At 44.1% G+C, this 70,610-nt stretch overlaps 3 protein-coding genes across 7 annotated transcripts; 1 reads left to right on the top strand and 2 right to left on the bottom strand.

Moving 5' to 3' along the window:
- Positions 1-8,587: 8,587 nt before the first annotated feature.
- On the top strand, positions 8,588-36,194 carry LOC149273310 (low-density lipoprotein receptor-related protein 6-like). 5 transcript variants are annotated; one of them, XM_089506477.1, is made up of 23 exons: positions 8,588-8,642; positions 12,853-13,246; positions 17,689-17,886; positions 20,536-20,732; positions 21,136-21,267; positions 22,072-22,468; positions 22,987-23,158; positions 24,919-25,135; positions 25,277-25,566; positions 26,146-26,372; positions 28,033-28,217; positions 29,186-29,512; positions 29,656-29,855; positions 30,302-30,513; positions 30,607-30,797; positions 30,990-31,199; positions 31,345-31,470; positions 32,208-32,444; positions 32,681-32,791; positions 33,255-33,485; positions 34,143-34,279; positions 34,853-34,950; positions 35,903-36,194. In XM_089506477.1, the coding sequence occupies exons 1-23, from the start codon at positions 8,588-8,590 to the stop codon at positions 36,192-36,194; spliced, it is 4,836 nt and encodes a 1,611-aa protein (XP_089362603.1). The 5 variants fall into 5 exon arrangements, with proteins under 5 accessions (XP_089362603.1, XP_089362604.1, XP_089362605.1 ...); XM_089506478.1 differs by having other exon boundaries at positions 32,343-32,444; XM_089506479.1 differs by lacking the exon at positions 17,689-17,886.
- Positions 36,195-39,885: 3,691 nt separating this feature from the next.
- Positions 39,886-43,009, bottom strand: LOC149273311 (apoptosis facilitator Bcl-2-like protein 14). The gene is made up of 5 exons (XM_089506466.1): positions 42,691-43,009; positions 41,653-41,781; positions 40,868-40,935; positions 40,419-40,630; positions 39,886-40,093 (listed from the first exon to the last, which is right to left on the bottom strand). Exons 1-5 carry the CDS (start codon positions 43,007-43,009, stop codon positions 39,886-39,888), a joined length of 936 nt encoding a protein of 311 aa, XP_089362592.1.
- Positions 43,010-49,883: 6,874 nt separating this feature from the next.
- LOC149273312 (transcription factor ETV6-like) lies at positions 49,884-52,933 on the bottom strand. The gene is made up of 6 exons (XM_089506484.1): positions 52,855-52,933; positions 52,461-52,595; positions 51,822-52,364; positions 51,101-51,243; positions 50,478-50,578; positions 49,884-49,989 (listed from the first exon to the last, which is right to left on the bottom strand). Exons 1-6 carry the CDS (start codon positions 52,916-52,918, stop codon positions 49,884-49,886), a joined length of 1,092 nt encoding a protein of 363 aa, XP_089362610.1. The 5' UTR covers positions 52,919-52,933.
- Between the last annotated feature and the right edge of the window lie 17,677 nt (positions 52,934-70,610).

The following is a 70,610-nucleotide window of genomic DNA, read 5'->3' on the forward strand; positions in this document are numbered from 1 at the left end:
TAAATCACCCATTTTCGGGCTGCTGAAAGATTTGCAACAAAAAAATTTATCTTTAGAATAAAATTTTAAAAAAAAATGGATGTAGATTTAAATTAACTTATTTAAATTTGGAAAACAATTAGAAGAGGTGTTGAAAGCCCTCTGGGTTTCAGGATATCGGGCGTTGAGATCCTCGGCCGCGGCTGTCAGCCCCCGAAACTTCAGGAAATGCTTTAACATCCTGTGCCTTTCCCGTCTTCTCCAGATCCTGGATACTGGCGCCCCCCCCGAGCGATGTAATATTCGAACCGCGAGAACAGGAGCGCGATATCGGGTGATCTTCAGGATAACGTGAGTATCCACTCAGACCCCAATCCTCGGTGGTTTTACTGGGGGGGGGGGGGGTCAGGTTGATCTCTCTTCCTCTCTGTTGACCTTTTTTCTCCCACCCCCAATATGTACACATTATATAAGTGACTGTGGGTATCGGGCTGTGATGTCATAACCTGGGGGCAAGATCAGTACCTGAGGGGCAAAAATATTCCCCGAGGGTTTCAGGAGTCCTTTTTTTTTTTTTTTTTTTTTTTTTTTTTTTTTTTTTTACACGGTGTCTGATTTAATACATTTATATGATATATGCTATAATATAACAGGGCTGGGATTTTTCTACAAATCCACATATTGGGTTTTATTTTTGAAAAGAAATCCATAATTCCACGGAAACCCCCATTCTGTTTGGAATATTCCCGACTTTCGGGTGAGGCAGAAGTCTCGTTATTGACACGGAGGTTCTGAGATAATGTGACCTGCACCATCTGCTCGAACTTCAGGAAAGTTGCCTAACCTGTTTGTGAATAGCGATCGTTCCGTACTGACGTCGCCTTTCTTCTTTCGTTTCAGTCGCGCCGGCGGAACGCGTTGAATCGTCCTTCTTCTGCCATGGGATGCCAGTAGCGATAAAATTTCCGCCCCGGTCCGCTTACCATGGGGGTCTGCAGTGTATCGCCCCCGTGGGCTGTGCTTTTGTTTGCCCTGCTTTGGTGGGGCCCCGCTCCCTGTGCGGCACAGACCTGCGTCAGCCACCCCATGCCTAACATGGTGATAGACATCGAGCCCGCCGTGTCCCATGGCGTCCGCAGCGCCGATCCTTTACACACGTCCACCATGGAGGAATGTTCTGCTGCGTGTTGCAGCGAGCACTCTATAGCAGGTAATATATATGTGAATATATATAGTACGTGGTTTTTATTAATAGAACATATATGGAAAACTTGATATGTAGGCCCTAGAAGAGCGGAAGGAAAGGGAAAAGCATTAGTAGTAGATACCTGGCATAGACTTCCAGTGGAGGTAGTAAAGAAACTCAAGAAATGTTTGAGATGTAAAAATGTTTGGGCAGACTAGGTTTTAACCGACTTGTTGTCTTTGTGTCTGCGTCCAGGTAACAGAGACTGCAACCTCTATATATACGACACCCGCAAGATACGGGCTCATCCCAACTGTTATAAGTTCAACTGTCCCACCCCGGAGTCCTGCAAAATGACGCCGGCCGAGGGGGTTATGAGTTACAGCCTGTGGACGGGTGAGTGGGATATGAACTCGGTGCCGGGGGTATTTAAATGTCCACAAAAAGCTCGTAAGGGCCGGGCTCCCCAGATCTCCCGTGACCGTCCTGAGTAACATTGGAGGTCTGTGCTGTTTCAACATGGACCTCCTTTGAAGCTCCTCCATGGCCAGCTCGCGGCTGAGCTCTAAAAAGTGGCCCTTCATGTAAGGAGGCAGAATGGCCGTGTCTCTGCCCGCTTCCGGCAATGGCCCCTGGCCACCCCTGCCTCTTGCCACAATGATGGGGCAGTTGGCTGAACGACACAAAATATGGTTATCTGACCACCTTCATGGAACCGCAAATGGTGGAGCTTACGGCAAGTGGCTTTATTGCCTAGATTTAAGTGGGAGATCATTCTTGTGCTGCAAGAAGGGAGTTGGGATCTGATCTAATACCCGATTCCCCCTAAATGTATTTCTTTTTCTTTTGTAGAAAGTTCCGGCGATAAAGGTCCTTTGTATTCATCCGAAAAAAGGCAAAAGCAAGAACCCGTCTCCAGTAAGCGTGTTGAAAAAGTTGACACTGAAAGCCCAGCAGGCAAAGTGTCCGGGTCTGAGTTGCGTCCTCAGGTGAAGGGATCTGGTTCTGTGGTACATGCGCAAGGTTCTGTAGAACAGTCCCAAAGGGACGCAGCCAAGGAACCTGGTTCTACGCTACGCTCCCAATCCTCCGCAAGCAAAGAACCAGATTCTGTGGTAGACGTACAGGGCCCTGGAAGAAAGGGGTCCAGCTCCAAGGCAGAGTCTTCTAGAAAAGAGTCAAGTAAATCGCAAGGAGCTCTAGGACAAAGTTCAGGCTCTGGAAGCGTGGCAGAAAAGTCTCACAATCCAGGATCTCTAGACAACGACCCTGCCGGGGAGCAGAGCCGGATCACTGCTCAGATGCTCCGTCTGACCGAGAACATTGAGAAGCACCTGGATGAAATGATACAAGAACCAGTGCCCAATCCAGACGACTTCCTCCAGACTTCTTATCTCTCTCCAACCGAAGCTGAGCCTACAGTAGGGAACCCAGTGACGACCGTCCAGCACAGGGGGCTTCAACGGGGAGAAAAGGGACCGGAACTCAAACAAGCCAACGAGAGACGTCCCCCCGCAACATTCCGCACAATGCATACTACGCGAGCGCCGGGCACGTGGCTTGGCACAAATGTACAAAAACTTAAAGCCACCACAGCTGCCTTTCAACCTGTACCTGGTACGAAACGCAATACAATCCCTAACGGGCCAAGTTCTTTATCTAAAGGCTTAGAAAAAGCCATGGGTCATGCTGGCTCTGGATTTCGTCCGAGTCCTAATCCAAAAGATGCGCTTGTCCACCGCAAAACCAGCACAAGATTTCAAGGTCTTCAAAATGGACATCTAACTAGGGTACCCGTACCAGTCACACCCCGTAGCCCTTTAATCACTTCGATTGCCAAGACCACAAGGGCATCTATTGAATCCACAGTTGTGACTCCTAAAGCGCCCAGATCTACCATGTTGACACCGATGGAGGAAGTCAAAAGGCCCGTTGAGAGACCCATCGAACTGGACACCTCTGGGTCCAAACAGGACAACATCAACGGCCTGGTAGCTGCCCTGGTCTTCGGAGTGATATTTCTGATGGTTGTGATTGGCCTTATTGGCCGTAAGCTTTCCGAGGCTTACCGCAGACACCGGTACACCAAACTAGATTACCTCATCAACGGAATGTATGTGGACACCTAAAGAACGCATCGGCTTTTACAGGAGTTTACAGAAGAATGAAAAAAAGGACTTTACGTTCTGTTACCCCTCGCACATTTTACTTGCCCACCTATTTTTCTTTCGGCATAATCACCCAGTACTAAAGGGAAATGTAAAATGCGTTGTGATCCTGGATGCTATGGCAACCCTGATCAAAAATGGATGTTTTTTCCATTTATTCTGAGCCGACTCAAAAGTTTTTTTGAACCTGGAGATAAATAAAAGTTTGAAGTCGTGGAACCTCGTTCTGTTTGCTGTCCTATGTCTGACTGTCCGATCGGTCTGGTTTTCAAAAGGCAAACTGTTATTAAAACGTTGTACAAAGTTATTTAATAATTCTTACCGGGAACTTTTTGTGTTTATTATTATTTTTATATGTTGGAGGATGCAATTGATTTCTGACTTCACTGTTCTAATGATCATATCAATTTATTTTTTTGTCATTTGTTCTACCTTTTTATTAGGGTGGGGAATGCAAAGTTCTATAAGATTTGCAGACAGAAAGCAGGCTATGCAATTGTTTAAAGAAAAAAAATAAATTATTTTAAAAAATAATAATAAAAAAAATTATATATATAATTAAAAGCACCCCTATAATTACATGAAGATTTTTATTTTAATTTAAAGATAAATGTTTTTTTTTAACAATATAAGCCTATAGCCAGTAGCCAATATTTAATTGGTTAAGAGTCTCCAGAAAGAGGGTGGGAAAGAGGTGAATTAATTAAATTGCAGATAAGCTTGACTAATTATAAACGTGTGACTGCTTGCGGTATTTTTTAGCGTTTTATTGCCTCTTTAAAGCATATTTCAGCTGTGTTAGATATCTAAGATGAACGAACCAATCAGAGCGAAGGCAGTGAAGTTGGACCTTTGTGATAAGCCTGCCCAGTGTGAGTGGCAACTGCCAGCAGTGAAGTCAGAAGAAAAAAAAAAGAGGGAAAGACAGAAGAAAGAAGGGTAAATAGGGGAGAGATTAAAGGAGAATGGAAATAAAAAAGTGTTTTAAAAGAAAGAGAGAGTGACAAAAGAAAGAGGGACATAGATAATAGGGAAACAGGGAGAGAGAGAAGAAATGGATAGAAAGATGAGAGAGATGAAAGGGGGGAGAGAGAGAGAGAGCAAGAAATAAAGGGGCAGGAAGGAGGGGAGGGAGGAAAGGAAAGGATGGGGAGAGCGTCCAGGAAGCGGTAAATGTGGTGTTACAGCCAGAAAATACAAATCTGAATAAAATAAAAATTATAGTGAAAAACTACTAATAACATGAGTATTGATTTTGCCAAAAATGCCTCTAAGTGTGAGTTAAAAACCAACATATTGGTAGAATTTAGCGTATGTCACCACTAGGTGACTCTGTCCCCCCCCCCCTTCAAAACCCTGTTTGATTATATGAGGACTGTTCTACGTTTTAAAGGGAAACTTGCATTATTTTATTATTACTAGGATCAGAGCAAAAATAACTTTTTAAACAAAATGAAAACAAAATGTAAACTTATCTCCCCAATACACATTGTATAGCGCTGCAGGATATGATGGCGCTCTAATTCCTTGTGTAATACAGAAAATGAACAGTAGGGGGCAGGATAACATCGTCCAAGCAGCCAATTCACTTTCCAGGAAATCTGATGATGCATTTGTGGGGGAAACCACAGCGGGCCCCTGTGACACAAGCCAATGTGATTCGAATTATATTCATTTTATTTATTCTTTTTACCCCAGTTGTTTTTTTTCTTTAAATAAATCCTACGAGCTCGGAATGCACCAAAAAGCTTCAAACAATAAAAGACGGCTGCCTGTTTTTATATTGGAGAATCAATAAAATGTTTGTTAAGTTACCCAATTACATTGGAGATGGTAGAGAAAGTATATTAACTGTGACCAATAAGATGCAACGTCACTACCAAAACCCGCCTAAAACCACAGTCATTACACGTAATTCTGTACTACAATACTAAAACTCCAGCAGGTTCCATACCTCCAAAGTGTCCTGGTTTTCTCGGGACCGTCACAATTTTCAGGTACTGTCCCAGGTAGCTGCCCTTACTGTCCTGTCTTCGCAGGCAATGGGCATCATTGACCCGTTGGGGATATCCTCTGACCTATGATGACACCCCCCAACGAAAGTATTTATACCCGGAACTCTCCAGGTTTCTCCCGGAGACTCCAGGGGAAGCATTGCTTCTCTGAGTCAACACCCAAATCCTCCGGGTCGCGGGATCCTGACACACCCCACTGCCCTCCCATTTCCCGCGACGTCTGCGGGTACACCCACCAACTTCAGCAGGACCACCCACCAACCTCAGTGGCACTGCCCACTGACCTCAGCGGGACCGCCCACCGACCTTAGCAGGACCGCCCACTGACTTCAGTGGGATTGCCCACCGACCTTAGCGGGACCGCTGCGTTTTATATATTAACATACATTTATTTACATAATAGTATTAGTAATATTAGTAATAATTAGTAATATTATTAGTAGTGGTTTAGTGAAACCAATAAGGCACAGAAATAAAAGTGTAGATCATTATTTTCCTTAAAAAAGAAATACAGTGAAATAATGTTACTTAAAGCCGACCTTCTTATTGATCTTTGTGATTAAAATTGTAAAATGAATAATTCTACCCTAAAACACTACTTTTCCAAACCTATAAATGACTCGGAATTGTCGGAAGGGATAAAGAAATTTACTAACAAACATTATATGTATAGGCAAATTACAGTATACTGTAATATAGGGCTTTTTCTGTAAATAGCTGCCTATTAAATTTAAGTTATTATTGCATACATTTTAGAGTATCCCCCAACTATATACATCACATAAGAATAATGACGCAGTATTTTATTTAGCTGCTCAAATGTACATTTCATTAAGTAAAATGTCACATCTCCGCCCCTTATGGCTGCCAGAACCAATCATATGCTGCCAAAGGGTAGGGACATCTTGATAAGAGGCGTAACCATGTCGTTACTATGCAAGATGGCCGCTCACATTGGGCGTTAGGAAAAGTGAACCAAAAATACATATTTTACCAATTTTTATTGGGATACGTTGTTTTCAATTTATTATTAATATTTATTTATTTTTAATTAAATTACATAGTATAGATATTTATTCCATACAGTAAATTCTATATTTTAGGATTTGGGAAAGTGACCGATACTCATTAATAAATAAATAAATAAACACTAAATTAGCCCTCGAATGCCTCAAGTTGTTGGGCTGCTTGCCCTGAGTGCCTGCCATGAGCATTCATTCCTTTCTGGAGACACTGATGGTTGCAATTAAAGCTTGTTTAAGGCCTCATTTCATCTCACCTGACAGTTTTATTGCCCCGTCTCTCTAAAAAACTGCCCCTAATGAGACAATGTCCCATGGTGTCCAGCAGCAGGATTCCAATAGGCATTGAATCTCACGTTGTGCACCCACTTACGGCACTTTGCTTCCTCTTCACATATTTGTTAGGGACTGTACTTAATTATTAATAATTGATTTATAGAGCGCCATCATATTCTACAGCGCCGTACAAAGGAAGGCAAATATGAACTAAAAGGAACTTTTCTCTTATATGAATTAGAATTTTGTGACACTGGAATATATAGAAACATTTTCACACCTTCTAGCTGAAGGTTGCTTTTTAGTGGGGGAAACAGATTTTGGTTGCACACGGAACTTCCTGTTTTATGTTGCTCACTTAATGCTCAGGAGCATTCACATATTATAAAATATATATTATATATATATATATATATATATATAATAAAACTGTGTTGGTTTCTATTTAAATAAACATATTTGCTAAATATTTTAATAAAAGTATAGCCTCAATTGTTCTTTTTCATTTTTATGCGTACGTTTTTTTTCTCTCAACATCTTTTGGGTTCCTAGAGAGTGGACTTATGTGCAAGATGACCATATTATTATTAATTATTGTTTTATATAGCACCATCATATTCCGTAGCGTTTCGTTAAGCGGATCACTTTCTCGGGTGATCAAGCCCCCCAGCTGGTTACAAGGGATATCTTTGATCTCCTCGACTGGTCTAGTTACGCTACGAAGGCTGTGCCGACGTTATATCCCGACGGTCGGTTTCTTAGAGTGCAGCTCCTTTGGACGCTGACCACGTTGGGTGGCAGCTCGGGGCCACTGCCCTAGGTGGGGGTAAATACACCACCGCCTGTTTATATAATAAAGACGTTGTGTCAACATACCGTCATGACCTGTCTTGTATAACATCACACTATGGATTCTAATGCAGGGATACGGACGAGGATGACCACACAACCATATCCCTCATTTATTATAACCTGATTTACGTTAGATTGTAAGCTCTTTGGAGCAGGGCCCTCCTCTCGTAAATCCAAATTGTTATATAAGATGCTACTTCTTGTACGTCCTATTTACCAGTTGTGGAATATGACGCCGCTATATTAATCAATGAATACAAACATAGGAAGTTGTATAATGTATATATATATATATAAAAAGCAACACTGAGGTAAAAAAAGAGGAGCAATTAACAGGGACCTTCCATTGGTTACCATGGTGACTGCATCATTTTTACCACTTTGCACTATTTTTATATATAGACATTATATATATATAATGTATAATATTGTATATGTAAATATACACGGCTTTATATTACAGGGGTATTTACATAACTATTTATATTACTATTATAAATGTAATACTGATAGCAATATTAGTTTTTTCAGTTTTTATACAGTTTTTTAAAGAATTTTTCACACCATGTATTACTCCCCTCTACTCCATGCCACCACACTTCAGGGTTAACGCGGCCGGCTGCTTACCCTACTACAACCCGAGGATTCTTTGAACTCCCAGGAGAGAGCAGGCCCTGGAAAATACATAGTTCCGGCTGTGGCTTTTGCTGCTCCTAGAAGGGGGAAGGGTATGGAAGAAAAGTAATCCCTATGGAATTTTATTATATGTTATAGTTATATTCTTTACAGAAGCCACTAATTGTATAATTTCTAGTTATTGCTGTTTCTGAAAGTGGGTACTGGAGTGTTTTTCCCCTCAAAGTTTATGTTGTGTAAGCGTCTAGGCGGAGGGATACATAGAATGTCACGGCATCCCTCCGCCGGAGCAGCAGCAGCAGCTGGAGGAGGAGTGAAGCGACGGCGGGTTCACACGCAGCATGGAGGGATCGGAGCTGGATAGCCGGGGCCAGGATATTGGGGAACACTGAGGCCGCACTCCCTATCACTCTACACAGCGGAATGTCCGGGCCCCGCCGGTGACACGCAGACATGGGGGCCGTGCTGAGGAGCCTGCTGTGCTGCAGCCTATGCTGCCTACTGAGGGGTGAGAGGCTCCGGGGGCATCCCTGGATGGGGACATGGGGGCAACGACTCGGGGTCCGGTTGGGTAAGGCCTCAAGGCCACGGTAGTTTGGGGCTTATTGGCTTGGATATGATCAAGCCTGTGATTATTTATGCATAACGCGACCACGTAGACCACAGCGTGGTACAAAGAGAGCTGGGCTATGCTTCATTCCAGTTGTGTCTTGAGGGAAAACAATAGCGACACTAGATGAGATATTGGCCCAGGAGCTTGCAGTCTAGGGTAGGCTGGGAAATCAACTGGCTGTGGTGGCAACGGGGGTACCGACAAGGAGAAGGCAGCACCATGCAGGTGAGGGGAGGCAGCATTATAGGGGTGAGTAGAGGCCACTGAGGGGAGGCAGCACCACTGGGGTGAGTAGAGGCCACTGAGGGGAGGCAGCACCACTGGGGTGAGTAGAGGCACTATAGGGGTGAGGGGGGCTTATCAATTGAATATAAAATGTGAAGACGGGACACCTGGTTAAAGAAAACAAACAAAAAAAACAAAAACCCTGCAAACATGGTGGGGTAATTGTGATCTGACTTTTAGCTTATGGCTTATATATGTGTGTGTGTGTGTATATATACACACACATATATATATACACACACACACACGTGTATATATATGTGTGTGTGTGTATGTATATATGTGTATGTGTGTGTATATATATGTATATATATATATATGTGTGTGTGTGTATATATATCCCTATACCACTTTCACATTTGGTGTCTCAGTTCTGCGGCAATCAGAGGGTTAAGTGCTCTTACTGGTGAAGATATTCTGGAGTTTTGGTAAAAAGTCTACTTTCCTTTTTTCCCGAATCACAGTCCGCTTCACTAGCTGTGCCCTATACATGCCTTAAATTGGGACCATCAACAATAACATGCGTTGAGAATGTTATTTGTGTTAAAGAACATGCATTTTAAACCAAATTCTGCTATTTCTTTTCACGAGACTCCTTGTGATGGGTGTGTTATATGTATATACCGTATGTGTATATATATATATATATATATATATATGTATGTATATGTCAGGAGACAGCAAATATGCGCAATATTCCAAAAACTGCTGCAGGAATTAGTGGCGTATCCCTTGGGGTCTTTTGGCCAAGGCTATTTAGCTATGGTTTGAGACCCCCGGAAAGGCTTGCGTGCGAGGAAATGCGTTATTACTTTATTTTTGTACATTTGCTAAATGTTCGGCAGTGTTGAACGGGGCTTCGCTGCACGTTGCGCGCCTTGGTTTTGGTGCAAAAAGTTTCCTAATTGGTTAAGACATTTTTATAGGCTTGTGCTAACTGTTTAATAGTTGCCCTTTTGTGTGCGCTTGATTGTTTAGAACTCCCCCCTCCTCCACAGTCCATTCACATGCATATAGATTGCAAGTAAACACCGTTCAATTACTTTTGCCCCCTCCCCATCTTCCACTTACCCCAGTATGTGAGCTTTTCCTTTAACATATTCCTCCTGCTACTTTGTAAATATAACCCAGAATAAGCTGCGGCGTGTGGGGGGGGGTGGTGTAGACTTTAATTATTTCTATTCCTTTATTGTATATATAAAGTATTTTGTTTTGTAATATTGTAATTTTTTCTTTCCATGTTTTTTCTTTCTTCTTTGTATCGGTTTAAACCTTTTTAACATTCACTGGCAAACGTATACACCGCATACGTAATATAAACACGCATTTACATTCCATGTCCAACAGAGAACTTAGGAATTTATGGTATACAAATCCACCTTTTGTCCCGGAAACAGGGGCGATAGTTTTACTAAATGTTCTGTTAACAGCTAAAAAAAAAATATATAAAAAAATAAATAAATTAAAACAAATTAAAAAAAATATTTTTTCTTCTAATTTTCTTGTTTTTCTCCCTTTTCTCTTTGTAATGCAAAGTTCAGACAAAAGGATTTCTCAATGCTGAGAATGAAAACCCTTCTCAGATGTCTCCTTATTGTAAAAGCTTCTACCATACCCCCCCCCCCCCAACAAAGGTCGGGACGTTGGTGATTCTGATTAAATGTTCCAGAAAGGAAACTGTTTCTACTTTTGTAGAGTTGGATCTCATTCATTCGCTTCCTTTCTTCTTCCTTTTTTTTTTTTAAACTTTTTTTTTTAAACTTTTTTTTGCGTCGTTGTACAAAAGGGAAATTAAATCCCACTTTGATTAACACGCTTTGGCCAGCAATCAGTGAAACTTATTTATTTTGATGGGCACCGGGATTATGAAGTATTTCCGTAAAGCTGGTTGCTTTGGATAGCAAAGGAATGTTGACGATGTTTCATTTTTCTTTCCCTCCCTCTCAGCTGCCAGCCACATTGCATCCAGCTGAAATCAGTATTTCTGTTCCCCCCTCTAGGAGGAATCTGAATACAGTTACCAAAGGAGGAGAAATGTTAGTACAAGTGGTAATAATCTGAAACCAGAGGGTAAGAGGACTAGATGTAATGTAAGGACGCTTCTCTTTACTGAAAGGCTGGCAGATACATGGAACAGCCTCCCAGAAGAAGTGGTAGAGGCTAATAGATGCTCCCCGAATCTAAGACGACACCCTTTTGAAAAATAGGGTAGGATAAATACTATGTAGAATTTGAAAGGCAGACCGGAAGAAATACTCCATTAAATTGGTAGCAGAAGTGTAATATTTTAGGAGTCGTGGCTACCTGTCTCGAGGCGTTTGCCCGTCCCCCGATTTATTTAGAGAGGGCTAAAATATACTTAAAACTTCCACGGGCCGTGTTATGGACATCGTTTCATCAGGAGTCCGAGCGACCAAAATATCTGCAGCTTAAAGCTTTTATTGATGCCTTTATTATTTTTTTATATAGCACCAACAGTCTCTGCAGCGCTGCTTACAGTCCCTACATTCAAAGGGTCTGAAAAACCTGAACCGAGTGCTAAACAGGCTCCCGATCTTAGTTCTGGGCATTTAGTCTGGCTTTTATTTATTTATTTACATTTTATTTGAATGGATACAATTCCTGAATGCTCTTGATTCGGGTTGTGTTGGGGTCATTTTAGGACGTAGCAATTTGTACCAGTTTTTTTTTGGGGGGGGGGGGATTTCTATACATCTTTAAAGGGAATCTTCTGCTATGGGTTCCATATGGTCCCTGGCGGGTCCTGGTGCGCGATCCCTTTACACCTGGAAGCGTTTAATTCCCGTTTACAGCAGCAACGCAAATGTCTACCCCCCCCACACACACACAGCCTATGTGTTTTACATCCCAAAAAATGCGTAATGTGTATTTATAGTACTGGTGTCCTGCGCATGGTTAACCGACTCTCCGCCCCGGCTTCAAACCCCTTGCAGATGTTGTTATATAGAGACGTGTTTATGTTTTGGCCCTAGCACTTGTTCTATTAATTAATAACCCCCTTTCCCCGCAGCAACCCTTTCAAAGAGAAGTAAAAGAGGTTTGCTTGGGTTTGACCTATTAAACTCTATTTAACCCTTTCCAGATCTTCTCGCTCACCTGCAAGTATGGCACGTCGGCTAACTAATTCTATATGTAGATCGTAAGCTTTGATGGTTAATTTTTCTTTGGTTGATTGATAGGGTCTGGTTCTGGTTCTCACATGGGGCGCCACCACTCAGATCCATCACTCAGCCTTATCTCTTCCTCATTGTGCAGGCGCATGACGAGCCGCCTCTAACCCCCACTCAGCTCGCCTCTAACCCCCACTCGGCTCGAGACTTGTGTTTATTTTCACAAGTATAGTGTTACAGGATGTTCCTGTGGGGGAGGACGGTGTCTGCCATGAATAATTTGCAAAGGGGGACCGAAGTCTGCCCAGAACAACGAAATGACATTTTATGCCCCAAAAATATTTAGGCTACAGTTGCCTAAGTGGGGTGTCCCCGGCAGCTTCATGCATTTGAGTGTTTTTCTTGTGTAAACCCGCGCTACGTCCACGTTATGTTGATGGTATATTAGAAACTGACTTTTTTGTGACCTATGTCAATAAAAATAAATATGTAATAAGGTTGTGAATCTTTTGGGTCAGAAAAGAAAACAGTCCTTTTTATTTATTTTATTATGGGGGATGTTGCCTTAGAAAATTCTTCCCGTTAAATGAAATAAAATTGCAGTTGCCGTATCTCAACCCCCCCCCCCCCCCTATCGTACCGGCTGTTGCTCCTGAGACTGACTCGAACGTTTGTTTTTATGCCCTTAGCGTCTCCGTTGCTGCTTTACGCCAACCGCCGGGACCTGCGCTTAGTGGACGGCGCCGGGGTGAAGGGGAATTCCACGGTGGTGGTCAGCGGGCAGGAGGACGCGGCTGCCGTGGACTTCGTCTTTTCCCGAGGATTGATCTATTGGAGCGACGTGAGCGAAGAATCCATCAAGAGGATCTACTTTAACTCGAGCGGGAATGCGCAGGAAGTGGTGGTGGCGGGTTTGCTTTCGCCAGACGGACTGGCTTGTGATTGGCTGGGAGAGAAACTGTACTGGACAGACTCAGAAACCAATCGGATCGAGGTCTCCAACTTGGACGGCTCTTTACGGAAAGTGTTGTTTTGGCAGGAGCTGGACCAACCTCGAGCGATCGCCCTGGATCCCGCCAGAGGGTAAGTCGTTTGCAAATCTCGGTATATCACACAGGACGTATACTGGAAAATAGAATATATTCTGCCGGTTTGGTTAATGTAATAAACGTTCATTTTGTGCAAAGTGGAATTCCGGAGGAAGTAATAGGTCAAAAGGAGATAGTTTCTGTTGAAAGCAGCGAGTTATGTGTGATTGACGCTAAACGCTTTGCTGATGGGAGGTATAGATGTGTTGTTGAGGCTGCTCCTTGGGCTGTGTATTTGTGCGTTTCAGGTACCCGCCTGCTAGGAGTTTGCTTTTGTCTTGGAAGTGAGTTAAATGGACGAGTTCTTACGACGTGTGTTGTCACGTTTAGGCTCCTTTAGCCCATGTTGTTAGGAGCGTGTGATAAATGCCTTCCTTTTTAGATGAACCTTTTTGTTGCTTATATATTTACTTTAATAGTCTCCCAGCAGAGGTGGTAGAAGCTAATACAGCGAGGGTATTAAACATGCATGGGATCGGCATACGGCTCCTGAATCTAAGACGAGACCAACGACTGATTAAGGTTTGAGTCTTTACAGCAGGAGAAACGGGCAGACTAGATGGGGGCCAATCTGCCGGCAGATTCTATGTATGGAGACTCGTGCGGCGGGTCGGGTTCGGCTTGACGTGTCCCCACGGCCTTTGTCGGCTTTCCCCCCCCCCCATTAACCAAACTGTCAGACGGAGGAAGCCCCGTCCGTCCGGTCGGCCGCGATGCCGAAACATGAATTATTTTCACAAAGGCAGAGCTGTAATTGCCCGAGCGTTCAGCAGTCAGCTCGTCGCTTTATTGTGATTAATTGTTCTTTTGATGCTATTGTGCTAAAGCTCTAGAAAGCCTGCATGACTCTCTGTTTCATCTGGGAAGATAGATGGAGAATTATTCCGGGTTGTTTGTCTTCTCCACCCTTTCTACCTAAACGTCCGACACGAATATATCGGAGCTTAAGGAGATGCTGAACACAAACGGTGTCGTCTCTGATCGATTGTGTTAATTCGCAGCTGTCTGTCCCTGGAGTGTCATGGGAGCAGTCAACGTAACTTCCTGTTCACAGGATCCGAATGATTATTCCTCCCCATTAAGTTAGCTCTCTCTTTCCTATTAAATTGCTGGTTGTTTGGTTTAGGCAGCCTTTGTAAGGCTGAGGGAAGAAGGGTGAGAACGACGGGACTGGAAGCTGGTTCTGCCACAAGCTGCCACCGCTTCCGCGAGGAATACTTTTGTAAACGACCTTTATTCACAGAGCGAGCCGTAGGGAAGCACGCCTGACGGGGACGGTTCCCTGGTAAGAACATATCATTTAGTATATTAGGACTCGCTTCTGATGCTCCTTTAAAGGATCTTTAGTTTTTTTTATTGTGGCATATGAAGCACTTATTGCTTGGCAGCGGACGGAGCTCATCACAGCGCGATCTGCTTTCTATTTACGCGGCCCCCCCTCTAAATGTTTTCTTTGAAGCACGGCCATGCGCTCTCAGCGGCCGGCAATGAAGCGGTTAATGCTGCCAAACTCCATCAGATGCCGAGACGTTAATGAGGATTTCTTCGCACCGTGTTATGGTTCCTTTCTTCTTCCTTTTCTGTTGACTCCGAGCCGCCGGTCGTCTGGTTTCGTCGTTAAATGTGAAACGTTCGTCTTGCATCCAGAATTCGTGTCGGTGAACGTGGCCGTATATTCTCAGTAAAGTGCTTCCAGCCGAGTGCTTCCATACCGTCCGGCCGTCGCCAGGGTAACACGGGGAAGAATAAGGCGATGGCCGCTATGAGCTCCTAACCCCCCCCCCCCCCCACCTCGAGGCAGTCATGAAAGGCACAGGGCCCAAGCGTGGTCGGTGAGGCCCCCGGGTGCCACCGCCGGAGCCGTCCCCGACTGGAATGCTTTTAAACTCGAGTTGCGAAACACAATGTAGCAAATGTAGCGTGTGTGGAAGCCGAGCCGCCATTCACCCCGAGCTGGTGCTCTGCGCACCATTGTGAACGGGGTCCGTCCTTTCACGCTCCCGGCATGTCCATCACCCGGCCAATTTGTAGCACTTTGAGATTCGGGGGGGGGCGGGGTGCGCAAATGTTTCTGCCGCCAGGACTCCAGAACGCACGCTGTACCCGTTACCTGTGCTTCCGGTACACGATCCGCGCACCGCTCTCTGGTACTATGGGAAAACATGGTGTTTGTGTTAATTCTGGGGTGGGCAATTCATTAAACTCATATGAAACTGACTCTGATGCTGGCCACAAAGAACAATCCCAGATCCACCGGCGCCGACCCACACAGTGACTACTCTCAGCCCACATTCATACCGCAAACACTCTGCCACGTTGGTTTAAAAAGAAAAAAAACCCGCTGAGCTCCCTTACCCCCATACTGTACTCGCATCTCTCCGACGTACGCCACGCTCTGCCGAGTCCCCACATCACTCTCAGCCACCTACATACTTATATGCATACACACACTGCCACGTCGCCACTCTCAGCCAGTCACATAATCACACACACGCTGCTTTGTTCAACTTCCCTGCCGTTCAAAGGCAGCATCCGTGTGGAGGGACGTTATCCGCCGACCGCCAGGTCCCCCGGTACTCCTAGGCGGGAGACCCCGTACCGAGGATCGCAACTTCCAGACTCTCGCGATTACGACTCCAGGCCCTGGCGCGATACAGAGTTACCGTAAATGTGTGTTAGGGATGTTAAGTCGCGAAACTGGACCTTAACTGCCTTAAAATTCATTTCGAGCGAAAGATCATTTAGTCGTTAGAAGTTCTGTGTGCCGACGAGGAGCAGATGATTGATAGTTTGCCAGTAAATACTATTAAAACCATACAAACTACATGTTTTCGTTGACAAGCTCCGAAAACAACTGGATAAGGTTAAGTAATAGAAAACATGCAGCCCAGATGTTCGCGTTCTTTGCTGCTTTCATTTCACAAAACTCCGAATAAAAGCTTACCGTGCGATTCGTGAGAAACTTTCCTTACACAGCCGTCCCTGGAAATGCTCCTTTAAGGGTTAAATACAACTTTGTTCGATAAAACCCCTGTATCCCCAGACCTGGAGCTGCCGTTGTTGTCGGTCATGTGATGTTTTTGGTGACTTTACCGACTCGAACACCACACTCAGCTGATGCTTTATGGCAATGCTAATGAAGTCCGTACCTCCATAGACTTTCATTAGTCAGGGAGTCCGAGTGGGCAATCAAGACTGAGCCATTCTATTATTTCCCACAGGCAGTAAGGAGTCGGGATTTGTTTTGTAGTTTGGGCTCGAATAGCAAACGCGTACCAATTAACATACGCGGATGTCAAAACATAGAATTGCTTGTTTAAGGTGTATAAACCTTATCTTTGAAGGGTTTGCGGATTATCTTTTCTTGGGGATTCCCCGATAATTTGTTAAGATCGGCGGAGAATACAAGTTGAAACTGGGCCCCCGCTGTAGCTCCGCTCTTGGCCGACGGGTCGCGTACAAATCCTGAGGTCTACAATACATTCCTGATAATGATTTGCTAATTGGAGGCGGCAGGACTGTTCAGACTCGTCTCCCGAGGATTGAACGTTGCTTTTCTGTGCGCCCGCCGGCATAATGTTAACCTTTTTGTATCGCTCGCCACTACGGCACCCAAAGGGTTATCTCTGTTGATTTGTAATGGAAACCCCATGCTCTCTCACCGTTGTGTCGCATCGAGAGACGTCCCCACGCTCCTCTTCGGGTGCCACCGTCTCTTGCAAGCTGCCGCATGTTACCGCAGGCAAGGGCAGGGCAAATCCCAGAAGCCGGGTAAGCTCGGCTCCTAAACTTTTACTACCGGCATCTGACTTATTCGGCAGTTTATAATCTCTACGGGATGATCTTTGTGTTTTATTTCGGAGGTTTTATGTCTGGTGACTAAAATTCCCATCAATTTATGCAGCTGTACAGCCGTACGTGGGAAAAATATCTTTCTTAGACCAAAAACATAGCACTGTATACAGTAATAGCCCCCCCTGCACTGTATACAGTAATAGCCCCCACCACCCGGCGCGGTATACAGTAATATTTTGGGTGACTTTCCTGGCTCAAATACCACACTAAAATGATGCTTTATGGCAATGCTAATGAAGTCGGTTCCTCCGTAGACTCTTAGTCAGAGTCCAACTGGGTAATTGAGACGGAACCATTCTATTTGCCACAAGGCAGTATGACCAGGTCAAAACTAAAATTAAAAATGTTTCGTATTGTGAACATTCGATGGGAAAATGCCTTTGATTTGGCTCCTTGTGCTCTTGTTCCTCCGTGTTGACCTCTAAAGCAAATTGACTGTAAGTGATTTGCCCTAACAGATTGTAAACCTTTTCTGTCCACATTATCCCTCAAAGGGTGGTCTTCTTCCAAATATTCGCCTTTACCCCTGCTTAGAATGCTTGTGCTTTTTGGTAACCCGGCCTGTCTTGCCTATCCTTACAGGTACATGTACTGGACGGACTGGGGGGAGATGCCAAAGATTGAACGCGCCGGGATGGACGGGTCTCTTCGAAGCGTTATTATAGACACGGACATTTACTGGCCAAATGGGCTTACGTTGGATTACGAGGAGGAAAAACTCTACTGGGCGGATGCCAAACTCAGCTTCATTCACAAATGCAACCTGGATGGATCCAACAGGTGAGTGAAGATAACGTGTACTCATCTGTGCTCCTTCTTGATTGCCGAGGATAATGCTCGGCATCTTGAAACGTTTAAAAACGTATATATTTTTATGACTAGAACAGTGCGCCCGTGTGACAGCTGCACCGTATTAACATGTAGACGGTCATGCTTCCCACATCTGCTTTTTACAGTTGGCTATACTTAGTACACCTATATAATCAAAGCTACAGGTTAAAAATACCTGCGCGGTTTGTGGCCGGCGGCAGAGGCCGGGCTCCGGCTGTCCGGTATATTAAACCCGTCGGGATACTGCCGCAGACTTTTCCCCGTATTTAAATCTTATGATACATTTTACTTTAGCTTAAAAAGTTATGACATTGTTACAAAAAGATCCTTTCACGTGCTGATGGCCTCGTTCCAAGTGCCCGCTGTGTGGTTGTTGCTGTGCTGGGTGTCCCATTGACGTTGCTTTTGGTAGGTGGCCTAGGCAGCTGCTTAGTGGATCCGGCAGGTACCCGTAGGTACCCTACTGCGTTAACAAGCAAGCGTTCCCTGGACGGAGGTGCCGTCTTTGGGGATCGGACGCGGGAGGTCTAGCAATGGCTCCCATCGCTACATTAATTCCCTTTCAGACACTCCGACCTGGCTTGGTTCCCTGTACCAGCCGCACCATTACCCCCCTGTTTCTCGTTTCTGGGGGGGGGGGCAGATTCTTCAAACGTGAAGCCCTGCCGGCTTTCTCCAAGTTTATTTCTTACTTGGGGGGGCTTGTTTGCCCATTTTTTCTCAATGGGCAAACAAGCCCCCCCAAGTAAGAAATAAACTCAGAGAGTCGCATTCCGGGAGATAACCGGATCCGAATGTCTGCCGCCTCGTCGTTACTCGTGTTTGGGGAGTAAGAACGGCCATGTTACAGTTTAACGCCAACGTCTACGCCTTATCCTTAAAGTATTAATGTAAAACGTCTCCTTTTCTGTTGTTCTGAGGGCTGCCATTCAATTATTATTAAATGAGCGCCTCGTCGTTTGTGAAAGTGGTCTCTCCAACCAATAAAACCCCCCACAAGATATCAAGACAGAGGAGTTATTAGTCCCCCGTGTGACTGCTCTACATCGTTTCTCGCTTTCCATATAATAACCGAAACAAACCCTATACGGGCGAAACGCGTCGGGTGTGCGGTTCACCGTTATTGCTGTAATTGAGGCATTTCGTCCACCTTGACATCGTGCCATAATTTTACTGATGTGTTACCAAAAAAGACTAATTTTTCCTGACCGCCCGGAATTTGTCTTTTGTTTTAAACCACAAACCCTGCCTAAAAATAAAGTGTCCCCTTAGCTCAGGGTCTTGGTATAATCCCTTAGCTAATGAATTGTACGATAAATGCTTTGTTGTGGCTCTGGTGCATTTAAATTTAGTAAAATACCCAAATATTTATTTATTTTAATTTTTTTGTCCAAAAGGGTCTAAGACGATACGAAACGATAAGCAGAGGAGGCCCTGCTTACAATCTATATTAACGATAATCGTACAAGCGATAGGAAGCCCCCTTTTGTGTCTGCGCGTTAGAACCTGTCCTTATTAGTAGCTGTCGTTAACCCCCCCCCCCCGTAACTAAGAGGTTAAATAGTTTGTGTAGTAATTATGCTTTTGTTTTTACTGCATCGTGTAAACTCTTGCTCCCGGACCCTCGGTTGCTTAGTCTGTCGCTTCTAGTTTAGCTCGACCCCTTCAATGTACGTTTTGGAGCTATATAAATAAAATCGAAATGTGTTTTGCACGGGGGGCCAGCAAATTAATTAATTTAAATAAAATGTGGAAGTCCAAGAGCCCTTAACTTGTTAACCTCTCCTAACCCCATGAGCTGTAAGGCAAATAAGGGGTTACGGTGGATTCCTCCAGCGCCCCCCCCCCCCTTTTTTTTTTCTCGCTAGATTTAATTCTCTCAGGGGTTGCTGAACCCAAATTTGTCTTAATTGCCAGCTCCAAACGGTTCCAGCTGCTCCGGCGCTTTCTCCCGACGGGATCGCCGCGGCGGCCGGCCCTGTTTACATTAGCTCTCCGGGTCTGCTTCTCATTGCTCGCCGCGTCTGATCTCACTCGCGATAATCTCGCCAGCTCCGGGCAGGAAACGCTAATGGACAGCAGGAGCGCTTTTCACGATTCCGCCATAAAGTCCCCTTTGTTTTCTGCTTTTACAGGCTGATTACATAAAGACGTCCTTGTGACTCCATCAAATAGGACGGCTATATATATATATATATATATTTATTTATTTTTCTTCGGAGTAGACTGTTCCCTCCGCTTTTGGGTCCCGTGTCATCCCACGAGTGCCGTTCGGTGACCCTCAGGGGTCTTTCAAAAACCCCTTATGGGGGGTTGTAGCTCTTTAGCTTAAACATCTTTAGGGAAATCCTGTAAATGTTTTCACTCCACCAAAATATTTCATGCCCTGTCTTCTGGTGAGAGAGTAACATCGGGGTAATTCAGGTGAGGTTACTGGGGGGTCTTCTCCAGGATACCCCGTTCACCTGCGATGTCCATCAACCTCGCCGTATCGGTTTATTTACACGAATAAGCCGGGGACGGCGTCTAAAACACACGTTATTTTGAGCGAGACCCCAGTGATTGTTTACGTTGGTCTTGCCCCCCCCCCCCCCTCAGGAAAACTGTTGTAAAGGGTTCCCTTCCGCACCCGTTTGCGTTGACGCTGTTCGGAGACACCATCTATTGGACAGACTGGACGAAGCATTCTATCTTGGCCTGCAACAAATACACAGGAGAGGATCGGCGAGAGGTGGACACCAACATCTTTTCACCTATGGACATACACGTCTTCAGCCAGCAAAGACAACAGAATGGTCAGTATAGCCTAAATATCTATATCGATGGGATAGAGATAGGGATAGGGATATATATATAGATAGATATATATTCTCTATATACACATAAATATATAATTACACATTTAAGCAGACTAGCCACGTGATGCTGCTTAGCGCATAGAAAGAAAACCAGTTCTGTATAAATAAAGCTCCGTACAGAACCGGTTAGCTGCCAGAAACCAATTCTTAGTCTACATGGAGCCCTGACCGGTATCGCTGCACATTTTCATTTTCTTTCCTTATCGCAAGTCCCCCCCCTTTTATTTTTATTTTATTTTTTATACTGTTAAGTTTGTTTCAACTTCACACTCTTTTGCTTGTTAACGTTAACTTGTAAAGCCCCAAACTGACCAAAAAACCTTTTTTTTTTGTCTTATAGCCACCAATCCGTGTGCCGCCCATAACAGTGGCTGTTCCCACCTGTGTTTGATGTCCCCCGTGGAACCCTTTTATCAATGTGCGTGTCCCACCGGGGTGCGGCTCCTGGAGGACGGGAAGACCTGCATGCAAAGTAAGTAGCCTCAATTCATTCGATATATCTACTGTGGCTTATTTCAGACACAAGGCAAACTCTAAAGTGTTGCATACCTCCCAAGTGTCCCAAATTGGCTTTGTGAGTCCCCCTCTTTCCCCCCCCTCTGTAAAGCCCTGTCCCCAAGTGATGCCACATGGTTTGCTCTTTGAAATGTTTCGGTTAAAGGACCAGGACCCTCTGTAATTAGAGGGTTTGGGGCCTGGATCCGTCTCCAGCTCGGCAGATAACCATCGCCGTACAGGTGTGCGTGACTGACGGCTGTCTGGGTTGTCTCACGCAACTGCGGATGCCTCAGCGCTTAGTCAGCGAGGCATAAACACAGCTCGATTCCTGGAGAAACCTATCCTGTTACGCTGCAGCTTCTTTAACTCTTGGATTACGGAGGCCACGCTTCCCCATCCGATCTCAGCCCTTTGTCTGCCGCTGGAATGTAGGGCCTTCCTTTAAATCAACATCAGGGAATCCAGCTGACCGGCCCCTGTGTTTATGCAAGGGATGGGGGTTGGTGTTAATGGTGCATATAGACTGCTATGGAATAGAAACGCACTTTATTAGTGTGTTTCACAGAACAGATTCTTGGAGTGCCCCTGGGAAGATTTAAATAACTCGGCTATTGGGAGCGATATGAAAAAGTACCGCAGCGACAAAAACTGTTCATGCTCAAGCTATAAATATATATATATATATATATATATATATATATATATGTCTGCAGAAATATATAATTTTAATAAATATTTTACACCATGGCTTCTCTAATTCCTTGCTGTTTTCTTTAAGGTGCCACAGAGTTGCTGCTACTCGCTCGCCGGACGGACCTCAGGCGAATATCGCTGGACACGCCAGATTTCACGGATATTGTTTTACCTCTGGAGGATATCCGCCATGCTATCGCCATAGACTACGACCCAGTCGACGGCTATGTTTACTGGACGGACGATGAAGTCCGAGCCATACGCCGCACTCTGATCGATGGCTCTTCCAGTCAGTTTATAGTTGCGTCTCAAGTTGCCCATCCGGATGGCATCGCTGTGGATTGGGTGGCCCGTAACTTGTACTGGACAGACACCGGAACTGACCGGATCGAAGTTACGAGGTTAAACGGGACCATGCGCAAGATTCTTATATCTGAAGACCTCGATGAGCCGAGAGCCATTGTGCTGGACCCTATGAACGGGTGGGTATTTATATATTGTCCCAGAGCAGCAGTAGATACCACATTGGTCTCAGATGCTTGGTGGGGTCTTCTATGGCTTTTAGTCATAATTCAGCAGAGGGTCAGAAGATTCCCCTTGGCTCCCCTCTTAATAAAAGCTAGGATTTTAGGATACTATAGGTCTCATCGGTGAAGATAAATTCAACCATTTCTTGCTGTCCTGTGCTTGCCCGTTGTTGCGCAAGCTTACATTCCAATGGGGTTCTAATCTCGTCTTCTGGGTCTGATGTTACTGATCGCCCTGGTCAGTATGGTGGCCAACGAGTCACATAAGACCCCATCTTTTGTTCCAATGGAGATCTCGGTAAGCTAGATCAGTAAGTAATTCTATATTAGAGGTGCATGCGGTACGTAACGTGGGAGTTAAGACCCAGTTTGACAGATGGTACAAGATATCCTGGTTCAGGAATCACCAGTTCGATAAACCGTGTCTTTCACATGGCTTTTAAATGGGCTCTAACCTGTTTCTGCTTCGACAGCTTAATGTACTGGACTGACTGGGGGGAGATCCCTAAAATCGAACGGGCAGCGATGGACGGTACGGACCGGGTGGTTCTGGTTAACACCTCGCTGGGTTGGCCCAACGGCTTGGCCCTGGATTACGCAGAAGGGAAGATCTACTGGGGTGATGCCAAAACAGACAAGATAGAGGTGAGTGATGGGTTATCCACACGCGTGTTTTTAGCGGTTTTAAACTGACCCCCAGCTCTCCATCTGTTTCAAAGCTTGAAGCAGAAAGAAGCCTGTTTTGAGGCTACAGCTTCATCAGATGGTGTATATTACCTCTGGCCACTTGCCCCTCACATCCTTTCCGCATGTTTTGTGTATTTACGTCTGCAATGATCTTTTATTGGATCTGTACCACATGCGCCATTCCTTATGTTACGTATCTTAAAGTTTTATCCGTTTTTCAGGCGCTTGCTGTGTGCGGCCAAGGAGAGGATTTGCATCCGGCTGCCACACGCGAGCACGTATCTATTTTTCCTTCTAAGCATATACCGCTTTGCTTTGTGGGTTCGCCGGCAGCTCCCCAGACGCCGATAAGCTGACAGTTTTGGTTAATGGAGCCCGGCGGGGGGTTTCAGAAGGACTCTTTTTGTTCCCCGTTTTATCTGGCAGCCTGCAGCAGGCAAAAGCAGACTGTCTCTACAGAGGTGACATTAATCTCTCTGCAGTTTTTAAATGGCTGCCTCTCATCGTGTCGAGGTGTTTTCTATCTTTACTGTTTGCCTTAGTCCTTTCGGGGAGAATCCAGACTCGAGGGGATATACAGATTTAATATAAATAACACGCAGAATGACACTCCTGGGTTTTGCCCCAAAGATCCAGGCATTAATGTATCCGTACGATCGTACATTTTCTAGAGGATTTAATTTACCCCCTTCTCTGCACTTGTGACGGGGATTTCAGGTTTGTTGAACGTTGAATATTGTATTTGCTCTTGTAATTAATTGCGTCTGTAATGTATTAAAGAGATGCCTCCGCCATCATATACAACTTAATGCGTATGAGAGCTGCGTGGCCTCTTCAGAGAATTCGTGGCAACAGCCACCAGACCACAGAGGTGGAAAGTATGATCCAAGACTCTTTAAAACCCTTCCGTGTGCCCCAAAACGCCAGCTGCTTCTTTGATGGGGGGGCCTTTTAATTCTGCTCTACCCATCGGGAGCCCTGCGGTGCGGCTCTGCGTGGTTTCGCTCTTCCTCTTCCAGCTCGCCGACTGGCAGCCTCGGTGGATGTGGTTTGAGCCGCACGTGTTTTTTTTTCTTGTAGGTTTTATCCCTCTCTGTGGTTTCCCAGTGTTTAGATTTGACCCAGAATGTGAAACTCCACACCATGAAGCGGTTTCAAGAGTGCAAACCACAAGAGGTTTCTTACATCAGTCCCGAGATCTGCTTTCAGGCAGACACGGGGGCGAAGAATGGGGTCTCTAGATACTCTAGTATCGTTGCCGTGTTCTTTATCATATATTGTTTGGCTCTAATCTTTTTGTGCCCTACTTCTTTTTTTCTACATAGCCGCTGGTAGATAAAATAGATATTCCTCAGTCAGTGGCTAGTGCAAATGGTTTTAAAGAAGGAAAATTGGTTGAAGGCTTCTCCCTGGCAAAGCAAGACTTGTTCTTTGTTTCTGGAGCAATTCAGCCTCTTAAAGTTTCCTTTGAGCTCCCCCGAGGATCGCACGGACCCTGCGTGGCACGCCGCCTGGGTTTTAGCGGCCTGCGGAGGGGGTAACGGAGAGAACTACTGATCTAGCGTATGCATAAGTAGAGGAGAGAAGATTGGATTCCCAATTGGGGAAAACATTGGTCTGTGTTTGTGCGTCCCTTTAAACTCGACATTCAAAGCTGTAACACAGCTACTGTTGGCGAGTTAAAAAGCTAAAACCCAACCATTTTATTTTATTTCTAGGTGATGTCAACTGATGGCAAGAACCGACGGGTTCTGGTTGAGGACAAGCTGCCCCATATCTTTGGTTTCACTCTGCTCGGGGACTACGTTTACTGGACCGATTGGCAGAGGCGCAGCATTGAGAGAGTCCATAAGCGCACCGGGGAACGGGAGGTCATTATAGATCAGCTTCCCGACCTAATGGGACTTAAAGCCACCAACATACATAAGATACCAGGTGAGCGCGTTTTACGGGCCCCCGTGCTTCCATGGGGGAAAGCACTTTGTAGTCTTATCTTTAGCTTTTTAGTGAAATCGTTATTACTAGTTTTTGGTTTGACGTCTAGCTTTGTGTCCTCCTGCATTTTTGTTCTTCTAGGAACCAACGCATGCGCGGACAACAATGGCGGCTGCAGCCACCTGTGTCTGTATCGGCCTCAAGGACCTCGCTGCGCTTGCCCGATTGGACTGGAGCTGATTAACGACATGAAAACCTGCATTGTCCCCGAGGCCTTCCTTCTGTTTTCACGCCGGGCGGATATCCGTCGCATCTCTCTGGAGACCAACAATAACAACGTAGCCATCCCTCTGACCGGGGTGAAGGAAGCGTCCGCCCTGGACTTTGATGTGACGGATAACCGGATCTACTGGACAGACATCAGCCTGAAGGTGAGTGACTTCTAAGGGTAGCCTGTACGAGCCAAGCACATGTATGTTACATGGCACATGTATGTTACATGGCACGTTACAATAAAACACCCTTGACTATAATTTTGCTTAGAATGACTGCAGATTATTTTGATGTAGCGCCAACGATTTCCGCAGCGCTTCCTACAGCCCATACGTTAAAAAGGTCTGACGTAACTAGAACCGGCAGACAGACGACCCAACCCGGGTGCTTTTCACTTCCAATATAATTTATACGAAATAGAACCGATTATGAGCTTTGATCTCCTCTATCCTTGTGAATTGATGGTCGACCTCTGTGGTCGGTTACAATGTAACTGGACTGATATTTTGATACCGCTATGGTGTGCATCAAACAGCCGGTCCAAGCCGGGGAAGTCTGTTTCTCGCTTGCATTCTGCTTGGGTGCAGGTGTTGAGCTTTAGAGGTGATGTAATATTTACATGCCAGCTCTCACATCCATAGGAATTTGTCGCCCCAGGCAGCGATCTATCTTTTTCTTCCCCACCCCCCACTCTCCACTCCTATTGCTAATACGATTTTTATTTCTTTAATACGCAGACAATCAGTCGGGCGTTCATGAACGGCAGCTCCCTGGAACACGTGGTCCAGTTTGGCTTGGACTACCCCGAGGGCATGGCGGTGGACTGGCTCGGGAAAAACCTCTACTGGGCAGATACGGGAACCAACCGCATCGAGGTGTCAAAGCTCGACGGGCAGCATCGGCAAATCCTCGTGTGGAAAGATCTAGACAGCCCTCGGGCGCTTGCGTTAGACCCAGCGGAGGGGTGAGTCAGTAAAACATGACATGATATCTGTCAAGCCATCAAGACGTGGATATTTATTTCTTCCAAAAATATTGCTTGTTTAGTTGCACCGTGATTAAACGAACCAATCCGGCAGAAAATTATTCCGATAAATTTACGAGAATGTAAATATTTGTTAAAATTTCCCATTACGCTGAGTTAAAGGACGGGGGTCTTTGCAACCTTTGGCTGATGAGCTGACATCTCGTTAAGATGATCGCAGATCTCGGGAATTTTAATCCCACATCTGGACGGCTGCAGGTATCCGCACGTAACTCTTCAACGGCTGTCAGATCCATAGAGCTGCGCGCAAAGTCTGACCGGCTTCGGTTTATCTGCGGCCGGCGCTGCCGTGCCAAAGAGCCTCTTGGCTCTGTCGGGAGGTAATCCTCTTTGGTTCTGCATGAGAGATTTGCCGATCCCTGCGGGCAGGCTTGGTTTATTTACATTCATGTGGACGACGCGTTATCCGTCAGTACGGGCATCGCACGAGCCAGACATAAAATCCCAGACTCTGCGGTGGATGATAGAGGTTCCTTCCGTCCATTGCTATACCATAAGACTGGGTTGAGCATCCACCGATGTGTGATAGAAACAGTTAAGGGTCATCTGAGCCCCCGAGTCACTCCTTGGACCCCCCCAAGCTAACTTGGTACCTGGCCTTGTCTTACGTTCGCGGTTCCTTGACATATTAAACCCTTACCGCTTCTGCTGAAAGGCTATTTCAAGCTTCCCCTATCCTCCCAATATCTTCCTTTTAATATCTTTAGTTCTGTGTCCAGCGTTTTAAAATAATCCGGCAATCTGTCGATCTTTTTCGGTCGTGGGGAAGGAGGGTTAAAACGAGCCGCTGTTTTCTGCACTGAGAGAAAAGCGGAAAATTCCATAAAAATGACAATTTTCTCCTGCTCTGATCTCCTGTATTTCGTGCCAGGGCTCGGAAGACCTTTTGTATGCCGTTTCTGTTCATCATAACAAAGGCACATTATCCGCTCAGCCTTCTGGTCTGATATCAATAATTATATCCAGCGGGAACGCCAATGTGAAATATTATCTGGTAATTTAGGCAGACAGACCTGGATCAGTCTGCTTCCATTCCTTTCGCTCATCGCTGTTATTGTTAAACTAGGCCAGGTCACGGCTGCAAATGGGGAGGAAAAGAAGAAAACAGTAACTTCTCATGCCCAGCAAATTATGTACTTTATACATAAAAAAAAAACAACCTAGTTTTTCATTAGCTTGAGATGGCTAAGATTGCAGGAGGTCTTTCTATCCTCTTCTCTTTTCTCTCCTCTTCTCTTTTCTCTCTCTCTCTCTCTCTCTCTCTCTTCTCTTTTCTCTCTGCCTCGCCTCTTCTCTTTTCTCTCCTCTTCTCTTTTCTCTCCTCTTCTCTTTTCTCTCTGCCTCTCCTCTTCTCTTTTCTCGCTGCCTCTCCTCTTCTCTTTTCTCGCTGCCTCTCCTCTTCTCTTTCCTCTCTGCCTCTCCTCTTCTCTTTCCTCTCCTTCCTCAGGGACGGATTGATGGATGTCCATGTGAAATATTGCAAAATGAAAATGGAGATTTTTTTTGTGTGTTTTTACAGAGCTCTGTCGTGTGATAATTCTGTCCACTTGATAATTGTATGTGTGTATTTCCCGTGAAGGTTTATGTACTGGACTGAATGGGGTGGGAAGCCCAAGATTGAAAGAGCAGCTATGGATGGAAGCGAGCGGCTCACCCTCGTGCCCAACGTAGGACGCGCCAATGGGCTGACTATAGATTACGCGGAGCGGCGTCTGTATTGGACAGACCTTGACACCAACCTCATAGAATCATCTAATATGCTGGGTGAGTGCCGGCTGCCATGCTGTTTCTATGTTCTCTGTCCGGTTATCCTGTTCTACTTCTCCGGGCCTCTGTCGTTGTGTTTGTAGCGAAGGGGGAGGGGGGATATTGAATCGGTGCTAACCTGGTTGGGCCCTGGTACAAATCCTAGCATTTTAACCCCTTCATGAAAAATTGTCTTTAATGCACACTGACAGCCAACATCGTGGGCAGAAGGATACAGCAAACCCACAGGCACCAAGGGGTTAAATGGATCTTTCGCGACGTGTTGTGATCCTACTCTCAAAAAATTCACTGTGACTTGTATGTACTTTTTGAGCACTCGATAGTAGCGAGGCCTGTGCTACGTTACAATGGCTTTTAAATTGAGAAAGTTAAAAACCGCTCTCTGGGGAGGGCAAGAATCGAGCGCAGTCGCTGCAGGTAAAGTGATTCGCCTCCCAGCTGTGCTGGTCTTTATGCAGCCTGCTCCCCAGGCCCTGGAACGCTTGCACTGTACTCAGCCTGCGCATGGACAGGTGCCAAACTCCGCTTGCTGCAGCCAGTCAATTTGCATTAAAAAGGATTTATCTGCAGGGGGAAATGTTTAACATCATGTTTTAAGTAACTGATCCGCTTTGTTCAAAAGCGTCCCCGTCTATCAGTCTCTTCCTGAACCTGTCTAATTCCCCTCTGCCTTGTGGTTTTGCACGTTTTGTTATTTAAAGGAACGGCGCACCCCTAACCCCCCTTTATGAATTCGAATGCAGAAATATGTTACAAAGTATGTACATTCCAGTATATTAGGAAATGATATAAATTATCGAATTAATAGGATAAATTAATAGGATAAAAGTGCTACCTTCCCTTTAAGGGAATTTAGTTATTAAAAGGGACACAAACCCCTAAAATATTGTGACTTGTCAGTTTTAATTTTTTTTTTAGAAGGAATGCTGAAAGATTAAAGCCGGTTATTTCTGTATTTTTTCCAGGGCAGGAACGTGATGTCATAGCCGACGATCTCCCCCACCCTTTTGGTTTAACCCAGTACCAGGATTACATATACTGGACGGACTGGAGTCGTCGGAGCATCGAGCGCGCCAACAAAACCAGCGGCCAGAACCGCACCATCATCCAGGGTCACCTCGATTACGTCATGGACATCCTTGTCTTCCACTCATCCCGCCAGGCTGGGTGGAACGAGTGTGCCACCAGCAACGGGCAGTGTTCTCACCTCTGCCTGGCAACACCCATCGGCAGCTATACCTGCGCATGTCCCGTCCATTACTCGTTGAACACAGACAACAAGACTTGCAGCGGTAAGCACGCTATATCAAGGAAATTACGAATCGTATAGGAACAATGCCCAGCTAACGTTTCTAGCCGCTCCGGCCACGGTGTAAATTAGATCAGGGATCGCGCTCTGTATTAATTTATTTGTTACCCCCATATGTCGTTTCAGCTCCTAGTGCCTTCCTGCTCTTCAGCCAGAAAAATGCCATAAACCGCATGGTGATCGACGAGCAGCAGAGCCCAGACATCATCCTGCCCATTCACAACTTGCGCAGCGTCCGTGCGATCGACTACGACCCTTTAGAGAAGCACCTGTATTGGATAGACTCCCGGCAGAACATACGACGGGCCATGGAGGACGGCAGCCAGGTGAGCGTGGAGATTAGTGCGCCGCGGATGGGATAGACTGGTCTCCCATATCGTACGAGTGCATAGAAATCCAGTGTCTGAATGACGCCGGATATACACCTTAAGTTCCCGTTCTCAGGAGGTGCATGATTGTTCCTCCCCAGTTATATCAGCCTTATTAAGTTGGTGATTGCTTATTAACAGCAACCACAGAGCTTTAAACCATTTGAGGTTTTTTTATGAAATACTTGTATACTTTCTTATTAATGACACGGTCTGTAATGGGATTTTCAGTTGGTGTTAGAGGTGCACAAAAAGCGGAGGCCTCTGCACGGCCCAGGAGCCATCAGTCACGGCTGACTTGGGTCCTGGCTGTGTGTTTTAAACCTAATCTCTTTCGATAATCCAATAGTAATGTGGCTCCTATATTAGCATAACGCTCAAAAGGCACCCAAATTTCTTTCCAGAGCATGACCGTAGTCGCCAGCACGATACCAAATCAGAACATGGACATGCAGCCGTACGACATGAGCATCGACGTCTACAGCCGTCTCATCTACTGGACCTGCGAAGCCACCAATGTCATCAATGTGACGCGCATGGATGGAAGGGCTGTTGGCGTGGTCCTGAAAGGCGAGCAAGATCGCCCGAGAGCGATTGTTGTGAACCCTGAAAGAGGGTATGTTGGGATGTCTGCGCATGTTGCCAAATCCAACAAAGCTTTATGGGGAAAGATATAAAGTCCTCACATCCACAACTTTTCTGTCCCCAGGTACATGTACTTTACTAACGTGCAGGAGCGCTCGGCTAAAATAGAGAGGGCTGCCCTCGACGGCACAGAACGCGAGGTGCTGTTTTACTCTGGGTTGAGCAAGCCGGTGGCCCTGGCTCTGGATAACAAGTTGGGAAAGCTTTTTTGGGCTGATTCTGACCTGCGCAGGATTGAGAGCAGCGACCTGTCTGGTAAGGAGCTTTAAGCAGCAGTGATGGTGTGCCATAGACATTTAGCCAGACATGGCTAATGACCATCATCCAGTGAGCCGCCTGCGTCACTAGCTTCCAGTAGTCTCCAAAAATTAATAGGATCTCCTGTAAAATTTGTTTTGACGGCCTGTTGTATTATTACATTGCCATATAATTGCCCCCCCTCCTCAGGTGCCAACCGAATTGTCTTGGAGGATTCAAATGTGCTTCAGCCCGTCGGGCTCACCGTCTTCGGCAATCACCTGTATTGGATCGATAGACAGCAGCAGATGATCGAGCGCGTCGATAAGACCGGACAGGACGGACGGACGAAGATCCAAGCCCGTATCCCGCTCCTGACGGATATCCACGCCGTGACCGAGCTGAGCATGGAGGAGTACCGTGAGTGAACAACCAAAATTAGAATGTTTGTGGTGGGGGGGATTTTTGTGGCCAATGTCCCTGAGGACGAGTGCTGATTTTTACAGTTTCTTCAGGCCGGCGACGCAGTTATTCGCTTACTGATTTACCGATCCTTCCTTTTCAGAGGAACACCCGTGCTCTCAAGATAACGGCGGCTGCTCCCACATCTGTATCGTGAAAGGCGACGGTACAACTCGCTGTTCCTGTCCCGTACATTTGGTGCTTCTCCAAGACGAGCTGGCCTGCGGCGGTAGGTAGCTTGCCTTATACACGGGGTTAATATTACCCACGTTTGACTAAAGCCCACGCCAGATTAGTAGGTACTTTGAGGATTGTCACGGTGAAGCTTCCGCTGGAAATGTGTATATCTCTTTATCCATAAACCCCGCTGCCAATTATCCCATACCCCCATGCCCTTGCTTTGTATATGGTAACTCGTATATAAATATTTATGTATGTATATATATATATATATATATATATATATATATATATTATATATATATAATTTTATAATATAATATGAATCTGGATGATAGGCAATATTGACCTGGGTGGCTTCTCGATGTATAATGCAGTCTTGTAGATTTTCCACCAACCCCACCACCGCTCCTCTGTGGCCCGAACAGGTGATCGTCCCAGAATGTTTAACTTCACTATAACAATGCTGCACTCTTAACATGCGCATCTCTCCTCTGCTTCTCCCCCGCCCTCGATCTGCCTCTGGGCATGTCTTCTAATTGCCCGGCTGTTTGCCCTGCCGCTCCTCCTCTCCTTGTAGGTTACTAGAGGTCAGGACTCAAATTAAAAGCAGCATGTCCCGTGCGGCAGGGTATTTCAGACTTCACAATGTGGATCTCTGTTACTGCGCTGCATCGCCGCGCTTCTGTTCATCTAAAACATAAACCGGACCTTTTTACGGTACCGCATTCCTCTCTGTTCTTCCAGACTGTGATTTATTTAACCCATGCCGTTCTTCTTGCGTAGAGCCTCCGACCTGCTCCCCGCAGCAGTTCACCTGTTTCACCGGCGAGGTAGACTGCATACCGGCCGTGTGGCGCTGCGACGGCTTCAACGAGTGCGTGGACCACAGCGATGAACAGAATTGCCCCGTGTGCTCAGATAGCCAATACCAGTGTGCCAGCGGCCAGTGCATTGACTTATCCCTGCGATGTAATGGCGACGACAACTGCCAAGACAAATCAGACGAGAAGGACTGTAACGGTATGAGTCCAAACCGGCATGGAGGTGCAGGGTGTTAAAGGGACCCCCCACGTGATTGGTGTCTTTTTTTTTTTTTTTTTTTTTTTTTAATGTTATAAATAAAAATAAACTATTTTTGAGCCTAGAGTTGAACACAATTGATCTAATTAATGTAAGGTGACATAAAATCTTCCGTCCGGTGTGAGAGACGGCTCTGATACTTACGTTATTTCCCCCCCCCCCCCCCCATACTGCAGATATCTGCCCCCTGGACCATTTCCACTGCAGCAGCGGCCAGTGCGTCATGAAGCATCAGCGCTGCGATCACATCCGGGACTGCAGCGACGGCTCAGATGAGCTGCATTGCCGTAAGTGTGGCTGACATGATGTTTGATCGGATATTTCCTCGTATTGGCAATCAATGCAGTAAAAAGTTTTAAGAAGGTTTGGGGGGAAATAAGTTGTTTTGTACGTACAAAATAGTAAAAGTAAAAGAATGCAAATGCCTATAAAATGTATCAATGGCAAAAACCTTAATTTTTACGGTAAGAATATGAGAACGCGTCAGTTTTTTTTTTTAAACCAAGCGTTTCCGTTGTGTCTCCCATCTGTCGCGTAACAAGTGGGAGGCTTCGGCTGTTGAATGATGGCTTTAAATATTCGCCCTTCCCTGCTTCTTGTACCGACTCCAACCGCCGTTTTATTAGGGCAGGTATTTTATAGCGCAGGGCCTCGTTAACAATCCTTTTAAGCGTCGACGTTGTTTTAAGACTGACCTGTTTTTGCTTTTGTATGTAATAACTTTTATATCATTTTATTTTTCTCCTGTAGACCCCACAGAGGAACCGCCCCCACCTGCAACCAACACAATAGGGTCCATCATTGGCGTCGTCCTCACCGTCTTCGTGGTCGGAGGGGTGTACTTCATGTGTCAGCGTGTGTTGTGCCCTCGTATGAAGGGTGATGGGGAGGCTATCGGCAATGACTACGTGGTCCACGGACCAGCCTCGGTTCAGCTTGCGTGTGTCCCCCATCCTGGCTCTCTCACAGGGTCTTTGCCAGGTGAGTATTTCAAAAGAGCTCTGCTTTTAACTTTAGCCCATAAAATCAGTCCGGAAAATGCTTCCCAGAGCGCTGACTGTAATTAATCTGATCCACTCGTAAAACCAGGGCCTGTGCTTCCCGACGACTCCCCGATTAGAAGCGAAGAAACTCCTGGCTGATCCCTTCCTCGCGTTTGTTAAATACTGGGTCGCCACCAAAATTTAGGCTGAATGCTCGTTCATTCCTGTTTCTACTTGTCCCGGCTCTGGGGTTTTTTTTCCACCAAAAAAGCTTTGTTTTGAGTCTGTAACGAGAATCCGTTCCCTCATTTCAATATCAATGTCTTCTCTGTTCATTGTGTTGGACCCAGTGTTGGGTTACACGGTGGAGCGCAGGACATTGAGGTAAAGAACACAAGAGAAGCCCTGGGATATCATTAGTGAGAATCTGTCATCAGGACCCGTTTTGCAAACGGAATATTTAAAATCTGTTTAAGCTTGCGGAGTGTCGGGTTCATAAATGCATAGTTCAGGGCGCGGAAACATATATTTATTGCACTTCTATCTGCGTAATGGGCTTAAAGTGTCTCTAGTATTGGATAGATTGAAGCGACCGCTTTCAGCACTTGTTTTGAGTGACTTTTTTGATACATGAATCGTTCTGCGCTCTCCTTAGGAATGTCGCGTGGAAAATCCGTCATCAGTTCGCTTAGTATTATGGGTGGAAGCAGCGGCCCTCCGTATGATCGGGCGCATGTCACCGGAGCTTCGTCCAGCAGCTCGTCCAGCACGAAAGGAACCTACTTCCCCCCAGTAAGTACGCCTCAAAGGGGCAGCCTTCTATCTATATGGTCGGCTTTAAATCTTCATCTGGAGGCCACCATTTGTCAGTCATGTGATATTTTGGGTGACTTTCCCGGCTCAAACACCACACTGAGCTGATGCTTTATGGCAATGCTAATGAAGTCCGTTCTTCTGTAGACTTTGTGTCTGGCTGGGTGATTAAGACCGAGCCATTCTATCGATTTCCCACAGGCAGTAAAGGAGTCGGGGTGTCTGTAGTAGATTGGGGCTCGGATAACAGCGAGAACTAATATGGCTGATATGCAGTTGCCTGAAAACATTATATTAGGGGGCAAAAACTAGAACTATTTTAAGAATCTGATACTATTAAAAAAAATAAAAAAAATAGTAGTTCTCCTTAAAGTGAGTATAGATAGAAGTATCTTTGCGAGTGCTAGGCTTAGGGAGATCAGACTTTTGTGGATTTATGGTGACTCCATCGTACTGCTTGATCTCGGGTAAGTGTTTTACAATAAATTTCCTGATACTGCCCTAAATCTACCTGTTTTTAGTGCTATTAAAGTCATATTTTTTCTGTTTCAGATTTTAAATCCGCCTCCTTCTCCCGCGACGGTGCGCTCACATTACACAATGGAGTTTGGCTACTCCTCGAATAGTCCATCCACTCACCGCTCTTACAGGTACCACCAAATATCGCTGCTTTATTTTCATTTGCGTTGAGCCTCTCTGCGTTTTCGGTTTGTGTTTTAAACCGAACGCCTGTTTCGTGGTCCAGCTGTGGGAGGTTTGGCAGGAGCTCTGCCTTCTGACTGCCAGACCTCCCAGTAGCTTTATCTGTGTGATTGAACACATTTGGCCGGTCTTATCTCCCTCTGCTGGGCTGCCGATCCAGCTGTGCTGCCGTTCCGAGTCGCCTGCGCTGACGTTCGCCTCCAGCCTCTTCACTCGCAACGATGCGGAAACACTCAGCTGCGCAGGGTCACGACTCCGGCATTCAAAATGTTTTAATGCAGTTATTTTTTTACAAAAACTTTTTACAAAAAGTTTTCCTGTGTTTTCTGATAAAACCCAAATAAATTTAACCCTTAGCTTTCCTGGATTCAGTAGCCGGTTTCTCGAGATGCTGCGGAGTTCAGTTTCTGGATCTCTGTGGAGTGTATAGGAGTGTGTATATAATATAGTGCTCAGGGCACCTGGAAGCCCTCAGGGCATTGATTTTAACTCATGGGGCAACTCGGTTCTTTGGGCCTTTTGTAGCAAGTTAGTACACATGTTCTCGCTGATCAGGCCCATTTGGCCATCTATTATTATTATTATCTTTATTCATATAGCACCAGCAGTTTACGCAGCGCTTAAAGCCCTTCTAGTCTGCCCCTTTTTCCTCCGTCTTAGATTTAGGATCCAAATGCATGCTTAAATTCCCTCCCTTTTACCACTTCTCCTGGAAGGCAGTTCCACTTATCTGTCTCCGACCCCTCTATTTTTATATTATGATTCTCTTCCCTCCTGTGCTTTGATAAATCCCATTAAGTATTTAAATGTGTCTAGCCCGTCTCCCCTCTCTCGCCAACATAAGTTTTATTCTTTTATGCTAACAAACAGTGCTAAATACGTGTTTTCTGCCCCCCACAGCTACAGACCGTACAGTTACAGACATTTTGCGCCGCCGACCACGCCGTGCAGCACTGACGTGTGCGACAGCGATTACACTCCCAGCCACCGGCTCACCTCGCCGACCGCCAAAGGCTACACCAGCGATCTCAATTACGACTCTGAGCCTGTGCCCCCCCCTCCGACGCCGCGCAGCCAGTATTTATCCGCCGAGGAGAACTACGAGAGCTGCCCACCTTCTCCTTACACAGAACGCAGCTATTCGCACCATCTATACCCGCCGCCTCCGTCCCCCTGCACAGACTCTTCCTGAGACCCCCTCTGTAAATAGAAAGCTGCTCACCGCACGGAGGGGAAGAGACCGCCCCGGAGACCACCTTTCTTTCCACTTTATAAAATTTGTGTACAGAATAAACTGCCACGGCCTTTATGGGAAGCGTCGGGTGGCTTCGGACCATAAACCTATTTGTACAGAGACTACAAAAAGATATTTATATATTTTTCTTAACCTTTGCTTTCTCATCACTTGTTTTTTAATACTCGTGCCATAAAAAGACAAAAACCCCCACCTCTTTATACTTCACATCTCAGCCAAGCATTTGTATAAAAGGATTTCTGGAACAATGGAAAGGAAAATTGTACAAATATATATATATATATATATATATATATATATATATATATATATATATATATATATATAATCTATATAAATATCTATTTTTGCAATCAAAACACAAAATGCCTTAAACTGAGGAAGTGAGTTTTTTTACTATACCAAAAAAATCGTCTGAGAAAGGAAAATATGACTCTAAAAGATAGTTTTTATATTTGATTAATAGGAGAGGGCAATAAGAAGCATTCAGAGAGCAGGGCCCCGCAGATTAAACGGTTAAATGTGACCCTAATGTATTAGGGGCAAAATGTCAGTGAATGGACCCTCGTTCCCTGAATATATAATTACGCAAAAAAACAACGAATACTCGAATCGTTACCCCCCTCGCTCCGACTTCCCAAAAATGAAAAAAAAATCCGATTTTTAGATCCCATGGAACACGGACACGGCTCTCTGCGTGTTACCGGCTGCAGTTGGTGTTCTAGCTCCAACTGTCTTAGGCCGACGGTTATCTGGCGATCTCTAAGCCGCATTGACATAAGCCATCGTCCATTTTTTTTTATTTTTTTTTTTACATCTTTTTTCGGTGTCCTTTGTGCAATTTTTTTTGCAGGGCAGGTTAAGCGATTGTGGGGTTTTTTTTTTTATTCAAGATCGGCAATTTGAAGGCCGGAAAAGGGTAAATCCGGATGAGCTTTTAATTTTTAACAATGGTTTTAAATGTATTTTAATTCTGTTTTTCCCCTAAAGTTTTTCTCCAAAATGATAGAAAACCTTTATCAAACCCCTCATGTTTTTTTTTTTTTTGTTTTTTTTTTTTTTTACAACAAATGCTAAATAACCACTGATATCGTAATCTGATATAAAAATGTATAATAGAATAAAACCACTAAGTGTGTCTTAGATGGGAAGACCGTACGAGGCTGTGATAACAGATGTCCTCTTGTCCTCATTTATTCCTTAAACCCTTTTTGTGCCCGATGCCCTCCTGGAACGAAGAGTTACCCCCTCTGGCACTGAAAGGGTTTCTGATCCTGCCCCAGTGTGTGAGGTCATGACGTCCCCTGACCTTTTTTTTATTTTATTGTTTTAAGGTGATGCAAATGTAATTTTTTTTTTTATGCGTATGATGTAGATACTGTTTCTTTTTTGTATTTATAAACCCTTATTGTACGATCTTTTGTTATGAACCGTATATCCTTGCAGCTATGTTTTTTTGCTTTCTGCCATCATTACAGTACCTGTTAAAAGCTTTTTTTTTTTTTTCCTCCGCAGTGGCCTTTTAAACCCCCCCTGTTAAATGTCCCTTGGATCCCCTAAAACCCGAATTTCTTAGAGCATTTTCCTTTCTCTTTAATATATCTATTTTGGCGCATTTCAAAATGACAGCCCCCTCAAAAAAAAATCCCTCGACAGCAATAAATGTCGGGTTTCGGTACTAACACAATTGTCATTCTTTAAAGGGAAAGCTCATTACCAGATGCTGAAGTGCCCCCTTTACAGACCGTTGGGACCGAATAGGCTGCTCATTGAAATTTAACTGTTTAGCTGCCCTGGAGTACAGATCAGGGATATAATTCTACCCGTACGAGCCCAAAAAAGGCCACTTTCCCTATACAAGGTGCTGTACGACTTACAATATAATTCAGTTCTGTGCTGGGCTGGGGGGGCAGCACTGGATTAATTGAATTTTTGGGTTGGTTTGCCGCGTCGCAGACCCGGGATTCGGTCCGGTAGTATAGGGGTGCCCTGTAAATGAGCGAGTAAAGTGTTCCCCATTGATGGTGATCCTGAACATTATTAGTCTTATGTGAGCACTCATGTAAAAGAGCATGGCCCGCAAGGGTCAGGTGACCCCCCCCCCCCCCGTTACGTCTAGTATCACAATGTGTGTAGTGTTAATGTAAGCATTACCGTCACATTTTGTGTATTTAGATGGTGTTTGGACCCAGCGCTGAAGCCGGTACCTGTTGGAAAGTTGACCAAACGGTGAATTCTGTCTTAAAAGGTGAAGCCGTCAGAAGGAACATTCCATTTTTTTTTTTTTTGTGCTTTTGCCCTTCTGTGCCGAGCTTCCCGCTCCTCCAGGTACCCGGCTCATTTTTGGGTAGAATACTAGGCCGCTTGCATTGCTTTTAACCCTTTCTGTTTCCCACCCGCCTGCTGCTGGTACGACAGATCTGCACAAGGATGTATATTAAATGGTAACGACCAACATTTGGTCAGCTCGGAGCCACTCGTTACGGTTTTTCCTTGTAATATAAGTCATTTTGCTTTGTAAGCTGTGTACAATAAAAAAAAATCAAATGACCTTGTATAAAAAGCTTCATTATTACCATAAGCTGAGTTGTAACAAAGAAAATTGATTTTTATAATAAAACAAAACAGCAAAACTATCACTGTTGCAAATTATTTTTTATTTTTTTTACTTAAATATTTTGCTTTCTTTTCAGATGGAAATCGTAACCTTAACTTATATTCAAACCTTCCACGCTATTTAGAATCTGCTTGTGTGTGTGTCAAATCAAATGCATATACATAACTCCCAAGTGTCCCTGCTTAGGTAACCCAGTCCCTTTGGGCACCAAATCCCTGTGCTCCCCTTTCCTCCCGCGATGCCCTTATGGGTGATCGTCCCGCTTCTCAATGGGTCGGGAGAGATCTTTGACACTCCGTGTCTTAAGGGCGCTCAGGTCTAGGGTAGCGTGGAAGGTAAATACATATGTAATGTACATACATTTTATGTAGGGTACATAAGTTTTTTCAGAGCAATTACCCCTCATCTAATATTAAAGGTCAAATAGAGGTCTGGCTATAAGACTAAGAGACAGAGCCCCCGCAGCGCTGCAGGGGACCCTGATCCTCCTCTCTGGCAGCCAGTGGGCGGTTGCACGATACAGGCCGACAACCTTCTCCGCTGCCGGGGCTTCTATGATAGAACGCCGGCATGACTTGACCTTCTACTGCTCCATCGCAGAAGTGCCAGGCAGCAGCAGAGGTTGTCTATGCGCAGACATCCAACGGGTGCCTCCACTGGGAAATAAAGGGAAAAAATGCATTTTTCTCAGTTTTTATTAAATTTGAAAGTTATATTAATCACTTTTCCTGTATCAAGATGAACCTTTGGCAGTGGCGCGTGGTTAGCTCGGGGGCCTAGACCCAAACACAGCCGGGCGGCTCAATCTCAGCTCTGCTATTTAAAACCTCTGGGCCGTCTTATTGTAACACTTGGGACGGGTGACCCCCCCCCTTATCTAAGAGGGGGTTCTATAATCTCTAGCTATAGTCCGGTACCTGCCGGGTTTCACTGGCCTCTGCGTACCCCGGGTAGAACCTTCCCAAACATTTTTGTATAGAATGCAATGAAATGATTACTCTGCATCGGTCGTTAATCAAAGTTATCGGAATAGCCGCGATGACGCGTCTCCGGATGATTCGTAACCTTGTGGCTTTGATCTAAGATGCCCGAGTCTGGGCTATCCAGAGGTCGGTGATCACGGACCATCGAGAGGGGCTTCACTCGATAAAAATCCGGAGTTTTACGGCAGCGTTTACTCGACCTCCTCATCCGGCTGAATTTCCTTAGCAAACTCTTCCTGGAAAAAATAAACCAAAAAATTGCTTTATGGCACAATCTCTTCTGCAAGAGCGCCAAGCATTACTTGGTTAAAGAGCTTGCAATTTACAACAATGGATGCCGTAACTCTGTTATACTCTCGGATACTTTAATGACTTCCATACCAATGATCCTGATGTAAAATAGAGTTAATCTATTCTAATTGATGAACAGAAAGGGGGTGACAGCTGGGGGGTCCCATCCAAGCCCCCCGTTAAGTGCCGTATTTCTCATTACGTGGATTTTAGAACCTTACCCATCCTCCTTGGCTCTGGATAAACGTGGCGTAATGGCTCTGCATGTACCGCGCTCCGAATCCGAGCACTTTGTTCATCGGCTGCACCTCCAAAGCCGTTAGTTTGGCGACGAGGTCACAGCACATGGCCACTTTCTTCACCTGCGGCTCCGGCTCGGAATCCGGGACGGTTTCTGTAACGTAGACGTTCGCCAGCCCTTCTAAGAACACGTACGAAAACGCCTGGCGGAATTGCTGGAGGAGGGTTTTGTTTTCTCGTATCTGGAAAAGTATACAAGTAAATAAACAAACAATATATAACATGTCTCAGATCAAAAAAACCCCAAAAAACTATATTGCACATAGTTCTGCAAAGAGGGTGGTAGATAAGTGGAACAGCCTCCCAGCAGAAGTGGTAGAGGGTAATACAGCGAGGGTATTAAACATGCATGGGATAGACATACGGCTCCTGAATCTAAGACGAGACCAACGACTGATTAAGGTTAAAGCAGACTAGACCTTCTCATCCAGTTTGTCCCCCTCGTCTCTCAGAAGCGTCACAAGTTGTTTAATTAACGCATCGTCATCTGAAAGAGAAAACAGTGAGACGGCGCGTGATTTAACAGCTTCCTTAATGTGTGCCCCCACAAAAAAAAAAAAAAAAATAAGATTTTAATCTTATCGCCATAGCAACCCGCAGCATGACCATTATTATTATTATTATCATCATTTATTTATATAGCGCCGACAGTTTATGCAGCGCTTACTACAATAAATATATTTAAGGGGTATGACGATGAGAATTGACAGACAGACAAACCGATACATTAGGTGGAGAGACTCGGCTCGCAAGCTTACAATCTAGAGGGAACTAATAAGAAAGAACTTTTTACTGATTGCTATAACATCTTTTTAAGAGTTTGCACCTGCAACAACCCTTCATAAATTACACAGATTATGAAGAATTATTTCACCTCGTCTGGTATTATACGGAACAAATGATTCTATAACAAACAACAACTATATAATATTAACAAATACAATTTAATAATATACTTCTTATAATAAACAACTATATATTAATAAATACATTGTAAATAATAATATTACTCCTTATAACAAATATATAATATTAATAAATACATCTTACTTTAAATAAATATTACTACTCCTTATAATAAACAATTCGAATATATAATTGTTTATTTAAATTTAGTAACTACATAATTATTATTATTATTAATATTTATAGCCCCATATATTCCAAAAGCATCTTGTAATAGCGCGCGGGGGGGTCTCCTTACCATCGCCATCTTCCTCCACACTCAAAGTCCTGAAGACGACCTTCTCGCTCTTCGTCTTCCTCAGCTGTGACGTAACGATCCTCCGCAGTTTTCCGGCGACGACGTTCTCAAAGTGTGTATCCTCCTCTCCTGTAACCGAAATGGAAGAGAACATAAAGGTCACATGATCTCCACAACCAAATAAGCTGAAAATTCCACAATGCACTAAAAAAAAAAAAAAAAAAAAAAAAATTACATACATGATATATGTATATATATTTATTAATTATAAATTATAATATATTAAGAATTTAAACAATTTTAATTAAACAAAATAACTACAAATAATTGTACTAATTTTTTTTTTATTTTTTTTTTAAATGATTTGCCATAATATAAGAAGTAAATATAGTAATAAGTACCTTAAGTCAGCGTAATTTATTCTGAATTTTTACCTATGTGACAAAATATTCAAATATTCAAACGTGCTACAAAATTTTTCGGAGACCTGTTTAAAATTGATGATTTTCAGTTGTGCAGCAACAAGGCCACCTAGTGGTAACCGACATAAAAACATAGAATCAGCCGGCAGATCGGCCCCATTCGGCCCCCGTCTAGTCGGCCGTTTCTCCTGCTATAAAGACTCAAACCTTAATCAGTCGTTGGTCTCGTCTTAGATTCAGGAGCCGTATGCCGATCCCATGAGTGTTTAATACCCTCACTGTATTACCCTCTACCAGCTATACTGGGAGGCTGTTCCACTTATCTACCAACCTCTCAGTAAACTAAAACTTCCTTATGCTACATCTACGCCGCCGACCCCCTAGTTTTAGTGTCTATGTAAGGCCATGAGATATATAGATAGATAGGAGGTATACATATTATACAAGTATAGATTTGGGGTCACTCTGGCCTCTCCCCATTTGGAATGGTTGATGACTATTAGAGGAAATTATAATTTTATACATTTATAATTAAGAAAAACCATTTTTGGGGGTCTGTAAAGCAGGGATTGATAATGACTTGGGCAGGACCGTCACATTTTATGCCACCGCTCACCTGCACCTCCTTGTGCCCTCATTTCTCCTGCCTTCAGACACTTTGGGGTCATTCGACGTAGCCACTTTTTCTTCTTCTTTGAGACCTTTGAGGTTTCGTGGCCCTTGGGGTCCTCCTCGTTTCTGGCCACCATGTCCTCGGTACCTGGGATCCGTTTGATGTCCGAATCTTCCTCTGACCCGACCGGCCGGCTCTGCAGACGCTGTAATTTGCTGGCGGGCAGGGAACGGCTGGCGTAAGCCATGAGGATCCTGAACTCGGGACTGTCTTCACCCTCAAGAGGTATCTCGTCCAAAGCGCCGTCACTTATCACAGCCATATTTATACCGTCTACAGGGGCCTGAACACAAAAATAAATGATATATATTTTTATATAAAAAATATAATTTATAATATATAAAAAATTTAAAAATATAATTTATAATATATAAAAAATTAAAAAATTTATAATATATAAAAAATTATTAAAATATATAATCTATAATATATATAAACATATAATTGATTATTATTTTTTTAAATGTAATTTAATTTTTGTAAACAGCATTCCTCTAATGACTTGACGCCCCCCCCCCCCACGCTTTCCTTCTGATATCTTATCACTAAAAGGTTTGGGAAAGGACAAGCAGGTTTTCTGATGTGACCGCTGCTTAACGCCACAAACGCCGTGGACTACAACTCCTGCCAATCTCATCCAGCACGCGCGGTCAGTCCTGGGAACGCGTATCGTTATTTCTGGTTTGATACTTTGGGGTGAATTACTAATCCCCCTCCTCTTTGGAATTTACTAATCTGCTTAATAGAAAGTAACCAAAAAAAGCAGCTATTTATATAAAAAGTATTGCCCCCAGCTGACGTCAGGGCATTCCCCCCCCACACTTCATTTTGTTTTAACCCTTTCTAACCCAAGCCTGTTGGCCTCCCTGGGCATTATATGTTTAACACCATATTTTTATTATTTTTCCTCCCCAGTAAAGGCATCTCCTTCGTGGAAACTCTTACTGGATAAAGAAACAAAGCAAAGGCTAAAACAGCGTCACTGGTAAGGCTTTCGTTGTCCAACAGTGACTCGGTTTGTCACGTGATTTACAGGTAGTGAAACTTCACTTACGGGAAGGAACTAAAATCAAAGAAATAACCTTTTCTGCACAAAGATAAGTGAGGCCGCAACTTTTTAGTATCATCTTTTATTTGTGGGGCCAAGATGGCACATGCAGACTGTTTGGGGGCAAAAATGGCACTCACAAGCTGTTTGGGGGCAAAGCTGGCACTGTGGTACATGTTGCTTGGTGAAGTCAGGGAGCCCCAGGGCAGCTTTTGTCTGTGGCAAATAGCTCATCTAGGCCATTTTTGTCCCAAAACTCTGGGCAGTGCCCCAAACACATTGTAGGTGCCATCTTTGCCACCAAACAGCCACCCCCCAAACATGATGCAATCACTGTAGCTACCAATGAGGGTTTTTTTGTTACTTTTTGTAAAAGTCGCAGCTGCCCCCAACAGAAGCCCCCCCCCCAATCCGATTGGCAGGACTCTCAGCACCCAGCAGGCATATCCACCTTTCCAGTGACAATTAATAAAATGGATCTTAAGGGTTAAAAATCAGCCCCGGCACTTTAAGGACAGCGGATGAAAAATGGTCACACAGTCCGCTCTGGGAAACGCCCTACGGGCCGATGGCCACACAATCACCTCATCGGCCCTTACCCCCTCACAGCGTGGGGCTGCTAGTGACACCATCTGGCACCGGCCTACCGGTCATTTCTCCTGTTTGCCAATTCCCCAGGCCTATGGCCCTACTTAAAATTCCCTATCAATGAGCTACCATTGAGAATTTACAAACGTTAACCCTTTAGTTGCCCATCCATTGTAGCGACTTGCCAATGGTGGCAACCAAATAACTGTCCTTATGTTTGAAAACCTTCAAGACTACCTGCATTCAAGCAGGGGCCGCATCTATTAAGAAAACCCTGAGAATAATATATTAATATTACTCCATAACATCACTTCTTTATAATAAAAAAAGAACCTACCCACCTCTCCCGGAAACGACGCCCTGTACGGACTCCTGGCTTATTTTATTGCTAACCAGATTTCAAGGGGTTAATACAGACATTGCCTAGAGATCCAGCATTGGCTCATCACACAGCTCCGAATGATATGTCCACGCTAGATTGTAAGCGCTTTTGAGCAGAGCCCTCACCTGTTGTTTCTGCATGACATCTTGTTATATAATACTTGTTAAGCCCTGTCTACCCTTTGTACAGCGCTACGGCATATGATGGCGCGATATAAAGCAATAAATAATAATAATAAGTATATCGTCCCGAGTCATTACCTGCGTGAGTTCCTGATAGGGATTGAAGACTTCGATAAACCAGTTCGAGGAGGAAAAACGAAATACCGAAAGTCACCAGAGTTTAAGTATTTGCCAAAAAAGCCACGAACCTCGGCCCCTGGATGAATGAGACGTCCGGGGCGGCCGCTCGAGTGTCTCTCACACATGAGTGCAGCCTGAGTGCTTTATACTCAGTTCCTGCTTCCCAGTTACACTGTAACCCAGTGCCACTCCCCAGTATAGGAAGGTAATAGGCTGCCGTAACCCATAGGCTGCCAGAATAGGAGTGTAACAGGCTACCTATGGGTTACGGCAACCAGGAGGGGGACTCCCTGACCGCTGCCTCTCCTCCCTCTTCTCTTGGTGATCCTCAAGACCCACTCCACCATCTACAGTCCTCAGGAGGAGGACTAACTCCCAGCCCTGACTCACCTGCTTCCCCCATCAGCCCTCGTTCCTGTCACACCCAATGAGAGACTGCAGAGGCCTCTGGGAAAGGCTGGGTTACAAAGCCATGTTGTTTGAGAGACTCCATCTTGTCCGTTACCTTCTGCTAACTTTCTGCTATTGCAATAAATTCCGAATAAACTCTTTTTCACCAGAAAACAGGTGTTTCTTATCATTTTTGTCATCTTGTCAGCTATTGGTTAGAACGTGGAATTTATGTAAATCATAAGAAAATCGCCCCAAAGATCCGTGCTGGACTTCTCCTCGGGGGCACCGGTAATAAATCTCTCGGCACTACCAGTTTTTCCGTACCCCGAGCCCCCCCTTTATGGGATTTGGGTAAGGGGGTCCCGCTGATGTCAGTGGGCGGTCCCACACACTACAGGAAAACTGGAGGCGGTCCGAGGGGAAGTGGGGGGGGATTGGGGTGTGTCTTGTTGCCGCCCACCGCGACACAGAGTTTCTCGGTGATGACCCGAAGACCTGGAGAAGAGGAGCTTCACCTGGAGCCTCCGGGCAAACCTCAGAGAGTTGGCAGGTATGAGCATATCACTGAATTCCGGGGGCCTCAATTCTTGAAGATTTAACACATCTTTAATCTCTTACACATTAAATTATACATTACACAGGGCCCTTTCATAATAAACAGGGAATTTAAATAGTTAAAAATCACAACGCCCCTGCAAACTCTCCATTTTGTAAATAAACCCCCCAAAACCTCGTTGACCTTCTTATCTTCGCTTTTCACACTGGAAGGATAGGACAGCGGAGTATTGGGGGGCCTGCAGTGCTTTGTTCGGTAACTACAACTCCCACCATCCTCAGCCGGATGGGGGAGGGTAGTAATTCATGTACAGCCGTGACTGGTTTTTCAGAGCCGTAGCGTGATAACGTGAGTGATAAATATATCGCATTTCCGGCCTCACATCACATGACAACGTCCTAAAAAGAGAGTGAAGAGTGAAACCTCGCACCTTCTCTCCAAGGCTGCATCGAGAGTGTCTGGAGCCTCTCTGTTGGCCCAAACCGCTCTGTAACGAGCCCGCACGGCCCTGGAGGTGCCGGAACCTGCTGTCCGTCAGGGAGCGATGAGAATAAACACAAGGTAACAGATCGTCACGTTTCTGAGACAATGGTAGATAAGTGGAACAGCCTCCCAGCAGAAGTGGTAGTTGCTTATACAGTAAGGGAATTGAAACAGCAGGAAAAAACGGGCAGACTAGATGGGAGCGAATGGGTTCGTCCTGCTGGCAGATTCTATATTACTGTATACAGTAATATAACCCCCAGCGCTGTATACAGTAATAACCCCCAGTGCTGTATACAGTAATATAACCCCCAGCGCTGTATAAAGTAATATAACCCCCAGCGCTGTATACAGTAATATAACCCCCAGCGCTGTATACAGTAATATAACCCCCAGCGCTGTATACAGTAATATAACCCCCCAGCGCTATATACAGTAAAATAACCCCCCAGCGCTGTATACAGTAATATAACCCCCCAGCGCTATATACAGTAAAATAACCCCCCAGCGCTGTATACAGAAATAACCCCCAGCGCTGTATACAGTAATATACCCCTGGCGCTGTATACAGTAATATAACCCTCCAGTGCTGTACACAGTAATAACCCCCCAGTGCTGTATACAGTATTAATAACCCCCAGCGCTGTATACAGTAATAATAACCCCCAGCGCTGTATACAGTAATATACCCCTGGCGCTGTATACAGTAATATAACCCCCAGTACTGTATACAGTAATATAACCCCCCAGCGCTGTATACAGTAATAACTCCCCCAGTGCTGTATACAGTAATAACCCCCAGCGCTGTATACAATAATATAACCACCAGCGCTATATACAGTAATATAACCCCCCAGCGCTGTATACAGTAATATAATCCCCCAGCGCTGTATACAGTAATATAACCACCAGCGCTGTATACAGTAATATACCCCTGGCGCTGTATACAGTAATATAACCCCCAGCGCTGTATACAGTAATATAATCCCCCAGCGCTGTATACAGTAATATAACCCCCAGCACTGTATACAGTAATATAACCACCAGCGCTGTATACAGTAATATAACCCCCAGCGCTGTATACAGTAATATATATAGTAATTTTGTTGTAATCCTGGGAGTAATGGGAGTGTACCGTCCTGCCTATACGTTAAACCTTACATAATTAAAGTAGTAACCAATGACATTCATTTACCAAAAAGAATGAATATAATCTTTAAAATTAAGGAAAAAAAAAAAAAAAGGATAGTTGCTTGAGGGAGAAGCTGCAGCTCCTACTCCATAGTCTGACGGTTTAAAGGTATCTCTCAGCTATCATATGTATTAAAGTGCCGCCTTTGGCTTGGAGACGCTTTTTTAAAGGCTCTTGCTTGCTTTTGGGGAAAGATGCAGACGTGGGGTCATGGTGACCGTATACAAATATATTTAAAGGCCAAATCCTATCATAGAACTTTACCGAAAACATAAAGGTATCTTCTATATCTTACGCAGGGACAAATCTGACTACTTTTGGAGTCAAGAAGGAATTTTTTTTAACATCTTGGCACAATATTGCATAAAAGATACCTGGAATAATTGAACATCATGGATTTAACGTCTATGTTTATGTTGCCGAAGCGTTAAGAATAAGACCTGCTATGCTGGCTGTTGTCCACCAGATGGCACTCAAGCTCTATGTCTGTTGGGGTACTTCTTGCGTTCAAGACCCATCGACCCCCGCAGTTGGGTGACCCCAGTTGGTGGATCTCTGGGTTCGGACACGGTGAATAAACAACGTCATATATTTTATCACACTGCATTAAAGGTGCTGTTCCACCAACACTGCTGAATTAAACACCTTTGCATCTAAATGCATCGTTAAAAACATTCATAGTAATGTTAAATGCCCCAAACCTTCCCCAAAAATAATAATTTGCTAATCGGAAGATTTGGGCTCATTCGTAATTACTCTGTGATGTTCTCTATGACAGATCTGCTGCTTATAACATACAAGGGAGGGAGGGAATTAAAGTTTTGGCTAAGTGGAACAGCACCTTTAACCATTAATATTTAGTTACTGAAGTCCATGTTGACCCAAAACTCGCGTTCTATTATTCACAGTTCGGTGAGGATGGTTTTTTGCCGTTGCAACTCAAGTCCAATTCCGTGGTTACTAAATCAAGCCCTCCCCCCGGCCCCCCTGGTGGGATGTGTTTGAGGATGGGGGTCCTAGAACATGAACCTAGTGGGCAAAGTGCTCCTTGTGACATTAAATCCAATACTCATTACGAATACAAATTTTAATTGATTTTTGAAGCCCCCCCTCCTATCCTCCGCTGCCCCCCCCTGCAATATTCACACAAAATAAAACCGATCAAATTATTCCATTAGCGGCATTATGAAATCATTTTTTTCCCATTTCTATACAGAATAGATCAACTGTTAAAACAAAAAAAAAAGCAAACCAAAGAAGAGACATTATCATAAAATACATTCCAAGAAAACGTATTCCGTCATAAAAATTAATTCACCCATAAATCGAAATCATTCTGCCAAGAGGCGTCTGTCCATTTTATCCTTATTTTGCAGTTTTTTTTTCCTTTATTTTAATTTAAAAGTTCGGAAAGACAATCACAGGGGTACTTCGCAGAGTATGCCGTTTCACAGGACAAATAGTTATGCGGTTCACAAAGATGATGTCACAGGTAGTAAGTTTTGAGGAAGGGATGATGTAGGAGGTTCACAGAAACAGGAAGTGGCATCACAGACTTCGGTGACATCACAGACTAAAAAAAAAAGATGATGTCAGAACAGTGTTTTTTTTTTGTGTCACTAGTGCAATTGCAGGAGGTGAAGTGAATTATGTTAAAAAAATAAAATAAAATAAAAAAATAATGAGATTAGGTGGAGATTTCCACGTCAGAAGCTCATTCCCTCTGCTGGGGGGGAGGGGCGTTCTGTTTGCTGCCATGGTGTATATACATATCTTATGCATTGCAAATACCTCCAAGGATATCTCTCAAGAAGTACAAATAATAATAAAAAAAAATTAAAAACACAAAATAAAAACCCAACTAAGGTTTCTAAAACTCAGATCCATTTCATCCTTCCTTGGGGGAAAAAAATGCTTCACGTTGGCTGCCCAGCGCAGCAATCCTCCCTGAGAATTAGCAACATCCGGCGGTCCTGATAATCCCGAGACAATATCCCTACAGTCTATACATACTTCCTATAGGTAGTGGAGGCAGTTGTTGCCTCCTTGAGATCCAGGTGATGAAGGCAGTATTTTTTTAATTTTTTTTGCCCCAGTGAAGAGGACAGCCTTTTGGCGTTTATCCTCCCGATACATCCTCGCGTCTCATTCATCCACCTTTCACTTCGGGTACCGAGCCGAGGACGCGACCTTCAGCATTCATCCTCTTGATACATCTGCTCATCTAGTTCTTGCGATTCCAGATGTTCGAGGCGGTCTGTCCGGCCGCTCATAATCTCATCAGGCGTCTTCATGAATCTAGGGTTGGAAGATATAATAAGAGATATTATATTAAAGATGTTGTTCCACCTGCTCTGCTGAATTTGTAACTAAATGTATCTGTCGAACCCCCAAAAATTTGGTAATAAATTAAAATGTTTCCTCATTCATAGTTTACCCGTGAATAGAGCGTCCCACAGATGGAATGCTAGGATATATGACAACATGTAATATATTTTTGTATTAATATTACGACCCATACAATATATGCATTCATTTGGGCAAATACACTAAAAAGATGCATTAAAAAGTTGAAACAGGCATAACAGATTTTTTTTTTATTTTTTTTTTATTATGTAATTTTTATTTTATTTATTTATTTTTCTATTGTCGTTTTTACAGTTTTCCTATTTGAACGCGATTAGTCACCTGTTTGCCCTAAAGGCTGCGCCTGTTTGCCTGGTAAGGTTCCAAAAGTGCTCAGTAACTGAGACTGGGGACGAATAATGAGTGGTATATTCTGTTACCTGAATAGCAGCCTCTGTCCAGGTTCCTTACGGATTATGTTCAGTTTGTAGTAATGGCGGAGAGCACGAGACATCTTCTCGTATGTCATATTTGTTCTGTTCTGTTTGATCGGTCGGGAGAGAAAGAGGAATTAGCCAGGGAGTGGGGGAGACAGGGAGAAGGGAAAGGACAGAGACGGGGAGAGGGAGAAGAAAGGGGGGGGCAGAGAGAAGGGAAAGGACAGACACGGGGAGAGGGAGAAGAGAAAGGACAGACACGGGGAGAGGGAGAAGAAAGGGGGGGAGAGGGAGAAGAAAAAGAAAGGGGGGGAGAGGGAGAAGAAAGTCGATGAATTGAAACATTTAAGGCCCCTGAAAACTTTTCGTTACGCTTATATTATCCCCAGACGAAGAAGAAACAATTACCGAGAGAAAAGAGCTAAAAAGGAGTGAAATTAAAACTAAAAACCATTCCTGCATTCGTTACGATTATCAGTCTTCCTATACTTTTTACTTTTTTTTTCTATTTTTTTTTTTTATAAATTAATATCTTAGAGAAAGATTCCAGCCAATTAACAAGACCCCAAAACTACAACTGTACATAAAAAAACAAATAAAAAAAAAAAACTCCGGGCGCCCGGTACCTTGTGATTGCCCCAGAGACGCGCCAGTCCGTTGGGGTCGATGATCCGAAAAACCATCAACTCCTTATCCTCCCAGCGGATAAAATTCTCGTATCGGCTGTCGGACAGGAGCTGGTACACATAATCCCACAGCAGCCGGCAGTCTGCACACGGAAAGGCGAGAGGGTGAGGTCGGGAGAACAAGCGCGAGACCACGACAAGTTTTATGGAATTTTAATTGGAATTTTAGTAAAAAAAGTGATTTTTTTTATGCCTATAACACGTTTATTTCTCTCTAGAGGTAGCAGGTTTCAGGGTCGGAGTTATCCCCATAACCTTAGGAGTATTTTAATATTATTTTTCCTAGGAAATGAAATCAAAAAGAAAGGGGAATATACAAGGAAGGAAGGGAAAATAACGGAAAGGAAGGGAAAGGAGAATGTAAGGAAACAAAAATAATCGGAAAAATCGGAAAGCGATTATTTATATATAACCCCATCCCAGGGTAGGTCAAAGAAATAGCGGGTACACCAACTGCCTTATAGGTGCCTTCAACTCACCTATTGATCTGTATATTTGGCACCAGTTTGAACGCAATACACAGATGAAAAATGGAGTAGATGTTTTTGTAAATTGTTCCTAAATGGCAAAAGTTCTGGTGGTTTTTTAACTTTTAATGGTCAACAAACCTTCCCCCTATGACTATGACCTTCCCATTGGACCAAAGACACAGCCAACAAACCTGCTATTCTGCCAATGGGCATGGCCTGTTCGTCTGGAGGGGACACGGACACCATAATGGGGTTCATGTACGCCATCTCCTCCCGATGGGACAGATTCATGGGTTTGCCTTCCCGCTGTTGGCCATCGTCTGCCCCCAGCCGTGGTTGCTTGAATTCCATGGCGTGCCGCGGGTTTAGAAGAAGCGGGTGCATGATGGGGCTTGGCATGAGTTGAATGACCCTTTGGGTGTCTTGTCTTGGGCTACTAGCTTTGTTGATAGGGTCCACGGGGCAGTGGTTGGCTTCGGCGGGAGACACGGAGAGCGGGTAGGGGTCCTGAACGTGATGGTTGGTTTCACTTTGCAAGCGATGCAGACGTTCCGCGGGGGACGGACGGCGGAGGTTGGTATCCAGAGGGGAGCGTAGTGGGCGTGTCTCTTGATCTGGAGAATGATGGTGGTTGGTGTTCATTGGTGAGCGGGAGCGGTGGAGCAGCTCTATAGTGGCTGTGTTCTGCGGGAGAGCATCGGAGGGTGTTCTTGAAGGCCTTTGCGGGTGATGATCTAAACCAACAACAAGAATCAGAAACAAACCTTCATCATAAGACTACTTTTAGAAGGAGGAACTTATAAATATTTGACGGGGGAAGGGACGCTCACCATTGTGGTGGTTTTGGGGAAGAAGGACCTCAGGATGAGTATGTAGAGAGTTTCCTGAATGAAAGATGGTGGACTGGATCGCTCGCGACTTCCTCTGCTTCAGGATGTGCTGCAGAACCTCGTACAGAACGTCCCCTGCAGAAACCACACGTCACACCGTGAGAACACAATCAATGGATCCCACATCACCTGATTAAGCGCCTCAGCACGAAACGCGGGAGGCTGTAGGTGTCCTGGGGCACTGGCCATCCAACACAGATCACAAAGACGTGAAATCTACATCTGGTGGTGGGCGCTGGTTTATCATATCTGGTCACAGGTGGAGGACCTCACCCACCTTGGATAACCAGCACTTCCACCCCACCGCTTGACACCTTTGATCCCACCACCTTACCGGAGTGGGGACAGCGGTATCTGAAGTCTTCCTTGGTGAGGAGCAGCAGGGCTTTCCCGTTCATCTCGAAAGTGTTGCTCTCTATGGGGTGCAGAGAAAATTCGATCTCTGCCCATCTCAGCCACTGGGAGACGTCTTCCCTGCTCCAGTGTGCAGGAGGAAGACCTGCGGGAGACACCCCAAAACATCATTACCAACCCAGCATGGCGATACTACAATGGGGGGGGGGCGGGGGTGATAGTCCAGCCAGAAACCTGGTAGCCCACAGAGCATTTGTCCAGCCTCAACACACTCAGGCTGGCCAAGACAACACATTTTAAAACTCACCAAACGGGTCACAGTAGGGCAATTTTGGGGCCACAATTTAAAAGTGGCCTTATCGCCATAGCAACCAAACAGCGTTTTCCTGCTAGGTGCAACATTCCATTGGTTGATATAGTGATCCCCATCATTGCGCTCTATAAACCACCCTTCCGGTGTCATACTCCCCCCCTTGTGGCCATATTTAGAACTACAAAAAAAGAAAGATGGGCCATCCAGACTTTGGTGACTTGACTAATATTTCCTTTTATTAATTAAGCGCCAACAAATTACGCCGCGCTGTATAATTTAATTGGGGCAATTAACACAAACATAACGAATATACATTAATCCATACAGACCCATCAGGAGTTGAGATATTTCACATTCTTGCCACCATATCATTATTACTGAATTTGGTTATTGACATTTTTGGTAACATTTTATCGCGTCGCTCGGTTGTATAAACCGACGGGTCCCGACCTTTATTTATTTTAACTCGAGCCATTCCAAGGACCCTTAACCATCATGCATTTCATCTCTACAGGAAGAGATGTCACTCGGGCAGGAAATTTCCTGCGGTCAAACAGACTTCGCGGTGTGCCGTTATCACGCGGAACAGGCTTCTCCGGGCAGGCATGTCTCCACGGCAACCTCAAAGCCACAAAGTATTTACAAAGACGTGCATGCGCGCGTCGGGACAATACGCACTGACCTACTCAACCACCAGTGTTAGAGCACCACAACCTGCTAGATTCTTTATTTGAAAGAGATATATAAAAGTACAAAAGGTAGTTATTCATTCATTCGCACACACAGAAGTTACTGGGCATAAAAAATGAATATGGAAGGAAAAAAACTATAGTTATTCAAGTAAGGTTTTTTTAGTTATGATTTCTTTAGCTTCTGTATGACACAGATTAACATAATCATCATATCTTCAAAATGAATAACATCTGATTCCGAGTCTATGAATGCACTTATTCTCTACCTGGTAAATGAATGTGAGATTATTCTCTACCTGGTAAATGAATGTGAATGATTGTGAATAATATACTAGCATGAGATAATACTAGTATATACTGAGGGGGGTGGATGGGCAACTACATTTTTAAGCAATATATGCTAAATGCTGTGTTCCATACAATGGGTGGAGGTTCCCACGGTACGACAGATACCGTGTTAATTTTACCAAACGCCCGTCACACTTTGCTGGTTGCGATCGTCATTTAGTTAGGAAGCGACGGATTCTTCCAAGAAAGTCGCCGCGGCAGGAAACCTCATCAGCCCACGCAGGAAATTCCTTCCACTCCAAGCTCCCCAAATAGGAAATTTCCTGCATGTTCCAAGGGGAAGGGAGTCAAACCCCCCCCCAAAAAAATAGGGCTTATCGAACATCGCTTATTCTACAAAGCACCGGATGCGGAAAAAGAAAAGAAATCCAAAATATATATATAATCACTGGCCGCTATTACGGAGTTTTAAATCTTAACACTTCACTTGCCAGAAAGATCTGTAACCGGCACAGGTCCCACAAATATCACGAATAAAAAAAATGTATATTGAGATAATAATTGCCCTTTCTTAAACACAAGGGCATAACCTATAGCGTCAATAGGTGAAGCTCCATCTACAGTGGAACTATAACTCCCATGATGTTAAGACAGCAGCTGCTGGATGTAGTGCATTGGGCAAGCACCATAAGGGGTTAACAAACGGCGGTGAATGCTGGGTCCCTTAACTAGAAAAAATAACTCATGCTTTCCCGTGCGATTGTGCAAGTTCTGTTGCTTGAGAATTCCCCTTTTTTCGATGCATCCTCATTTGTGAGAAGTTCCGGATATAACCATCAAAGATATTTGGTGCATGCCTGTTCCAGGGCGGAAAACCGGTCGTCGTATTAACAATCGTAAAAAAAAGACACTGTTTGGTTCAGAAAGCCAAATAATTTCTCCACCGGGGTAATTTTATGATTTCTCTTATTTTTTCAATTTCAACATGTCATTCTAGCCTTTCACAGCGGAACCCAGTCGGCAGGAGAGGCTGTCCGCCACCCCAAGGCATGTTCTTTTGGGGTAGATTCGAGGAGAAAGAGAAGCGTTTTTGCACCTTCTTCTGCCAATCTTTCTGCATTATTCTGGTCTCTCAATACTTTTACGCAAAAAGGGCAGAGCGGAGAAGGGGACGAAGAAAAAAAGACACAGAGAGAAGCAGATGAAGAAAGAAGACACAGGGAGAAGGTCACGAAGAAAGAAGACACAGGGAGAAGGGGACGAAGAAAGAAGACACAGGGAGAAGGGGACGAAGAAAGAAGACAAAGGGAGAAGGGGACGAAGAAAGAAGACAAAGGGAGAAGGGGACAAAGAAATAAGACACAGGGAGAAGGGGACGAAGAAAGAAGACAAAGGGAGAAGGGGACAAAGAAATAAGACACAGGGAGAAGGGGACAAAGAAAGAAGACACAGGGAAAAGGGGACGAAGAAAGAAGACACAGGAAGAAATGGATAAAGATGAAAGACACGGAGAGAAGCAAACAAAGAACAAGCATTTTATCCTTGGACCCAGGCAGCACAATGCATTGGGCCGGCCCTGGACAGCTTCCTAGGGGGTCTGAGAAGCTGGGCGGTGCCACCACAAGGTGTCTTCCCTATGATAGGAGGCAAATAGATGCTGGAGGCACAACCAGGAAAATAGTTCTCCTAGGAATGCTGGGTTCCAACAACTGCTGCATCATCCCAGAATATTGTTGCAACGCTAATCCACGCTTTAACACCTTCCTTGTGTGCTATGACTCTAAACACTCTCAGCCAGGTTTTGGATTTGAAACCCAACTTCTTTTAACATGGTTCTTCTTCTTTACACAAGCTAAGAGGGACTGAGACTCAGAGACACACGACACACGCAGGCAGGCAGCCCAGAGCATGCGTCTTGGGCTCCACGGTCAGCGTTTATTCCCCAGAATCACACAGATGGTAAATTTTATTTTTTAATGATTTCTGTAACAATTATACGTTTTTTTTTGTGGCATTTCCACCTAAGGCTGGTAATAAGTCGGTCGACTGGGAAGAAGAAGGGGTGGCGGAGAAGGAGAAGGGGTGGCGGAGGGGTACGAGAGGCAGGCGTGGGGAGGGTACTCACGCAGGTGTGCCGGCAGCCTGACTGCGTCCTCTTCCATCCTGTAAGAGCGCGGCGCAGGGGCATGGAGTACCGACGGAGAGGATGGGTGGCAGTTCCGTGCTGGGCTTTCGGGAGGCGAGAAGGAAGTTTGCTCCTGCTGGAAGATTCAAGAAGAAAAAAAAGAGAAAAATAAATATTATAAAGACTCATATTGTATAAATACACACAATCTGCCGGCAGATCGGCCCCCCGTCTAGTCTGCCCGTTTCTCCTGCTGTAAAGACTCAAACCTTAATCAGTCGTTGGTCTCGTCTTAGATTCAGGAGCTGTATGTCAATCCCATGCATGTTTAATCCCCTCACTGTATTACCCTCTACCACCTCTGCTGGGGGTTATTCCACTTATCTACTACATTTTCAGCAAAAGTATTTTGCATCTGACATTTCTTACCGTCGTTTTTTAAAGCAGGTTAAATGTACTTTGCGGTATAAATTTCTTTTCAACATTTATAGATGATTTCTAGCGCAGGAGGTGCAGGAGAGCAATCACTCTCATCAAGGCCAGCCATCCACTCCTGCGAAACCATATGTAGCACATGCTTAGCGGGTTCAATGCTTAAACACAGTAACCATGGAATCACACGATGCCTGCTGTTCACCAATAACAATTATTTCACACGTTCAGGAATAAATTCAAGGTTATGCAGTTGGCGGGTAAAAGCAAACATTGCTCTTCTGCACATAAGTCTCCCGGTCGGAGAAAGTAAAATGGATCTTTTTTGTTTTACTAAATTCATTCAAATTTCAAAAGGCTGTCGCTTAACAACTGGTAAGAGATAACTTAATGGGGAGGAATAATGACGCAGATCCTGAGAACAGGAAGAGAGGATGGCCGATGCCATGGTATAGTAGCAGCGCTACTGTATGCATTCTCCGGGGCCCCAGACCGCGACCCCGCTGAGTACATTTGGTGAAGCCAACGCTCCTAATCTCAGGTGAAGGGAATCTGGGATAAGAAACCACAAGCACTGCTGTCGAGGAACACAACTCCCATCACGGTCAGCCAAACCAAGCTGGCACAACCCGCCACTCCCACTCAATCTGACCGACAACGTTTTGATGTTGCCCCGTGGCCCTAGCGGAGTTAACCCTTTGCAACCCTCTCCCTGCTGCTGAGCTTTGTAACTTTGCGACGTGTCTTTTCTCACCTCCTCTCGTTTATCAGTCCACCCCGTCTCATCTCTCCCTCGCCTTTAGTTTTTTTTTCTCCACTTTTTGGGGCTTCTCTCCTTTTTTTGTAACCTCACCTCGTGCTCTCCCTGCGGCTCTCCCTGCGGCCCCCCCATCTGCTTCTGGCTACCATTCTGCTTGTGAAGGATTCACTTTCCCTTCCTAGTTTCCATTTCTCCTTCATCTCTCCACCCCCTCCATGCACTTCCTTCTTTCCTTTTTCTTTCAATACGATAATCGGGGGGGGGGCTATATACCCGAAATGGCACCCCACATACAAAAATTAGCCTGGGTGCTCATGGGTTAAAAGATACTTCATGTTATTTGGGAGAGTCACCGCGACTCTCCCCCCCTGGATCGAGCCCAATGTGAAACGGAAGTGAAGAAACCAACTGAACTGGTCGGACGAGCCATGAGTCAACTTGGAAAAGCCCAGACCCAGCTATCCTAGTTGATCACACGTGAGCCTCCGCTTATCCGTGATCTGTGTGCATGAGCGCACTCCCCCGAACATTGGGTAAACACAGACCGACAGATCGGCCCCATTCGGCCCCCGTCTAGTCGCCCGTTTCTCCTGCTGTAAAGACTCAAACCTTAATCAGTCGTTGGTCTCGTCTTAGATTCAGGAGCCGTATGCCTACCCCATGCATGTTTAAATCCCCTCGCTGTATTACCCTCTACCACATCTGCTGGGAGGCTGTTCTGCTTATCTACCCCCCTCTCAGTAAAAGTAAAACTTCCTTACTCTAAACCTAAACCTTTGACCCTCTAAATCCCTTCTGCTGCCAGAGCCGCAGGAGCCTACAGGAAAAGTCCCCCCAAGAACTGGGTCCAAGTCACACCCTACATGGGAAATCTGATTAAATAAACGGACGTGGAATATACGGCGTGAGCGTCATCTCTGCGCGACTTCTGTGGCCCTTTAACCCGGGCCGCTCTAACACAGAATGCACGTTTTTAATATGTCAGAAAATATACATTTTAATAAAACTGCATCAATTATTTGATATTGATGCAAAATATCTAAAATTTTCAGAAAACAAAACAAAAAACAGCGTGGCTACGGCTTAAACCTTTGGCGGGACAAATACCCACATGTGACACGATAACATTCATTTGCCCCCCTTATACAGGCTGTGATGTCATAACACATTATATAGGGGTATCTGGCTGAAGCCCTCCTTCTGATGGGGGTCAATCTCCTTTTTTTTGCCATTTCTAAATAATAAAAATAATCATGATAATAATAATAATATTAATAAATGATTGTCTCTGCGGCTGATGAAGACACGCGGCATGAGCAGGGTTGCAGCTCTCCTAAAAACGTTTTTTTAAAGGTTTTTTTTTGAAAAATAGAATTAACGAAACTCGGTAGAAATTCGCTTCAGGCACAGGTGGGAAATTCCAACAACAAACCAAGACTTCACTTTTTTTTTATCCTTTCGAACGTCAACAAAGGTAATAGGAGGTCATTCACTAAGAATTTATTTTCCTTGCCGCGACTTGCAAGGACAGGGATCACGGAGCTTACACCCAAAAAACATGCGCCGAAAGTCGATGTAGACCCGGAACTGTTGGCTGATACCATATATCAGGCAGGGGGGCCCTAGGGCGACCTTGGTCTTTCTGTTTCTTGGTCCTTCCCATCCACCCTCATTCCATATTTGGAATGGTTTGACCCACCAAGGAGCTACTGGCAATAGAAGGCCATGCTAGCCTTTTGAGTTGCTCTCTATGGTTTTTCCAAACCCAAGCACGTTTATTAAGATCGTGAAGAGCGGTGGGCTTTCTCTGTTGTCTACATGGAACGATCTTGGCTACATAATGAAACGTGTTAGCCGTCACACTAATTGCATACAAGAGAACCTTTTCTTTAACGCCCGCGTGTAGGTGGGGAGGTCGTCTTGTGCCGATGCCAAGTACAGGAGAAGGATAACGCTATTTCCAAGGAATGTGGCACCAGAAGGGCGTCTGGAAGGGCTGGCACCGACATGGAAAAAAAAAACAGGGCGGTTAATGAGTGGGGTCGGGAATTTACAGCAGACAAAAATAAAGCCAACAAACGTATACTCAGCAAAACTCACACTCAAATATTAATCGGCCGTTGGTCTTGTCTTAGTTCCAGGAGCCGTATGCCTCCCCCATGCGTGAGCCAATGTACGTAACACATTACCGCACCACTTAGTCAACATGGCCAGTCTACAACGAGGGTTTGTTTTTTTTAACTAGAAAAGCCCATGCATTCGCATTCTCTCTTATCTTCATTCGTCTCCCCAGCTGTAAGGGAATGAGGAAGCGGGGAATTTTCTGTTGCAACTGCAAACCCTTAACCCGGTATATCCCATACCCTCCATAACTCCTCCATCTTCCTAAATCAAGGTCAAGCCCTCGCTATAGCCAGGCCCAAGCTGGCACTGACATCATCAGGAGGCCTCGGGCCTTAAAGTGCCGGGGCCACCTCGCCATCGTTCCTGGGTATAGCCACTCGAAGCCAGACGCTGCACTCACGCTGCACTCACGCTGCACTCACTCACCTAAAAACAAAGGTCACAAGGAAATGAAGCAAAGAGGCAGCATTCCTCGTAACCAATGAGAGACAAGATCCTTGCCTCTCTCGTCAGCCATTGGCTGCACAATGTTCCAATTTAGAATGTGGAGTCACACTTTGACTCCTCTGGCAAAACTCTGAATAATGTTCTTGGCGGCTCCGTTGTTCTCCCGTGGGCTGAAATGTCCGAATGTACAAACGGTACTTCGAGGGCAAGATGCAGTTCCAGAGGGTAATTCTGTCTCGCTGGCCACGACCAGATTAACGGGGAAACGGATCCAAAACCGGGGGTCAGGGTGACACAGGGCAAGCAGCCATTGTACAATTATAGACGGACAGCTGTATGTACACAGGTTGTTCAAACACGAAATGGCAAACATATAAAAGCCTAAGTACGTATCTAAAAGTCACCGGGCATGAAGTGAGTGCAAACGGGACAAAGGAGATACGGGAAGTTTCTAAACGAGCTGACTTTATCTTTTATTATATAATTCATTTTTCAATAATTAAAAGCACCGTCCGGCCTACTCTGCTGATTGCATCGCCTTTTTAAGTAAATTCGGGATTAGAAACAAGATTCCTGGGACTAATGGATGCCAAAAATCCAGAAATAATTCAGTAAAACGTTGTGTTATTTACTATTTTACAGGGAATGATTAATTGTCATGTGACACTGAGGAAGCCCATGATAGGCTGTTGCCATAGACAACGAATAAAGCTGCTTAAAGCAGAGAAAATCTTCCAATGTATAATATATCTTTCAGCATCAGAATAAATAGAGAGATACAATGAATAGAAATATAGAATCTGCCGGCAGATCGGCCCCAATCGGCCCCCGTCTAGTCTACCCCTTCTTCCTGCTGTAAAGACTCAAACCTTAATCAGATTACCTTAATGTGCATGTTTAAATCCCCTCTCTGTATTAGCCTCTACCACTTCTGCTGGGAGGCTGACCCATTTAACTACCCCCTTTTTAAATTGTATAATTTTCCCAAATCTAGGACAATTGTTGTAGTTTTTACTGAACCGGGGGGGGGGGGGGGGTCAGTGATGTACACAGCGGGACAATCACATAATAATCAGAAAAATTCTGAAAAAGACGTTGGATGGATTCGGGTCGTCGGGGGCCAGATTTGCTTTTTAAGAAAAAGTACACAACCGGAAAGTTCATACGAAACGCACTTTAGTGACATCGGCAACAAAAAACAAAACAATTAAAAAAAACATTTTCTGAAAATCTAAAGTTTCTGTACTAAAAAAACCCAAAACGTGTTAAACGGCATGGAGTGAAAAAGTTTGGGTTTACGTGTTATTTTTTTAGTAAAAAGTTAGTTTTAGCGAGTTATAGAAAACAGGCTGATCCGGTTTCCCAATAGGTGTAATAACGCACATGTTATATATCACGGGGAGGACTAATTCCTAAAGCCACGTAAATGCAGCACCTGCTGGTACCCTGTTTTTTTCCAGCGTTTACATTGACCTTTAGAGGCATTCCTGGAAACTCCCAACATCTTACCCCGGGTCTCAGGGTTTTTCGCCCCGATCTCGGGGTGAAGGGGCAGATTCTCCGGGTTGCGCAGCCATCAGCGAACTCTTCATTGATTGACTGCAGTATGTTATGGCAGATATCCCTGCTTGAATACAGGTGACTCGATTAAGTTGATCTTTAAATAATGACAAGTCAAGGTTCCCATGACGACCGGTATTAGAGCCGTTATGGTAACACATTTGTTACATGGAATCTTCACAATGGGCTGTTAAAGGGTTAATATTTTAAGACTCTCGGGGTCCGTCCAGCACCTATAGTCACAGAAGCCCCTCTTAATCAACCATCGCTGGACGTTCTGCGCATGCACAGGTATCGGGGGGGGGGAGGGGGATCACACGGCTGAGGACCCAATGCAATAACTTTCTAATGTTAACCGGACTATTTCAACCGGTGCCGTAACGCCAAATATACCAGTAACGTTAACCAATCAAAAAGCAGATCCACCGACCGGCAGCCATCTTGAGATTTCAGTGATTATCTGCCATTCAAGCAGATCGAGGAAAACGAGAAAGCGAAAACTTCCTTATTGCCTTTGTCAACAACCTGAGGCAAACGGATCGCACACACCCAATAACTCCCCCTCCACACATTTCTAAGGAATTTACCCCAATCTGCACAAAAAAGGCAATTTTTATTATTTAATTAAAAAAATCTTTAATTTTCTTCTTTTTAAAGCAGTTTTTGTAAAATATAATATTTTCAGGCAGCTTCATATCAGCCATTTGCATGAGTTCTCGTTCTGTTATCTGAGCCCCGATCTACTAAACCCCCCGACTCCTTATCATACTGCCTGTGGGGGACAATAGAATGGCTCAGTCTTAATCACCCAGTCGGACTCTCTGACTAATGAAAGTCTATGGAGGAACGGACGTCATTAGACCAATAAAATAACTGTTAAAAAATATCTATATTAATAATACTAAAAATAATAATATGCAAAATATACTGTTTATATTAATAATACTACTAAAAGTAATAAAACGAAAAATAATAATAATATAATATATAAAATATAAATAATAATTATACGTAAAGTACCGGTAATAATAATTATAATTTATAAAATATATATTAATAATACAATACTAAAAATATATAAAATATAAATATTAATAATACTAAAGGTACCAGTAATAATAATAATACATTTATAAAATCTATATATTAATACTAAAAGTAATAATAATACTAATTAATAAAATCTATATATATTAATACTAAAACTAATAATAATACTAAAAATAATAAATAAATGTATAAAATATAAATATTAATAATACTAAAAGTAATAATAAAAATACTAAAAATAATAATAAACGTAGAAAATATAAATAAAGTTTGTTGATATATAAATTTTCCAATTCCAAAATGATTCTACTGTAGAGTTGCCAGACCAGAGACAGTGAACAGTGTATCAGAATTCTGCAGGCAGATAGAAGCACCGAAATGGGGGAAACCAGCTACGGAGACCCCCCTGTATTGATATGCAAAAAAAAAAAAAAAATCGATAATTTTGTTTAAACCCAATCGTGAAAAGCGCAGTATGGGTTAAATTCCTTATCTATAATTCATCCTTCCCTTTAATAAGTTTTGGCTCGCAGTTTTGTCTTTGTGACTCAAGTTCCAAATATCTGATTGCGAGGACTTGGAAGGAACCCTTTGTGGAGCGGAGTTTTTAAACGGCGGTCGAGCCGGTTCGGGGCAATATTACACGGAAACTCCCATCAGGCAGGTAACCGGAGTTTCCAGGTAACCGGAGACGGGGATACGGGGGGGGGGGGTGCTTTTCCAACCAGCTGCCCCCTAACCTTTCAGTTACAGGACCGGGTTACGATTATTTATAGAATGAATTCAATATATCCTCAGGGTCACCTTATAAAAACATATAATATCACGCCTGCCAACTGTCCCGCTTTGCACAGGGCAGTCCCGATTTTGGGGCTCTATCACACTGAGCAGGACAGTGGTAGAAGTCATCACGTCAGCGGGATTGGGAGCATGCGCACCAGCGCTACCCCCAAGCTTCGCCCTCTGCGTCCCCCTTCACCAAGGGTAGAAGTTGGGAGGAATCCAATATGGCGGCCGGGACAGAAGATGGGATCCAACTTATAGAGCAGTGATAGATAGATAGATAGATATCATCCCACTGTACAACACCGCGGAATATGATGGCGCTATATAAATCATTAACTGATTTAAATGATTTTTTATTTAAATTTTACATTACAGATCCTCCAACTAAAAAAAAATGTAGGCCCCCTCCCTGCGTTCTGGCGCCCTTTCCCTTTTACTACAGTGGCACCTTCCCCTATCTGTAGGGCAGTTCCCAGGGGAGGTTGGGGGGCCCAGGGCCAATTTCACTTACCCTCAACCGTGCAAACATTCCTCAGTGCCAGTCAACTAAGAAAAACAATGAAATCACATTTTTTTCAGATTTTTCTTGTGGCCGTTGTAGATTGACGGAGCCCTCCTATACACCTGGCCCTAGGGGTGCTGCCTGGCAAGAGACTGGCAGATGCTGGTAAAGTAAATGTACAATGGTTCTAACTCAATATATAGAATATAAATTCGGATTTGCATATCGGGGTTCTAAATTAGAATACCAGGCAGCCAATGGGAGACCAACAGGAATCCTTATTCAGAGTTCTACTGGAAAGCTCTCCCATTGCTTTTAATGGGTTTCCTTCCTCAACACCGATTGGCTGCTTCAAGAAGCCAATCAGTGCCAAGAATCGCCAGACCACAGAGGAGGAGGCCTTCTGCATCTTCAGAGCTGCAACTTCTACTTAAAGGAAGTGTTTTAAAATCAGTTTGTAACTTTGAAGATTATATATAATTATTAATTAATTTATTAAGCGCCAACATATTCCACAGCGCTGTACAATTAAAATACGCGGCGGTTAACAAACATTTACACATTCAGACACAACAGGACCTGAGGATCCGGCCCTCTAGCCTTACGGTACCTTCACACAGGAATGGAGGGCTTCTCGGGGCGCCGCGCGTGAGCTTACAATCTAAAAATGGTGGAAATTAATGAAACCCTCCCTGCAAACTCGTGTAAATTACCGGTTAACGGCACAAACAGAACTAATGCATTTATATCATGCGAATCCATGTCAGGGAGGGGTAGTTTACCAAGAATAAGAGATTATGCCTTTTTCCAGGAAATTGAATGTTCTGCCATAGAAAAGCAGGAAGTAAGTGATAATATAAACTAGATTGCAGAATATTAACTGTCGTGGCCCCCCCAACTTCAATTTAACCATTATCTTGCTAAGACATCACATGTTATTAAATCTAATATATATATATATATATATATATATATATATATATTAATTCCTGTGGGTGAAAAAAATAATAATAATAATACAAAAAATAAAATAAATATATACACACACACACACACACAGTATTATATATATTAGATCACAGGAAAAAAAATATTACGCTTGGTAAAAGATTTACCTGAATATTACGAGCATCAAAATGTTAGAAAAAATACAGTAAGAACTAAAAAAAAATAAAAATAAAAATATATATATATATATATAATAATAATAAAAAAAAATAAAAAAAAGAATCTAATACCAGTTAAATAAATTTTTCTAAAATTCAAGCTTTTTTTAAACAAGATTTCTAGAGTGGAGTGTTCTAGGTCCCCCAATTTTGGGCCATCATAGGGTTAAGTTCACGGATGTCCCATGCATTTAGATGTGATGCTTATGGGAAGGTGTATAACGCCACAACCCTTGCCAGGCTCTCCCTATCAGGAAGCGAGTATTCAAATCAGAATTACCCCGTTAAAATGTAGCAGTGCTGCTACCCCATGGGCCAATTGTTTTTATTTTTAACTCAAAATATTTAAACACAGGAACAATCCAAAAAATAATTGAATTAATCTCAGACAGTTTATGAACGTCTACAACAAGCCTTATCAATAACATTGATTTTTACCAATTAGCCACTTAATCCGGGAAACATTGTTTATATTATTTTACCATAATTTTAAATTTGAGTTTCATTTAGCATATGAAAACTGTTTCTCTATATTGTAAATGTAGATTTTTTTATTTTTTTATTATGATAAAATATTCTGTATTTATTCTAAATGATATCATTACAAAAAATGTAAAAAACATAAATATCATTTTTTAAGTTGGGAAAAAAAAAATTGAGGTTATTGGCAGAAAAAAAAATATAAAACTAGCTGAAAGTATATTAATTTGTATTTAATTATTTCCTCGATTATGAAAAAAAAATAGCTTGGCCCACCTGCCTCAAAATAATAATAATAAAAATAAAAAAAAAAATGTAAAAAAAAAAGAAAAATAATAAAAATATTAATAAAAAAAAAAAAAGAAAAATAATTTACTGGCGTTGTCGTTGAGTTTCTGGATTATACACAATTCTTGGAAGCTTAATTTAGAATTCTAACAACCGAGTCCTACTTCCTCATTCAAGGAAGTCATCCTAAAAGTAATTAGGATCCATTCCGTCAAGACTTGGTCATCAGGTTTATGAAAATGTTTTGCGTAATGTACATTATAGTATGTTTAATATATAATGTATACATATATATATATATATATATATATATATATAAAAACCCTCTTTTCTGTAAATATGCGTAGGTAGTTGCGTGTGCTGGTGAATTATACCTGTGCTGGATTAACTCATTGTTATCAGATACAAAATGTTTATATACATTGTAACAAAACAAAAACAAGCGATTAAGGGTGTTTATATGTTTAAGGCACAACATAACTCAAATGTAACATTAAGTATCGGTGTCTGCGGCCGCCCACCTTGTGCACTACAAGACATCACTACCTGCAAGACACCACCCGGGTATATTTAAGGACCAAGACAGACAGTTCTTGTTGAAAAGAAGCAAATACTTGAAAGGACTCACCTTAATGCAACACTGTGCAGAAGACATGGCCAGGAGTGGTAGTCCCTGTTTGTAGGGTGGTAAAAGGGGGGAGGGGGCAAAGAGTGGGTGCCCCTGTCCCCCCTTGGCTCCCAGAATTTAGCACATTGTACCCCAGGGTGCTGATGCAGTCATCTAGAGTAGTACTGAGCCTTGCAGTGCAGAGGAAGAAGCAGAAGAAGCTGTTGCTTTTTTTTTTCTTCTTAGTGTTTTGCAGGTCTTGTTTGGGGTAATTTCTGGGGGTTTTGGGGTTTCCAAAGGTTGTTTGTTTGTTTGTTTGGTTGTTGTTTTTTTTGTTTTCCTTCTTGGAAGAGAGAAACTAAAAAAAAAAAAGGCAGAAGTGAAGATCCCCCCTTCCTCCCTCCAGCTCATTGATCTCAAAGTGTGCAAGTCCTGAAAGTGACGTGTATTCCCAGCACTTAGCTCCGCCTCTTAAAGGGCCAGCGCACCAGGAAGCAGGGCAGGCACAGACAGGGAAATGTCAGGGATGGGAGGCAGGGCAGGGGGAAAAAAAGGGGGGGGAGGAGGGGGGAGAAGGTGTGGGGGAGGGGCGGTGGAAAAAAAAGGAAGGAATGTGGAAAATGAGGAGGAAGGGCAAGGCAGATGCACTAAGCAAAGGGTAGGAAGAGAGAGTGGTGGGTGAGGAGAGGTGGGGGCAGGTGGGGAAGAGCAAGAGTCGGGGTATTGGGGGTAAGTGTGATGGAGAGGTGAATAGGGGCTGGAATTGGGGAAGCAGATTGGGAAGGGAAGGTGCAAGAGAAATGGCACAAGGAAGAAAGATATGCTCATATCATACAAGTAATTCTATTAATTATAATCATATTATATATAATGGATAGGTAGGAGTAAAAGTCTAAAAGGAAAATAAAAAAAGATGTTAAAATCAAGGGGAAGGAAATTAAAGGGTTAAGTGACTGTTAGACATGATAAGCAGCTGCACTTTCCAGGGCATATCCTTCCTGGCAAGGAAATAGTTCTGAAAGATACAATGTTACAGCGTAAAATATTATTATTTACTGTTATTATTATTTATTATTATGGTTATTATTATTATTGTTGTTATTATTGTTGTTGTTATTATTGTTGTTGTTGTTGTTATTTATTGATTTGCGCCATCATATTCCATCCGTGTTTTAATATTGTCTGGGAAAATCCGAAGTATAAATCCTTTTGGGAAGTGATTATTGTCTGGAAAAACAGCATTCTGAACTCAAATGATTCCAGAAATATTCCGTGAACGTGTTAATAAAGAGGGGTTCACAATCACGGACGGTGAAAGGGGTTTTATATGCTTTTATGCTTCGAGCAGCCAATCAGTGGCAAGAATCGTCAGACCATGGAGGAGAAGGGCAGTTGCTGCAGCAGTGCTGCAGCTTCTAGCTCAGACAGGGTGTCATTGACCATTAAACTGTCCCGTAGGCAGTGTAACCAAACACAATGTCGCAATCCGTGCACCTGCTACACACGGGCTCTGCGGACCCGATTCCTGCCATTCTAAACATGGAAAGAACTAAAAACATAAAGGAAGCGGGGGTTTCATTTAATGAAAGGCGCCCTCTGTTTTGGGGGCAAAAGTGAGTGATTTGTGAAAAGCTGCGCTGCGCCTTTAAGACAATGTACCCGGAAATGTCAGATCTGGTTACAGAGACATGGCTGGGAAATGAGGAAGGACGAGAGAAAGAAATGGAGGGGGAGGCAGAGGAGGAGGGGAGAGCTCCGAGAGGCGGGAGGGAGGGCCGTGGGGTGCGATCTGGCCAGGGGTAGGTGAGGGGGGAGCAGGAGGGGGGGGGAATGGGGAGCTGTTAGAACTTAAGGCGTAGAGACAAAGTGAGACACGGAGACCGGGGATAAAGGACAACGAACAAAAGGAACGGGGAGGAATTACGGACACAACGAACTAAACAGCTGATCAACTAAGTCCTTGTTCCATACCTCCCAACTATCCCTGTTTACGAGAGACAGTCCTTCTGTGCTGTGGCGTATTATGGCCTAGACTGACAGAGGGTGGGCGGCAGTCCCTCTTCTTCCTATTGGCCGATCCGGCTCCCGGCGGCACTATTGCTGAAAGGGCCGGTTAAAAGGCAGGTTATTATATTCCCAAGCGAGCCGTTAACACTATGTAGGAGCGGGCATGGCCTCCATGTTTTACTCCTGCCCCGGGGGCCGCAAGTCTTCTAAGGGCGGTCAGGCCTAGGGCAGCGCCGAAGATAAATACGGTACTGTCTCTTTGGGACCCAAATTCTATAAGTCTCTTTTTCCTCCCCTGATGCCCCGCTTCTCCGGAAGCTCAGAAATGTAATAATGTGACGGAAACAGCAGGGGAAGGGTTTTTTTTATATATTAATCAGAGTAAATAAACATTATTCTTCTTTTTACATTAAAAAGGCTCCATAAAGCCACACCCCCAGCCACACCCCCTGAAACAAAGATACCCCTCTTCGGGCATTTGTAATGTTGGGAGCTGGTCTAATGGGGGCATTTGGGTAAGGGTAGAAATGCAGTAAAATGCAGAATGCCCCACTCCCCACCCATTTCCCTTGAAATGGGGGTGTTTACCACGATCTCGGCAGAAACGACCACTGATGTCCGCAAGAACACGCCCAACATCAGCGAGACCGCCCACTGACATCAGCGTGACCACCCACTGCCCTGGCCAAGTCTCGTAAGGGTAGGCTCTGAGTAGACGGAGCCCACAAGTTCCCGGGTATGGGGGTGGGGCTAGCATTGCATTGGGCAGGGCTAGCCCCAGACTGCCTTAAGCGGGGGTGGGGAGTAGGGGAGGAGTGGGCGTAGCCAAATGCTGCTTGCCTGCCTGGGAAAAGAGGAAAACTGCGAGGGAAGCAGTGCTTTACCCAGAGCCCCGGGTCCTAGATTTCAGCGCTATTAATAAGGAACGCATCTTAAATAAACTCATTCCTTTTCCATAGTTTCTGATCATTTTTTTTTGTGAGGGGGGGTTCTCTTTTATGTTCTGGGGTCCGGCTCCGCCGTGTAAATATATATATATATGTAATATACGACTGTGTGTGTAATCTCGTGGGCTTCACAGTGCGCCCCCGAATGTCAGAAATAAAATGTGGTCACCCTAACCCCAAAACGCATAAAAAAAAATAATAAAAATCCATATTTTTGGGGATTGTTTCTTTAAGTCGTGTGATTCATAACCTCAGATTCCGTTTCTGAACGGACTGAAAGATCCCGACCGATGCGTAGTGGGTGTTCATAAAATCCGCTCCCCGGCATACTCCGCATTCCGGCACAGACACAGATTGCATTGCGGTAGCTTTCCATTTACTGGGCCGGAAAGCTGTATAGATCAATCTTTGAAAAATACGGAAAAAATAAAATTATATTTAAAAAAACACACGCTTTTTTTTTTTTTTATAATTAACCAAGTTTATTAGTAATTAACTTTTAGATTGCAACATTTGGATTACCCAATCCTTGTTGTTCTTTAGAATATAGATTTTGAATATAAATAAATTCCCACCTTATTTCAAGGATTGACACCTTATAACAAACGGCATACCATCCCCATGTACACAAACTTTGTCACCTTCACACTTTATTTCATGCTTCAGGAAAATTAGCCGATTATTTCAAAACCTACATCAATTTTTTCAATCTATTTCATTGAATTAAGCAGACCTGCCCCTTAAAAGTACAATGCAGCCATCATACCTACTTTAACGCTTATAATAAATGCATGGTCCCTTTTCCCACCCTCCGGTTACTTGGTGCGCTCCCATTGACATTAAACTTCCCCTTATGCTCCCTGTGACCGTACTTCAACAAAATATACCTTTTTTTCATGTTTTTTGTACTCAATACCTGTGGTCCGGTGGCTATTGAAGTATTTTTGGGGGTTCTGTATATTCGTTATTCAATGATTAATAGAACAGTAGCAGAAAGAAGATGAGGAAACAAAATCTTAGCTTACCTTAGACGTCATGCAAGAAGCATACTCAGGTACGCTCCCCGCTTTCAGTAGAGGGACTAGGGGAGGAGCTAAATGGGGCAGAAGAACTCCGAAAAGCAGTAAAATGCCCTCTATATTAATTCAACACATAAAGGGAG

The sequence above is a fragment of the Sceloporus occidentalis genome, unplaced genomic scaffold, assembly GCF_023333645.1.
Source record: "Sceloporus occidentalis isolate IW3139 unplaced genomic scaffold, rSceOcc1.0.p SCAF_386, whole genome shotgun sequence".
Lineage (NCBI taxonomy): Eukaryota > Metazoa > Chordata > Lepidosauria > Squamata > Phrynosomatidae > Sceloporus > Sceloporus occidentalis.

Excerpts from the sequence above, each read along its gene's own strand:
- LOC149273310 (XM_089506477.1), top strand. The coding sequence starts at position 8,588 with ATGGGGGCCGTGCTGAGGAGCCTGCTGTGCTGCAGCCTATGCTGCCTA. Across the intron at positions 25,567-26,145 it reads GGACAGACATCAGCCTGAAG|ACAATCAGTCGGGCGTTCAT; the intron begins GTGAGTGACTTC and ends TTTAATACGCAG. Across the intron at positions 26,373-28,032 it reads GCGTTAGACCCAGCGGAGGG|GTTTATGTACTGGACTGAAT; the intron begins GTGAGTCAGTAA and ends TTTCCCGTGAAG.
- LOC149273311 (XM_089506466.1), bottom strand. The coding sequence starts at position 43,009 with ATGGCTGTGATAAGTGACGGCGCTTTGGACGAGATACCTCTTGAGGGT. Across the intron at positions 41,782-42,690 it reads GAGGGCACAAGGAGGTGCAG|GAGAGGAGGATACACACTTT; the intron begins GTGAGCGGTGGC and ends TTTCGGTTACAG. Across the intron at positions 40,631-40,867 it reads GGGACAAACTGGATGAGAAG|ATACGAGAAAACAAAACCCT; the intron begins GTCTAGTCTGCT and ends ATACTTTTCCAG.
- LOC149273312 (XM_089506484.1), bottom strand. The coding sequence starts at position 52,918 with ATGAACGGGAAAGCCCTGCTGCTCCTCACCAAGGAAGACTTCAGATAC. Across the intron at positions 52,365-52,460 it reads TCCCCAAAACCACCACAATG|ATCATCACCCGCAAAGGCCT; the intron begins GTGAGCGTCCCT and ends TTGTTGGTTTAG. Across the intron at positions 51,244-51,821 it reads GCCCATTGGCAGAATAGCAG|ACTGCCGGCTGCTGTGGGAT; the intron begins GTTTGTTGGCTG and ends TTCCGTGTGCAG.